At 41.6% G+C, this 72,089-nt stretch overlaps 1 protein-coding gene across 2 annotated transcripts; it reads right to left on the bottom strand.

Annotated features, from left to right (window-relative positions):
- Window positions 1–26,815: 26,815 nt before the first annotated feature.
- HLF (HLF transcription factor, PAR bZIP family member) lies at window positions 26,816–67,868 on the bottom strand. Of its 2 annotated transcripts, none has more exons than XM_077251417.1 (4): window positions 67,565–67,868; window positions 62,724–63,059; window positions 32,249–32,469; window positions 26,816–29,735 (listed from the first exon to the last, which is right to left on the bottom strand). In XM_077251417.1, exons 1-4 carry the CDS (start codon window positions 67,677–67,679, stop codon window positions 29,517–29,519), a joined length of 891 nt encoding a protein of 296 aa, XP_077107532.1. In that variant the 5' UTR covers window positions 67,680–67,868; the 3' UTR covers window positions 26,816–29,516. The 2 variants fall into 2 exon arrangements, with proteins under 2 accessions (XP_077107532.1, XP_077107533.1); XM_077251418.1 differs by having other exon boundaries at window positions 26,835–29,732; window positions 67,565–67,815.
- Between the last annotated feature and the right edge of the window lie 4,221 nt (window positions 67,869–72,089).

Raw genomic sequence — 72,089 nt, 5'->3', positions numbered from 1 at the left:
CATCCGGGTTCCAGCACCGTCAGCTGGTTCTCGGCACTGTCTTTTGCTCTTGTACCTTCTGCTCCCCATCCTGGTTCCAGTACCGTCAGCTGGTTCCGGGCAGAGCCTTTGGCTTAGGTGCCTCCCTCTGGGTATCCGAGTTCCACCAACGTCAGGTGGTCCTTGGTAGTGCTTTCAGGCACGGGTACCTCCTGCTTAGTAACCGGGTTCCAGTAACGTCAGCTGGTCCTCGGTAGTTCCATTGGCTCTTGGACCTTTGGGTAGCCATCCGAGTTCCAGTTCCATCAGCTGGTTCTCGGCATTTTCTCAGCCTTCTTGTACCTTCTGCTACATTTCCAAGTTCAAGAGACTAAACACGATGACCCGGAAGAACACCCCTAAGATGACGACGACACCAGAGACGACAACCACCGTGATGACGACGACCCTGGAGACGATGACCCTGAAGACCACCGTGATGACGACGACCCCGGAGACGACGACCCTGAAGACCACCCCGATGACGATGACCCGGGAGACGACGACCCTGGAGACGACGACCCTGGAGACGACGACGACCTGGAAGACCGAGAAGCAGAAGAACAAGAGGCTGCAGAACAAAGAGCAGAAGAACATTAAGCATAACACTAAATATCAGAGCAAAAAATATTATCTAAATTATAAGCAGAAGAAGACTAAGCAGTGTATGGGGGTGAGTCCGTTCCTCCTCGTGGTGCCCCTGGATAAAGCCTGATGCTGCAGGCCAAACTGAACGCGGACAAATGTAACTGTTTTGTGACAGGCAGAACGGAAGGTGTAATCTTCAAACTTTTATAGATAACAACTACAGGAATGCCTGTCACAAATAAGAATATGATGAAGAAGTAGAATATGATGAAGATAATAGTAAAATAAAAAGAATATGAACAATGTAACCCAAAAAATAATAGGTAGAAGATGAAGAAGAAGATGAATAAGGTGAAGAAGTTGATGTCAAAGAAGCTGATGATGAGGATAATGAAGAAGAAAGCGTGGGAGAAGAAAAAAAGAAGGTGAAGGGCGTTGAAGTAGTGAAACATCAATATGTGGCATAAAAAAAAAAAAAAAATTAACATAGTCAAATTCTTTCTAACGCCGAACGTCATCCAAAAAAAAAAAAATCCTGCTATTCTATTACATTGGGCTAAACCTCTGTGCCTTTAATGTCTCCGCCACGTCCCCCAATACATCCTACATTATTCTTAGTTGTTTTCCTTCATGTAGAATGAACCTACAAGTGTATAAAGGGTTTATTTTAATTCCGATATTTTCGTCCCATTGACTTGCATTGGGATCGGGTATCGGTATCGGATTGGATCCGATATTTTGACGGTATCGGCCGATACTTTCCGATACCGATACTTTCCGATATCGGAAAGTATCGCTCAACACTAGCGGTCACGCGACCAATCACAAGCCGCGACATCATCGAAGGTCCTTACTCTGCATTCTTAGGAACGGAGGCAGACGCTTGGGCCGGTGAGAGCCAGGGGCCGTCCGAGGGGTGAGTATATCAATATTTTTTATTTTTATTCTTTATTTTATACATTAATATGGATCCCAGGGCCTGAAGGAGAGTTTCCTCTCCTTCAGACCCTGGGAACCATTCCGATATTTTGTGTCTCATTGATATGCATTGGTATCGGGTATCGGTATCGGCGATATCCGATATTTTTTGGGTATCGGCCGATCCAATCCGATACCGATACCTTTGCATATCGGAAGGTATTGCTCAACACTAACATTTACTGGTCTTAGGGGTTTAGAGATGTTTTAGGTATGGTACGCTGGAGGTTTGTACTACCTGTTAGAGGAGGTGCTCAAAGCTGGATGTGACAGTGTGTTGGGAGGATACTGAATGGGGGCATTGTGGGAACCCCTGGATCTCAGTGCACTGCTTTGGAGTGATTTCTGTGGAAAAGCTTTGGTTATCATTATACCTGAAATGGGGGCTTTGGCTGACCCTACTTTGAAGGGGGTGGGAGCTGGATATGGCTCGCGACCCTCTCTCAGTGCTGAATGTGGCTTGCGACCCTCTCTCTAAGCTGAATGTGGCTCTCAAGGTCAGAAAGGTTGGGGACCACTGTTTTAGAGTGTTACAGCAGCCAAAAAGCTCAATATAAATCTGGTATTGCTGTAATTCCACCGACCCCAAGAATAAAGTCGCCTAATCACTTATACCGCATGAGGAACAGTGTAAAAAAGAAATAAAACCAATTCTTCACCTGCTGGTGATTTTTTCTTTCTGCCTCCCAAAGATTGCAGTAAGGCTCGGCGCACATTTATCCTGCGCTCTACGCTAAGTGCTTACACTGGGGTTTCTGTATAAATCTCTGAAATACGTGATTCAGATGGAACCCACGGCCAAAGATTCACTGCACCCCTAGATGAATTTATTGAGATGTGTAGCTTGTAAAATGGTGCCATTTATAGGGGTTCTGCTGTTCTGGCACCGAAGGGGCTCTGCCAATATGACATGGCACCCTCAAACCAGCAAAATCTGCACTGTAATATGGTGCTTCTTACTTTCTGAGTTTTGCACTGTGCCTCAAAAGTAGTTTTCAACCACATATGGGATCTTGATGTACTCTCAATAAATTGCACAAATTTTGGGATCCATTTTCTCCTGCTACCCTTGTGAAAATACAAAATTTGGGGCTAAAAACATTTTTTGTACGAAAAATGTAATATTTATTATTTTCATGGCTCAACATTATAAACTTTTGTGAAACACCTGGGGGTTCAAGGTGCACAATACACATCTAGAAAAGTTTCCTGAGAGGTCTAGTTTCCAAAATGGTGTCACTTGCTGGGGGTTTCCAATGTTTAGGCACATCAGGGGCTCTCCAAATGGCTTTTTATGCCAGCAAATTTTACATTGATAAAGTCAAATGACACTCCTTCCCTTCTGAGCTCTGCCATGTGCCTGAAATGTGGTTGTTACCCGCATATGGGGTTTCAGCATGCTCAGGAGAAATTGCACTGCAAATTGTATGGTCTATTTTCTCCTGTTACCCTTGTAAAAGAAGAAAATTGGGTCTGTAGAAAATGTTTGTGAAAAAAGTTAAATGTTTATTTTTTCCTTTGCCATTCCATTAATTCCTATGAAGCACCTGAAGGGTTAATAAGCTTCTTGAATGTGGTTTTGATCACCTTGAGGGGTGCTGATTTTGGAATGTTGTTATTTTGTGTATTTTCTGTTATATAGACCCCTCAAAGTCACTTCAAATGTGAGGTGGTCCCTAAAAACAATGGTTTTGGAAAATTTTGATGTAAAAATAAGAAATCGCTGGTCAATTTTTAACTCATAACTTTCTAACAAAAAAAATGTTTAAAAAATTGTGCTGATGTAAAGTAGACATGTGGGAAATGTTATTTATAAACTATTTTGAGTGACATGTCTCTCTAGTTTAAGGGCATAAAAAGTTTGAAAATTGCAAAATTTTCAACATTTTCCTCAAATTCACGAATTTTTCACAAATAAACATGTCATATCAAATAAATGTAACCACTATCATAAAATAATATGTCATGAAAAAGTAATCTCAGAATCAGTGGGATTTGTTGAAATGTTCCAGAGTTATGACCTCTTAGGTCATGTGCACACGTTCAGTATTTTTCGCGTTTTTTTAGCGTTTTTTCGCTATAAAAGCGTGATAAAAACGTGAAAAAAACGCTAACATATGCCTCCTATTATTTACAGTGTATTCCGCATTTTTTGTGCAAATGTTGCATTTTTTTCCGCGAAAAAATCGCATCGCGGAAAAAAAAGCAACATGTTCATTAAAAATGCCGAATTGCGGGATTCCGCACACCTAGGAGTGCATTGATCTGCTTACTTCCCGTACGGGGCTGTGCACACCATGCTGGAAGTAAGCAGATTATATGCGGTTGGTACCCAGGGTGGAGGAGAGGAGACTCTCCTCCACGGACTGGGCACCATATAATTGGTCAAAAAAAAGAATTAAAATAAAAAATAGTCATATACTCACTTTCGATGGCCCCCGGAGTGTTCCCGCCTCTCACCGCTGCATGCTGCCGCTTCGGTTCCTAAAGATGGTGTGGTTCAGGACCTGCGATGACGTCGCTGTCTTGTGATTGGTTGCGAGACCGGTCATGTGACCGCTCACGTGACCGCGACGTCATCGAAGGTCCTGAACCACACCATCTATAGGAACGGACGCCGCTGAGGATATCGGCTGTCTGCAGAGGGTGAGTATAACCATTTTTTTATTTTTTTTATTTTTTTTAAACATTCTATCTTTTACTATAGATGCTGCATAGGCAGCATCTATAGTAAAAAGTTGGTCACACTTGTCAAACACTATGTTTGACAAGTGTGACCAACCTGTCAGTCAGTTTTCCAAGCGATGCTACAGATCGCTTGAAAAACTTTAGCATTCTGCAAGCTAATTACGCTTGCAAAATGCTAAAAAAAAGTGAAAAAAACGGGAAAAAACGTGTGCACATACCCTTAAAGTGATAGTGGTCAGAATTGATAAAAATGGCCTGGTCAGGAAGATGAAACCGGCATAAGGGTATATGCACACGTCCGGATTTCTTGCAGAAATTTCCTGAAGAAAACCGGAAATTTTCTGCAAGAAATCCGCATTTTTTTTGCGTTTTTTTCCCGTTTTTTTCGTGTTTTTTTTAGCATTTGACAAGTGTGACCAACTTTTTACTATAGATGCTGCTTATGCAGCATCTATAGTAAAAGATAGAATGTTTAAAAATAATAAAAAAAATAAAAAAAATGCTTATACTCACCTGCAGACCTCAGCGGCGTCCGTTCCGTATAGATGGTGTGTGCGCGCAGGACCTTCCATGACGTCGCGGTCACGTGAGCGGTCACATGACCGGTCTCGACCAATCACAGGACAGTGACATCATCGCAGGTCCTTCACCGCACACCAGCTACAGGAACCGAAGCGGCAGCATGCACCTGAGAGGTGGGAAGACATCGAAGGTGAGTATGTCACTATTTTTTATTTTAATTCTTTTTTTTTTACCACTTATATGGTGCCCAGTCCGTGGAGGAGAGTCTCCTCTCCTCCACCCTGGGTACCAACCGCACATAATCTGCTTACTTTCCGCATAGTGTGCACAGCCCCGTGCAGGAAGTAAGCAGATCAATGCACTCCTAGGTGTGCGGAATCCCCGCAATTCCGCATTTTTAATGAACATGTTGCTTTTTTTTTCCGCGATGCGATTTTTTCGCGGAAAAAATCGCAACATTTGCACAAAAAATGCGGAATACACTGTAAATAATAGGAGGCATAGGTTAGTGTTTTTTTCGCGTTTTTATCACGTTTTATAGCGAAAAGACGCGAAAAAAACGCGAAAAATCCTGAACGTGTGCACATGGCCTTAGGGTGAAAGAAAAATTCTCTTTTATTCTCCCTCTAGAATACAGTCATAAAATACATTGCTACGTACAGTGTATCTGAACAATCTGCCTTTGGAGCCAGAGCCTGCAATGCAAATACAGATAAAGTATGCAGAATTCTCTCAGTGATATCAGCAAATCCTGTGGCTAAATAGCTTTATCTCCTGTCTGTAATGTTGAAGGTTGTGAGTTAAGACCTGAAGAGACTCACAAAAAAAGAGAAAATGACAATTTTGTTATTGCTTTTTATAATTTGTAGTAATTTTATTGTAACCAAAGAACTTGATGTTTTCTTCAACTCAATTTACAAGTACAAATAAATACTCTGCTATATACAATGTCCATGCATAATCTGCTTCTGGAGTCACTGCCTGTAATACATCTAAAGATTACCAAATTCTCTTATGTTTATCATTTATGGATGTGGCTCCTAGCTTGAGCTGCTGCCTGGGAACATAAAGATGCAAGTTTGAGTCCTAGGGAGCCATGACATGTGCCTCCCAAATGACCCCTTCTTATTATTGTAGGTGTAGTATCTACTATATAATTGTCTAAGGGTCACTTCCGTCTGTCTGTCAGTCTGTCACGGATATTCATTGGTCGCGGCCTCTGTCTGTCATGGAAATCCAAGTCGCTGATTGGTCACGGCAAAACGGCCACGACCAATCAGCGACGGGCACAGTCCGGCGGCAAAATGGCCGCTCCTTACTCCCCGCAGTCAGTGCCCGCTCCATACTCCCCTCCACTCAGCGCTCACACAGGGTTAATGGCAGCGGTAACGGACCGCGTTATGCCGCGGGTAACGCACTCCGTTACTGCTGCTATTAACCCTGTGTGACCAACTTTTTACTATTGAAGCTGCCTATGCGGCATCAATAGTAAAAAGATCTAATGTTAAAAATAATAAAAAAGATAAGAAATAGTTATATATTCACCGTCCATCGGCCCCTCGGATCCAGAACCGGCCTTTCCTGCTCCTCGCGACGCCCCAGTGACCGCTCCATGCATTGCGGTCTCGCGAGAAGATGACGTAGCGGTCTCGTGAGACCGCTACGACATCATCTCGCATGACCGCAATTCACTCTTGGGACCGGAGCGCGCGAGGAGCATCGGTAAATGCTTCGCCCGGATCCAGGGCCAACGGAAGGTGAGTATATAATTATTTTTTATTTTAATTCTTTTTTTTAACAGGGATATGATGCCCACATTGCTATATACTGCGTGGGCTGTGCAATATACTGCGTGGGCTCTGCAATGTACTGTGTGGGCTGTGCAATGTACTGCGTGGGCTGTGCAATGTACTGCATGGGCTGTGCAATGTACTGCGTGGGCTGTGCAGTGTACTGCATGGGCTGTGCAATATACTACGTGGGCTGTGCAATATACTGCTTGGGCTGTGCAATATACTGCGTGGGCTGTGCTATATACTGCATGGGCTGTGCAATATACTATGTGAGCTGTGCTATATACTGCGTGGGCTGTGCAATATACTACGTGGGCTGTGCAATATACTGCGTGGGCTGTGCAATGTACTACGTGGGCTGTGCAATGTACTAGGTGGGCTGTGCAATATACTGCGTGGGCTGTGCAATATACTACGTGGGCTGTGCAATGTACTATGTGGGCTGTGCAATATACTGTGTGGGCTGTGCAATATACTACGTGGGCTGTGCTATATACTACATGGGCTGTGTTATACACTACGTGGCCTGTGTTATACACTACGTGGCCTGTGTTATACACTACGTGGGCTGTGTTATATACTGCGTACGTGGGCTGTTATATACTATGTGAGCTGTGTTATATGCTATGTGGGCTGTTACACACTCCGTGGGCTGTGCTATACACTACGTGGCTGTGCTATATACTCCATGGGTTGTGTTATATACTATGTGGCTGTGCTATATACTCCATGGGCTGTGCTATATACTCCGTGGGCTGTGCTATATACTATGTGGCTGTGCTATATACTACGTGGCTGTGCAATATACTACGTGGCTGTGCTATTTACTACGTGGGCTGTTATATACTACATGGCCGGCCGTGAACAATCAGCGACAGGCGCAGTCCGGCCGCGAATTGGCGTGGGATTTGAACCACGCTTCGCTAATTGGTCGCGGCCGGCCGAATCCTGTGTATTCAATGTATTATTCTAAAATCTTCATAAATAAACTACATACATATTCTAGAATACCCGATGCGTTAGAATCGGGCTACCATCTAGTGATTATTATAAAGATCTTTGTACCATCCCTTCCTGTAATTGAATATTGTAATAAGATTGCCCCCAAGCCTTCGTTTGCACTGACAAAACTTTGTTCTTGTCATGAGCATCTAAGACTCTGTTAATCCATCCCATTATTTTATTTGCCTTGGCAGCAGCTGCTTGGTACTAGTAACTGAAGTGCCATCCATTCATATAAGTTTATTTCAGTGACCGTTTTGCCCAGTGTTTTACCAAAGTACATATTTATACGGTTTATTTTCGCGGCCCAAGTGTATAATCCCCCTGACGAAGGCACGCCGCCGAAACACGCGTAGGGGCAGTGGCACCATCACTAGGGCTTTGGTAAGTTTTAAATCTTTATGTTTTGTTCTATTCCTTGTTCAGTGTTCAACATGTCGCCATCGACCTGTGCTTTTAAGCCATTGCACTATGGGCATGCCAATATGGTCTGATAGACTTTAAGCTGATTGTACATATCAATAGTGCCCTCTTGCCTCCTTTTGGAATTGTTATAGCGATATGGGAACACCGTGAGGTATGATTATTACTATATTATTACATTCTTACTACTATCAGCTCTGTGGTGGTGCCACTATACATCTGTTTGGCTCAACTGCAAGCATTTTTTGGCTACCTTTTTAATTTTATATATATGTTTTTAAGTACAAATAAAGATTGTCATAGTGATTGTTCATAATACGCTGTCTTCTATATGATTATATTTATCAACAATAAACTGTATTTCCCACTGCAATAATAAATTATACTTTTCTGTATTGATTACCTTGCAGAGTTTAGAATCATCTACAAACATTGAAATGTTACTCTCTATGCCCCCTCAGTCATTAAAAGAGAGAGTGCCCCATACAGACCCTTGTGGTACACAAATGTTAACTGTAAACCAATCAGAGTGTATTTTGCCTACGGAATAGGTTACAATTTCAGGCCTACAGCTTCTAGGCTTGGTTTTTGCTAAGCAAATTGCTGCAGAGGGTTACACACTTATAGAATACCATAGATTACGTAGATTTGTAAACGTTACAAACATTTTCCTCTTTCAATACTTATGCTTTAACAGCATGTTGCAGAAAACTTTATATCCTGCATTTCTAACACTTACAAGTACACTTTACTGCTTTCACTTGTTTTTTTTTTTCTCGCTTATGCTGAGAATTTTGAAGCCTCTCACAAATCTGTTAGAATTTCACATGATGGTTTAATATACCCTCTTGTGGCCAACAGGTGTCAGTGTTGATATTTATTATAAAGACTGACTTTTAAAGGGTATAACTGGGACTTTGCAAAAAAATCAAAAAATGTACCTAAGCACTAGCAGGCAGGTAATTGCTACTTACTAGGGATGAGCAAATAGCTTCTCATAACTCTTTATACGAATAGCTATAGCGCTTACCGAACAGCTGCATTGGGAACCCGGACACCTGGAGCGCTCCCGATAATCATCTGTTCGGCGCCGCAGCTGCATGTGTTGTGGCTGTGTGATAGTCACAACAAACAGGCTCTCCATGCATGTGTTGTGACTGTCACACAGCCGAACAGCTGATTATCAGGAGTGGAACGCCCGCCAGGGCGGTGGGGTACTCTGTCCCGGGTCCGGTACTTAAAGGGATGTGTCATGGCTACGGTGACCCGGTCCGTGGCCCTGGGCGCCCAAGTAAAAGGGACGGTCTTTAACCCCTTCACCCCCAAGGGTGGTTTGCACGTTAATGACCGGGCCAATTTTTACAATTCTGACCACTGTCCCTTTATGAGGTTATAACTCTGGAACGCTTCAACGGATCCTGGTGATTCTGACATTGTTTTCTCGTGACATATTGTACTTCATGATAGTGGTAAAATTTATTTGATATTACCTGCGTTTAAAAATGGAAATTTGGCGAAAATTTAGAAAATTTCGCAATTTTCCAACTTTGAATTTTTATGCAATTAAATCACAGTGATATGTCACACAAAATACTTAATAAGTAACATTTCCCACATGTCTACTTTACATCAGCATCATTTTGGAACCAAAATTTTTTTTTGTTAGGGAGTTATAAGGGTTAAAAGTTGACCAGCAATTTCTCATTTTTACAACACCATTTTTTTTTAGGGACCACATCTCATTTGAAGTCATTTTGAGGGGTCTATATGATAGAAAATACCCAAGTGTGACACCATTCTAAAAACTGCACCCCTCAAGGTGCTCAAAACCACATTCAAAAAGTTTATTAACCCTTCAGATGTTTCACAGGAATTTTTGGAATGTTTAAATAAAAATTAACATTTAACTTTTTTTCACACAAAATTTAATTCAGCTCCAATTTGTTTTATTTTACCAAGGGTAACAGGAGAAAATGGACCCAAAAAGATGTTGTATAATTTGTCCTGAGTACGCTGATACCCCATATGTGGGGGTAAACCACTGTTTGGGCGCAAGACAGAGCTCGGAAGCGAAGGAGCGCCATTTGACTTTTCAATGCAAAATTGACTGTAAGATGGGACGCCATGTTGCGTTTGGAGAGCCACTGATGTGCCTAAACATTGAAACCCCCCACAAGTGACACCATTTTGGAAAGTAGACCCCCTAAGGAACTTATCTAGAGGTGTGGTGAGCATTTTGACCCACCAAGTGCTTCACAGAAGTTTATAATGCAGAACCGTAAAAATAAAAAATCATATTTTTTCACAAAAATTATTTTTCGCCCCCAATTTTTTATTTTCCCAATGGTAAGAGAAGAAATTGGACCACAAAAGTTGTTGTACAATTTGTCCTGAATACGCTGATACCCCATATGTGGGGGTAAACCACTGTTTGGGCGCATGGGAGAGCTCGGAAGGGAAGGAGCGCCGTTTGACTTTTCACTGCAAAATTGACAGGAATTGAGATGGGACGCCATGTTGCGTTTGGAGAGCCACTGATGTGCCTAAACATTGAAACCCCCCACAAGTGGCACCATTTTGGAAAGTAGACCCCCTAAGGAATTTATCTAGATGTGTGGTGAGCACTTTGACCCACCAAGTGCTTCACAGAAGTTTATAATGCAGAACCGTAAAAATAAAAAATCATATTATTTCACAAAAATGATCTTTTCGCCCCCAATTTTTTATTTTCCCAAGGGTAAGAGAAGAAATTGGACCCCAAAAGTTGTTGTACAATTTGTCCTGAGTACGCTGATACCCCATATGTGGGGGTAAACCACTGTTTGGGTGCATGGGAGAGCTCGGAAGGGAAGGAGCGCCGTTTGACTTTTCACTGCAAAATTGACAGGAATTGAGATGGGACGCCATGTTGCGTTTGGAGAGCCACTGATGTGCCTAAACATTGAAACCCCCCCACAAGTGACACTATTTTGGAAAGTAGACCCCCTAAGGAACTTATCTAGAGGTGTGGTGAGCACTTTGACCCACCAAGTGCTTCACAGAAGTTTATAATGCAGAACCGTAAAAATAAAACAAAAATTTTTTCCCACAAAAATTATTTTTTAGCCCCCAGTTTTGTATTTTCCCGAGGGAAACAGGAGAAATTGGACCCCAAAAGTTGTTGTCCAATTTGTCCTGAGTACGCTGAAACCCCATATGTGGGGGGAACCACCGTTTGGGTGCATGGGAGGGCTCGGAAGGGATGGAGCGCCATTTGGAATGCAGACTTAGATGGAATGGTCTGGAGGCGTCACATTGCGTTTGCAGAGCCCCTAATGTACCTAAACATTAAAAACCGCCCACAAGTGACACCATTTTGGAAAGTAAACCCCCTAAGGAACTCATCTAGATTTGTTGTGAGAGCTTTGAACCCCCAAGTGTTTCACTACAGTTTATAACGCAGAGCCGTGCAAATAAAAAATATTTTTTTTTCCACAAAAATTATTTTTTAGCCCCCAGCTTTGTATTTTTCCAAGGGTAACAGGAGAAATTGGACCCTATGTATTGTTGTCCAATTTGTCCTGAGTACGCTGATACCTGATATCTGGGGGGGAACCACCGTTTGAGCGCATGGCAGAGCTCAGAAGGGAAGGAGCATCATTTGCAATGCAGACTTAGATGGATTGGTCTGCAGGCGTCACATTGCGTTTGCAGAGCCCCTAATGTACCTAAACAGTAGAAACCCCCCACAAGTGACCCAATATTGGAAACTAGACCCCCCAAGGAACTTATCTAGTTGTGTTGTGAGAACTTTGAACCCCCAAGTGTTTCACTACAGTTTATAACGCAGAGCCGTGAAAATAAAAAAATAAAAAATTTCCCCCAAAAATTATTTTTTAGCCCACAGTTTTGTATTTTTCCAATGGTAACAGGAGAAATTGGACCCCAAAAGTTGTTGTCCAATTTGTCTTGAGTACGCTGATACCCCATATGTGGGGGGGAACCACCGTTTAGGCGCATGCGGGGGCTCGGAAGGGAAGGAGCGCCATTTGGAATGCAGACTTAGATGGAATGGTCTGCAGGCGTCACATTGCGTTTGCAGAGCCCCTAATGTACCTAAACAGTAGAAACCCCCAACAAGTGACACCATTTTGGAAAGTAGACCCCCTAAGGAACTCATCTAGATGTGTTGTGAGAGCTTTGAACCCCCAAGTGTTTCACTACAGTTTATAAAGCAGAGCCATGCAAATAAAAAATATTTTGTTTTTCCACAAAAATTAATTTTTAGCCCCTAGTTTTGTATTTTCCCAAGGGTAACAGGAGAAATTGGACCCCAAAAGTTGTTCTCCAATGTGTTCCGAGTACGCTAATACCCCATATGTTGGGGTAAACCCCTGTTTGGGCGCACGGGAGAGCTTGGAAGGGAAGGAGCACTGTTTTACTTTTTCAACGCAGAATTGGCTGGAATTGAAATCGGACGCCATGTCGCGTTTGGAGAGCCCCTGATGTGCCTAAACAGTGGAAACCCCCCACTGAGCAGGCACTCGGTAAGCCACCTCCCTCCCTGCAGGACCCGGATGCCGCGGCCATCTTGGATCCGGGACCTGCAGCGAGGAAGGAGGTAGGAGACCCTCGGAGCAACGCGATCACATCGCGTTGCTCCTGGGGTCTCAGGGAAGCACGCAGGGAGCCCCCTCCCTGCGCGATGCTTCCCTGTACCGCCGGCACACCGCGATCATGTTTGATCGCGGTTTGCCGGGGGTTAATGTGCCGAGAGTGGTCCGTGACCGCTCCTGGCACATAGTGCCGGATGTCAGCTGCGATAGTCAGCTGACACCCGGCCGCGATTGGCCACGCTCCCCCCGTGAGCGCGGCCGATCGTGCTGGACGTACTATTCCATCCTTGGGAAGTAGGGCCCACCCCACATGGACGGAATAGTACGTCCAATGGCAGAAAGGGGTTAAAGGGGTTTACGAAATAATAAAAGTACATGACACCACCTGTGGTACTCAGTCAGGGGTGACCTACGCTGCTTAAAGGGGTCCTCTGGGGTGATGTTGTGGCAGCAGGGATGGTATGGCTTCCCACAAGTGAAGCTGGGTCCCCAGGACTCCCGAGGTGTTTGGCAGGGATGGTGTGGTGTCGGAAATAAATGGAGGACACATGGTTGCAGTCTCTTTACCTAGTTTACTGACGAATTCAGGCAGCCGTAATGCAGGGTACCGGATCACACATACAAGTAAGGTCCGGCCGGCTTGGAAGCGAATCTGGAATCCCATTTACCAGGTGGGGTTGGAAGCCTTCCCTCTAGCGCTGTGGTGTAGTCCCTTGCTGCCTTAGGCCTCATACAAGGTCCTCATGATTTCTCTGTCCCCTTTTAGGAAGGACATTACCCATGCTACAGGTAGCTCGAGCCTTTTTACAGGATCTCTATCATGACCCGGGCTCTATCTGCTACTGTGTCCTTAGGTGTCAGTTGTGGACAGGCAACTTGCTATCTGCTGTCCCGCCGGTTTCTGCTGTGAGATGTAGAGTACTTCACAACCTCGGTCTTCCATCTACCGGTATCTGCGCTCAACGTGGAGGAAGCCCAGTCACAGCTTCTCTCCAGCTCTTCACTCTCCTGTTCCTCTTTTCCTCCCTCATGCTCTCTACAACTTATTCCGTCCTTCTCTCTCCCGTCCAGGAGCTGCAGCACCTCATGTGGTTGCACGGCCCCTCTGTCTTCCTGACTCTCCCACAGACTGACTGACTACTTTCCTTCCAGCCAGAATATATATAGGGGAGCCACCCACAAGCTGGATCAGAGCTCCCCCTTCTAGCCTGGAGTAAGAACATGTTGTTTGTTTGTGAATACCTGATAAAAGGAATCCTTCCTTGCTTCCAAGCATGACATCTCTCTCCCCATGAGGAAAGCAGTGCCACTGTAACAACCAGGAACTTAGGGTGTTACAGGAGCGCTCCAGGCAGCCAGGTTCGAGAGGCAGCTATTTGGTAAACGCTATAGCTATTCGTATAAGGAGTTATCCGAAGCTATTTGATCATTCCTACTACTTACATGTTGTGCTTGGTGCCGAAGCCTAACAGTCTCTGCGGCCTACTGCTACTGGCAACACGCATCACGGTGACCCAACCAGGAGTCTATACATTTTCAAAAATTATTGGCAGACAATACCGAAGTGCCATCAATTTCACCACAGTAGAAATGGTACAATAGGGACCCACAGGTCTTCCACTACAATCCAATACAATCCAGCAGTTGGCCCCACAAGCTGGAGTTTTCACATTTTAAAAAAGACCTGTCTTTTCATCTTGACACCTCACATCTATGGATTAGCTGGTTCCGTATCATGCCTCCTGATGAACCGTGTAGACTGGGAAACGCGTCGAGGCTGGAAGCCAAGTTTGGGATATCCCCCAGCTTTGTTTTGTCTTTTTTGGCATCAATGCTCACTGATTGTGTATTTATGGAAATTGTTGTGGACAATTGATGCTCCCTGCTTGAACCATGCTGTGAAGCTTTGGTGTGGCCCCTTTTATCCTCTGTAGATGCCTTGTCCAACTGTTGAGAGATTATTATTCCTGTTTCAATTTTACAGGTCCTATGTGACATTGTATTGTTGATTAACTCTAATTGACTATTTTGTGAGGGACAAGACTAGTACTATGTATTGGCTATATGAGGGTGTCATTTTACACAATAACCTGTTTTTCTCAAACTGATAAGCACTATCCCTTAATTTCTTTTTATTGATAATTGTTTTCCTACCTGTAGCATATTCAGGATTTATCAGGGCTAGTCTGAGGCAGCATTCGCGGAGTGGGGGCGCCAAATAATTGTATCTATTAGGGTGCCAACCTTTACTATCAGGAAAGGATAGCAGGCAAGCATAGGGAATTGTCAGGTTATTGCTATAAACTTATGTTCTATATTTGATTATGTGCACTGGGAGGGTGTTTTTAATAAATATTTTTGATTAAAGAATTGTGTTTTTATGGGAATACATTTGATTTTTCTTCCCTTTTTTTGTTACTAAAACATGTGCAGAGTGGAATTCCACCGTGATGGCACATCGCATATCAACCTGATAACTGGCATGGACAAAGACCTGTGTATTGATGCAAGACAATGACCTGAGGGGTGCGAATGGCACTAAATGAGCTCTGAAGCAGCTCACCCAAGCCAGGATAGTAGCAGAGAAAATGCTGTACCACCAGGTTGAGGACGTAAGCCATGCAAGACATGTGTGTGAGCTTGCCTACCCATATGGCCGCCACCAGGTTCGCACTGTTATCGGACATGGCCTTCCCTGGATGCAGGTTAACAGGAGATAGCCATTGATGAAACTCAGCCTGGAGAGCTCTCCACAACTCTTCAGCTGTATGACTGCGATCTCCAAGGCATATCAATTTTAACACTGCCTGATAGCGATAATCCCTGGCTACGCAGGATGGAGGTGGTGGGGATTCGCTCTGCACTGTTAGAACGCGTGTCTCATTAAGGCAGAGGTTGAAGGAGCAGGTGGAGGTCCTAGAGGAGATAGAGGAGGCAGAAGCAGTGGAGGAAGTGTTAAATGTTGAGGTTTGTTCTGCAAGCCTTGGAGATTCCAAGACTTGTGGAGCATCACCTGCCTCCACAGCCACCAGAGTCACCCAATGCCCAGTCAGTGAGATGTAACGCCCTTGGCCATGTTTACTCGTTTAAGTGTCTGTGGTGAAATGCCTCATGGCAGACAGAGATTTAGTCAAGAAATGGGTGATGTTATCTGCGACATGCTGGTCTAGCGCAGGCACAGCTTTCTTAGAGAAGCAATGGCAACTGGGTAATGGGTACTGGGGGACTGCGATGACCATCAGCTTTCGGAAACTGTCTGTATCTACCAGGCAGAAAGGCAGCATTTCCGTGGCCAACAGATTGGAGAAGGTGGAGTTCAACCTCTTAGCTTTGTCATGCGTAGGAGGAAACAATCTTTTACGTGACCACAACTGCGGTACTGTGGGCTTACTGCAGTGCTGAGAGAGAGCAGAGTATGGTGAACTGGACAAACTGCTGGACCATGAGAGAGGTGCAGTAGGAGATGTTCTGGTGGATTGCGAAAGTTGTGGTGTGCTCGTTCTCTGAGATGGGTCTACAACAGCAGGTATGTCCGCATCCGTTTCTTCTGACTGCAGGCTCTGAGTCAGCGTGACCAGAGCAGGTAAAGAACAAACGGTTCTGCGGTCAAAGACCTGCATCTCAATAGTTGGCACTGTTAAAGAGGAGGCAGAAGCAGCAGATTCAATTAATGTGGCTGCTGATGGCTGCTGAGGTCCACTGTTCCTCATTTTAGCACAGTGGGATTCCCAGAGTAACGCATGTTGATGGCACATGCGAAGGTTCATACATGTAGTAGTCAAATTATTGCACTTTTTACGTCGACTCGCCTTTTTTTTTCAAAGATGGCAGATTACGTGAGTTGGCTCATCTTTTGCCATGTAAAAAAATGCCCAGGCTAGGCAACCCTTACCATCCCTGTGAGCTGCAGACCCACGGACGCTGTTGGTCACAGCCACAATTGTGGCTGAGGATGCATTGCTCATCATCTCTGCATCACTACGTGTCTGCGACGAATGGCGCAACGTAACCTCCTCGTCTTCCTCCTCAGGTGACCTACTAATCTGTGTGCCTCTATGTTCATGCCAACTGGGATCTAACACCTCATCATCATCCTCTGTGTTATCATATTCCTCACCCTTGGAGTCGCCCTCTTCCTCTTCCTGCCCTGACAACGCAGTGCAGTCTGCGTGAGCCTCAGATATCTGAGTCTCATCAGGATCACCTGCCTCCCCAAGGGTTAAAGTCTGATGACGAGGGTCAGGATACTGCTCGGACCCTACTTCATCCTGCCCGATCAAGCTAAGAGGAGAGGCCACTTGAAGCTGCGCTTGCCATCCACTTGAGCACTGTCACGGTTCCACCCCCATGGTGTCTGGGATGCAGTTACTGACAGCTAAGCCATTCAATCTGGTACAGGGGCATGCTGAAGCTGTCAATACTTGGATTGACAGCATTGCCATCCAGTCTGGTTCAGGGACGTGCTGAGCTGTCAGTGTGTTTATGGACAGCTCCGATAGCCAACCTGTGACTGGGAGGCATTGGCAGTCTCCAGGTTTTCACTATCCTGGGTAAATGCCATGCCTACTTAACTGAGCAGCTTCTCCCAGACCACTGCCAGACATGCATTCATCTTGTGAGGTTTGTGCTGTGCTCTCTGTGCCTTGAGTTCTATATGTTAGATCTGTTGCCTGACCTTGGACTTTGTTATGACTATCCACTTGTTAACCCCTTCAGCTCTGATCCGTTATCCTCCTGGTACTCTGACCTCAGAACGTTACTTGACTATGCTTTTGTCTCTTCCTTCTGTTTATGACGTACCCTCCTGGCTTGGGACCTTGGACTCATTGACCACTCTGACTCACGGCTTGGCCATGAGAAGTGACTAGTGTCAAAAGCCCATGTTCTTTCTGGGCCTTATCAACAAGGTGTACCGCAGTGCGTCTGCCAAAGAAAGGTAGTGGAGTAGCCCTTCCAGTAACAGTTGTCAGATGTCTGTGCACAGGACCTGATGTTGGTTCACTAGTGCTTTCACTAACCTTACCACTTACCCCACGTACGCTTTGAACACCAAGCCTAATTCCCCTTCCACCACAGCCACGCTTTTCCCACACATGTTGCTCATATAGTGTGGTAGGAGCACAGTATTAGCAGCAAAAATTAGATTTTAAACTCTGCACCAGTTAGGTAAACAGCTGAATTTCAGCGTCAGTAAATTCCAAGGTGAAATATGGCATACTGTATCGCATCTGCAGCGCCCCAGAGTCCTGGTCGTTGCAGTATTGTCGCTCTTCCACCAGGGGTAATGATGGTACATCTGATGGTACTAAAGGAGTTCACCTGACCAGGTATCACAGTCACACACTACACTTCACACTCCGGCCACCAGGGGGAGCAAAAGGTTCTATCTATTAGGCCACTCCTCACACTCGGGTAAAACTGGGGGTTGGATAGGAAGTTAGGGAGAAAGCTGCCTGGGTGAGACCCAGAGAAGACCTGTCAGACAGGGAGAGAAAAGGAGGAACATCTGAGCTGCAGACAGAGGTCCCTGACAGAGACATAGCAAGAGATAGAACGTTACGGAGCTGCGCCTGCACCTCATTGCGGCAGCATCCTAAGAAAGGACAAGAAGCGAAGTATATTGTGGAGAAGTGAGAAACGAGATCACAGCACAAGGAGATAATACAGGGAGGAGTCTTGCCTTAAGACCGGCAACATCCTTCTGAGGAGCGTAGCCGGTGGCTGGAACACCGAGGGAGTAATTGGCTCTACGCATTACTTCGAAACATGGCAGGACAGTTAATTCCAAGTTGGCTGCCCGACCTTTAACCTAATGAAGACAACGGAGGCAAATTGTGGGAGAGGGGCATCTCTAGGGTCCCTATAAAATAGCTCCAGGCCTACCCCGTCACACGGGTCATCCTAGCCATACCATCTGGGGGACGGAGAGAGAACATCAGAAATATACACGAGAGTTGTGAGGACTATCCCGTGGTGCCTCTGTCTCGGTTCTGGGGATGTCACGGTGGCCCCACCCAGTTCGTGGCCCTGCTAAGGGGCGCCCAATTAAAGGTGTAGTTTGTCAAGTGTTCGTGACACCACCTGTAGTGTTCGGTCAGGGTGACCGACGCTGCTAGGGGTCCGCTGGGGTGATGGAATGGCAGCTAGATGTTATACCTTCCCACAGATGAAGTATATCCCCAGGGCTTCCCTTGAAGAGTAGGTGGTAATGGTGGATGTTGTAAGGCGCAATGAATAACGAAGACACAAAGGTTGCAGTCTCTTTACCTTTTACTGAAGACTTCAGCGTCCACAGTCCAGAGTACCGTTCACAGGGCAGGCTAAGTCCGGCCGGTCCGAAGGCACATCCAGAGTTCCCTTTGCAGGTGGAAATCAGTAGCCTTCCTACTAGCGCCTGTGTGTTGTAGTACCTCCCTGCTGAGCACCAGAGGCCTGAAACAGAGGCCACCAAAAAATTGTTCTGTTCCTAGTGTCATACAGTTGGGGACCTGACCTTTAAGTAGTTTGTAGCACCTAGTGTGTTATAGAGGCCTGATCCAGAGGCCACCAAAAAATTCTTCTGTTCCTAGTGTCATACAGTTGAGGACATCTCACATTCAAATAGTTTGTAGCATCTAGTGTGTTATAGAGGCCTGATAGCCCACGAAAAATTATTCTGTTCATAGTGTCATACAGTAGGGGACATCTGACTTTCAAATTATAGCTTATCTTCTTTCTCATGCAGGCCTCATCCACACTCAAACTATTCTTTCTTCTGTGACTGATGTGAATCGCCCCCAGGCGCAGGGCAGTGGGGTACTCGGTAATTTCAACCCAACAAAATGATAAAGTGTGATACGGTGGGCTGTCTAACTTTGTGCAACTGAAAAATTATAATTTTTTTTAATGTGCGTTAGGTCTGCAGACCGTTTCATATCACACCACAGCACTAAATGACAAGGTGGGATACAGCAGGCTGTTTCACATTTAGCTAGTGAAAAATTATTATTTAGAATCCTATACTCGTGCATGGAGCACAATAGAAGTAGTGCACAACACACTTGTAGAACATGTGCCCAGCTGGCATTGTCTGTGGCCAAAAAAATAAATGCTGGAGGGTAAATTTAACAGCTACACTATCTGACTGATATACAACCACCTAGCTAACTAGCTAAAATCTTGCTATCAGTGTCAGCATCAGGAGCAGCCTCTCTGCACTGTTACAGTGCCAAAATGGCGCTAAAACAAGATGTCCGTTCTTCGTTTGGAGAGGGACATGTGATTTCATCAGCCAATGACATGAGCCGTGGTGTCAAAACATTGTGGATGTTTCCTGCGCCCTGATTGGCTAGCCACAATGTGCGCACAAAGTTAGAGGGAAAAAAATTACTGTTTACAAGAACGCCGCGCCTCTTAGCTCTGCAAATCCCATCCCCTCATCAAACATGTGCCAAACGCTCATGATACACCACAATTATCATTGCTAAAGTGCTGAAAATACTTTTGTGGCAACGCAAATATTTTCCCGCACTTTTTACCGAATGTTACAGATTTTTTCCGATTTTATAAAATTTTGCTCGTGTTTCCGATCACGAATTCGAATGTGCCATATTTGTACCGACTTTGTTTGGCGATCGTTTTATGAACAAATTTGTTCATCACTAGTGAAGAACAGCCAAACTCTGCTGTACATGTGAGGTTGTGGAAGACCGTTTCATGTCACAGGTCATATACCATGCAAAGACTGAGAACAGAAACGAAACACATGGTAATTATACTGCATCAGCAAGGTCTCTCCCAGGCAAAAAATTTCAAGCAGACTGGGGTTTCAAGATGTGCTTTTTAAGCTTTTTTGAAGAAGCATAAAGAAATGGGCAATGTTGAAGATTGTAGACACAATGGTTGACCAAAGAAACTAATACAGCTAATGAAGACACATTATCATTAATTAAATTTGAAACTGGAAGATATCAAGCAGTACTATCTGTTCAGAACTGAGAGCAACTAGTGGAACCCACCTACACCCATCTATAGTTTTGAAACGTGTGGCAAGAAGTGGTCTTCATGCTAGAATTGCGATCAAAAGTTCATAAATTTAACATGGAAACAAGGCCAAGCAAATTAATTATTAAAGAAACTATAGGATATGGTGACAGAAAGAGCTCTGGGCTGATCAGTCAAAACCTGACATATTTGGCTGTAACAGTAGGCAATTTGTTAGCCAAAGGCTTGAGAGCAGTACAATAAAAAGTGTCTGCAGGCGAAAGTGAAAAATAATGGAGGTTCCTTGCAAATTTGGGGCTGTAGTTTAGAAAATGGAGTAGGGGATTTGAACAAGATTAATGGAGCCTTCAGTGCTGAGAAATACAGGTAAATTCTTATCCATCATGTAATACCATCAGGGAGGCATCTGGTTCAAAATGTATCCTGCAGCCGAACAATGACTTCAAATATACAGCCAGTGTCATGAATAACTACCTTCAGCGTACAGAAGAACAAGGAATCCTGGAAGTGATGGCATGGTCCCCACAAGTCCCTGATCTCTACATTCTCCAGTGGTTGTGGGATTACATGATGAGAAGGATTTGCACAAGCCTACATCCAAAGATCTGTCTGTAGTTCTTAAAGATGTTTGGAACAACCTCCTTGTCGAGTTCCTTTACAACCTGTCCACAAGTGTAACTAGAAGAACTGAAGCTGTTGTGAAGGCAAAGGGTGATGACACGAAATATTGATTGTATTTAGATTTCTGTTTTGTTCATTCACTTTCGAATTTAATTGCTAAAACTAAAGTATTAATAGTTGTATTTTTGGAAATCTTACTTTGCAGCATTTTTTTCCATATCTACAGTGGCATGTAACAGTTTGGGTACACCTGGTCAAAATTACTGTTATTGTGAACAGTTAAGCAAGTTGAAGATAAAATGGTCTCTACAAAGCTTAAAGCTAAAGAGGACATATTTACTTTTTATTTTATGCATGCAAAAAAATTAAATATATATATAATATACATACAGTGACGGAAATAATTACCGTATATACTCGAGTATAAGCCGAGACCCCTAATTTTGCAACAAACTGGGAAAACTTATTGACTCGAGTATAGGCCTAGGGTGGAAAATGCAGCAGCTACCAGCTGCCAAATGTCAAAAATAAAAATAGGTACCAATAAAAGTAAAATTAATTGAGACATCAGTAGGTTAAGTGTTTTTGAATATCCATATTGAATCAGGAGCCCCATATAATGCTCCATACAGTTCATTATGGCCCCATAGATGCCCCATATAATGCTCCATGCAGTTTATTATGGCACCATAGATGCCCCATATAATGCTCCATGCAGTTCATTATGGCCCCATATATGCCCCATGTAATGCTCCATGCAGTTCATTATGGCCCCATAGATGCCCCATGCAGTTCTTTATGGCCCCATAGATGCCCCATATAATGCTCCATGCAGTTCTTTATGGCCCCATAGATGCCCCAAATAATGCTCCATGCAGTTCATTATGGCCCCATATATGCCCAATATAATGCTCCATGCAGTTCATTATGGCCCCATAGATGCCCCATATAATGCTCCATGCAGTTCTTTATAGCCCCATAGATGCCCCATATAATGCTCCATGCAGTTTTTTGTGGCGCCATAGATGCCCCAAATAATGCTCCATGCAGTTCATTATGGCACCATAGATGCCCCATATAATGCTCCATGCAGTTATTATGGCCCCATAGATGCCCCATATAATGCTCCATGCAGTTCATTATGGCCCCATAGATGCCCCATATAATGCTTCATATAACATTGTGCCACATGTAATGCTGCTGCACTAAAAAAAAATTAAAAAAATGACATACCTCTCGTTGCTGCCCGCTGCTCCTCAGCGTCTCGTCTCTCTGCACTGACTGTTCAGGCAGAGGGCGGCGCGCACACTAATAAGTCATCACGCCCTCTGACCTGAACAGTCAGTGCCGAGGACACGGAAGACAGAGCGTCGGTGGAACACGGAAAGGTGAATATGAAATACTCACCTGCTTGCGGCGCTCCTAACGAGATCCCCGCATGTCCCACAGTCTCCGGGCACGGCAGCTTCATCCTGTAGTGAGCGGTCACATGGTACCGCTCATTACAGTAATGAATATGCGGCTCCACCCCTATGGGAGTGGAGTCCCTATTCATTACTTTAGTGAGCGGTACCAGTGACCGCTGAACAGGGGAAGAAGCTGCCGCTCCCGAAGATTGTGGGACATGCTGGGACGGCGTCAGGAGCAGGTGAGTATTTGACAGTTGTCGCTCCCCCTCACCCGCCTACCATGACTCGAGTATAAGCCGAGAGGGGCACTTTCAGCCCATTTTTTTGGGCTGAAAATCTCAGCTTATACTGGAGTATATACGGTATTTGATCCCTTGCTAATATTGTAAGTTTGCCCACTGACAAAGACATTGATCATGGAGGAGGAAACATGTTTTGGGGGTGTTTCTCTGCTAAAGGCACAGGACTACTTCACCGCATTAATGGGAGAATGGATGGAGTCATGTACCGTAAAATCATGAGTGACAACCGCCTTCCCTCCGCTAGGACATTAAAAATGGCTGGGTCTTCCAGCAAGACAATGACCCAAAACATACAGCCAAGGCAACCAACAAAGGAGTGGCTCAAAAAGAAGCACATTAAAGGGAATCTGTCACCTCATTTTGGCCCTATAAACTGCAGCCACCGTCATCAGGGGCTTATCTACAGCATTCTGTAATGTTGTAGATAAGCCCTCGATGTAACCTGAAAGATGAGAAAAACAAGTTAGATTATACTCACCCAGGTGCGGTCCCGGTTCGGGTCCGATGGGTGTCGCAGATCCGGGTCCGGCGCCTCACATATTCATACGATGTCATCATTCTCCTTGCTTCTGTTGTGGCTCCTACGCAGGCATACTGATTTGCCCTGTTGAGGGCAGCATAAAGTACTGCAGTGCGCAGGTGCCGAGCCTCTCTGACCTCTCCCGGTGCCTGCGTACTGCAGTACTTTGCCCTGCCCTCAACAGGGCAGATAAAGTATGCCTGCGCAGGAGCCGCAACAGGATGCAGAGGATGTCATCATCTGAAGATGGGAGGCGCCGGACCCGGAACTGCGATGCCCATCGGACCGGACCGCCCCCAGGTGAGTATAATCTAACTTGTTTTTCTTATCTTTCAGGTTACATTGGGGGCTTATCTACAGCATTACAGAATGCTGTAGGTAAGCCCCTGATGGCGGTGGCCAGTTTATAGGGCCAAAATGAGGTGACAAATTCCCTTTAAGGTCATGGAGTGGCCTAGTCAGTCTCCAGACTTTAATCCCATAGAAAACTTATGGAGGGAGTTGAAGCTCCAAGTTGCCAAGCGACAGCCTCAAAATCTTAATGATTTAGAGATGATCTGCAAAGAGGAGTGGACCAAAATTCCTCCTGACGTGCGCAAACCTCATCATCAAATACAAAAAACCCTTGTTGGCTGTGCTTGCCAACAAGGGTTTTGCCACCAAGTATTAAGTATTGTTTGCCAGAGCAGATACTTATTTCTCACTGTAAAATGCAAATAAATTTATATAATTTTTACAATGTGATTTTCTGGATTTATTTTTTTATATTCTAACTCTCAATGTTAAAATTAACCTACCCTTAAAACTATAGACTGTTCATGTCTTTGTCAGGATGGATGGAATAAAATCCCTCAAACAAGAATTAGAAAGATTCTTGACTGGCTACAAAAAGCATTTACAAGCTGTGATACTTTCAAAAAGGGGGTGCAACTAGGTATTAACCATGAAGGATGCCCAAACTTATGAGTCAGCACATTTTCTTTCCCCCTCAGCTTATAATTGAATGAGGGTCCCAGAAGAACGGAATGTGAGAGGAAGCTGCGGAGCAGGGGGTCAGAGGAGGCAGGACCCGACTGCTGAGGCTAACTTCTATGCCCGCTGCTAAAGGGAAATGAATATTCACTGCACTCGCATTGACTATTCATTTCTCTTTAAAAGCGGGCACAGTAGTCGCAGCCGCTGGTTTCCTGCTGCGGCCGGGCAATCACATGTGCCAACTACTTAAGGGAATGAATATTCACTGCCCTCCATTTCCATGGGCGTGGAGTGCAGTGAATATTCATTCCTTTTAGTAGCGGGCACACGTGATCGCCCGGTCGCTGCAGCTGCTGGCATCAGAACAAGACACTGCGAGGGAGCGCAGGGACTGTAAGAAGGATTTTTGTATGTTTTTTCTGATGGGGGTCATGCATACCAGGATAGGAATGAGGGGGCTATGCATCCTAACATAGGGATGAGGGGGCCATGCATACCAGGAAGGGGATGAGGAGGCCGTGCATACCAGGATAGGGACGAGGGGGCCATGCATGCAAGGATGGGGATGAGGGGGCCATACAAACAAGGATGGGGACTAGGAGGCCATGCATACCAGCATGGGGTTGAGGAGGCAATGCATACCAGGATAGGGATGAGGGGGTCGTGTATACAAGGTTGAGGAGGGGCCATGCATACAAGGATGGGGATTAGGGGGCCATGCATACCAGGATGGGGATGAGGAGGCAATGCTTACCAGGATAGGGATGAGGGGGTCATTTATACAAGGTTGAGGAGCGGGCCATGCATACAAGGATGAGGATGAGAGGACCATGCATACCAGGATAGGGATGGGACCATGCATACCAGGATAGGAATGAGGCCATGCATACCAGCATGGGGATGAAGAGGCCAAGCATACCTTAATAGGGTTGATGGGGCCACGCATACCAGGATGAGGACGAGGAGGTCATGCATACCAGGACGGTGATGAAGAGCCATGCATACCGGTATAAAAATGAGGCGGCCATGCATACCAGGATTTGGATGAGGAGGCTGTGCATACCTGGATAAGGTTGAGGGGGCAATGCATACCAGGATAGGGATGAGGAGGCCATGCATACCAGGATGGGGAGCCATGCATACCAGGATAGGGATAAGGAGGCCATGCATACCAGGATAGGGATGAGGGGGCCATGCATACCAGGATGGGGAGCCATGCATACCAGAATAGGGATAAGGAGGCCATGCATACCAGGATAGGGATGAGGGGGCCATGCATACCAGGATAGGGATGAGGAGGCCATGCATACCAGGATGGGGAGCCATGCATACCAGGATAGGGATAAGGAGGCCATGCATACCAGGATAGGGATGAGGGGGCCATGCATACCAGGATAGGGATGAGGAGGCTGTGCATACCTGGATAAGGTTGAGGGGGCCATGCATACCAGGATGAGGATAAGGAGGCCATGCATACCAGGATGGGGAGCCATGCATACCAGGATAGGGATAAGGAGGCCATGCATACCAGGATAGGGATGAGGGGGCCATTCATACCAGAATAGGAATGAAGAGGCCGTGCATACCAGGATAGGGATAAGGAGGCCATGCATACCAGGATAGGGATGAGGGGGCCATGCATACCAGGATAGGGATGAGGAGGCTGTGCATACCTGGATAAGGTTGAGGGGGCCATGCATACCAGGATGAGGATAAGGAGGCCATGCATACCAGGATGGGGAGCCATGCATACCAGGATAGGGATGAGGGGGCCATGCATACCAGGATAGGGATGAGGGGGCCATGCATACCAGGCTTATAGTCAACTCAATAAGTTTTCCCATTTTTCAGGGGTAAAATTTGGTTGCCTCGGCTTATATTCGGGTCGGCTTATACTCGAGTATATACAGTAATTTTTTTTTGTATAAAATACAAAGGAAATGTGTCATCTTTAACTTTAGGCCTTTTAGAGATCATTTCATCTTCAACTTGCTTAACAGTAATTTTGATCAGGGGTGCCCAAACCTTTACCGTGGTATAGTAAAAATAACACAAGATATGTTACTATAGCTATAGCAATTATCTAATTACCACCCAAAACCTATGTACATAATTGTCATTGTAAATATAACTAAATAATATTCCCTACTAGCTCACTGCTCCCTCTGTCTAAAATCAGATTTCTTTCTTCTATCTTTAACATTCTGAAGATGCCTGAAGTTATGACTTTATGAAAGGATGAGACTAATTGTTATTACCTTAAACGGGATGATTGTGGATGAGTTGTACTCCCCATGGGTAATCCCTTTAAATTTAAAGTTATTTTCACATGAGCATAATAGGACCAGCAGGATTTGAGGCTACAATATAATGTTTAGTAATAAATTCAGGCTTTATATATCTTCTGTATTTTTATTATAATTTATCTCCTGTGTAGAAGATGTTTCTTTATACACATATGTAGAAGTCATTGTGCAAAATACTTCAAAACATAATAACTTTAATCTGTACATTTGAATAATATAAATCTTACAAAGGTCTGTTGAAAAACACCAAATTATTTTGATAAACCACAGTATAAGACAACACCATGACCTTCCTTATATTACATGCCTCTTTTACAGTACATTATTTCTTTTCGAAAAGCAAACTAAGGCCGTATGTACATATACAGTATAAGAAAACAGAATAAAGAATACTCCTTCTATTGTGTTGTCTTTAAAGACAATTTTTTGGAAAATAAATAGTCTGGGCAATACATACAGGAGAAGAGCCCTCACAACAGGGTCGTGCTACTGGTATAGCTTCATGGCACCATGACCCACCTTGTCTTAGGACAAAAGGGTTTGGCACTTGATAGTTAATTATGCATGTCCCTTACAGAAGAAGAGGGTGACATAAGCCTTAGGATAGTTTTTCTTTCCTCTGTTTTTTATGGAGAAATTAACACCTCCCATGAGGAAAGTTCCTATCAAAGGTCTAAAAAAAAGTCACTTTCTAGCAACTTGGATGGACCCTCATAATGTAAACCTGATCAATCTCCCAGCCACAACTGTAGAATGATCAACTCTGTAAGGGAGTATTATTATCTTACCATAATATTATTAGAATGAAATATTTCAAACACTAAAAGAAAAGTTCACCATACACGGGGCAAAAGTTTGCTTTTCTTGCCTTACAATGTACATAAAAAAATAAGCTTCTGCAAGTCATTCATTTCACAGCTACCAGATTTAAAATGACATTCACAAAAAAATTCAAAGAATTTTAAAACGCTAAAATCACAGAGTTTCTTACAAAAGTGCAAACTGTACAAACAATGATTGTGAAATGCAATACGAAAAAGGCTACGTGGAAGGTGGAAAGTGAAGGATGCTTACAGTTGTAACCGATTTCTTAAACTGACTTAATGAAGAAACGAATGTACGGGCTGACATATTTAATAAGAGGATAGTGCGGAATATAACATTGATGTGGCAGGTAGATACTGGCGAAAGAGTTTAAATTTAAAGTTCACCCCCTAAGACAATAATGACATCCCAGGTTCAAAACTTTTGAACTACTAAAATTTCATTAACTTAGACATCTTGAAATGCTATACTCAAGAGGACCAACCAGATAATGTAGATTTTAATACAGTAGATTTTAAACTCTATTAGATTGTTTTTGTTTTTAAAAGATCCAGATTAATAAATGCCAAGGGGGAACTTAAAGGGATTGTTTATCTTATAAAACATATTTTAATTGATCACAAGACAGTGCCACCATGTCCAAGCATTAGACATACAGCTATGTGCATCGTTATTTCCCCTTCTGATTAGCTCTCGAAGTAAACCCTAAACTTTCCATTGCCAAATGGAGGCCAAATAGAGACTGAGCTTTTCCATCTGGTGGAGCAAGTAAAAAAATAGTATATGTTAAAGAATACACCCGGCTTCAGATATGCAGTTACGCTGCCGAAATGAGAGGCGCGCATGCGATAGATTTGCATAAGCGATGATGCTGCTTAAACAAATTATGTTATCACGCCACAGGGCTGACTAGTCTGGTGAAACTAATGCCCCAGTGTCAACCCTGCACCAATACAATACAATGTGACCATAGCCTTATTGGTTTAAGCGGGCAAACAGTAATTCTTCATTTTGCCTGTGGGGGTGCTGCAGGGAAATTTAACGATTGCTGATCACTGGTCATTCCAATATCTTATCAGATTACTTTGTAGGAGGGGTCCTTTTTACAAAAAGAGATGGTAAAAAACAGATAACCATTTTAATAGAATGTTGGTGTGAACTGTAAAAACTGAAAATTTTATTTAATCCAGACTACCTTTTTAGTATTTTAAAGCACCGTGAGATATATTATACATAAGGTATAGAGATTATTGGTAAACTAGATACAGCTCCATAAAAACTTGGAGCTTATATTCTTTCTAAAGTGGAGATTTGTGTGGCTAAGATTATTGCTTTAGGCATAAGGAAAGTGTAATAATGATCAGAAGCTCTTACGAGTCCAAACGGTTTCTTTTAGTTGTACAAAAAGGGCAAATATGATATAAAAGTAAAACACAGAAAATATATGTTATGGTGAATATTAATAATTTACAATTGTAATGAACAAATTAAATACAATGCTTTTTAGTAAATTTTCACATATATACAGATTAGTTGCCGACTTAAAGACAACTGAGGATTATGGTAAGGAAATCTATTTTACAGAGAAAAAAAAAATCTAGGATGGGGAATGTCTTGTGTAGTAGTCTATGTGACTCTTGACGTTAAGAAGGTTCTTTGTGCTCCCCGGTGTCACCGCAGTCTGAATCCAGAGCAGATGGCGAGGGTACTGGAAAAATGTGCTACAGCAGGTTTTGACATAGTCAAGGAAAGCCGTATCCTTTAATAAAGCGCTTTGCAGTATGGAAAGTGCTAAGACCAACAAATAGAAATAAAAAAAAAAATAATAATAAAGGTAAAAAAAGAGACGTTGCAAGTTTTTTTTATCTTCTTTCAGTAAAGTGCTGATGACAGAAGTAGGTTGGTATGTGTTTAGTGCTACTCGGCAGAAATGAAGGTGTCCATGTGTCTCCATTGCCAGTCTGAATCTTACACAGGCCCATGACGGGCTTCATATTTTGCCAAAATGTTTTTGCATTTGCCAAGCTCTTTCCGGAGGTCAGCAACCTCCAGCCGTAAGGCAGAATTCTCCTTCTCGAGGAATGAGGCCCGGATGGCAATCTGGTTCTCTTTGAGCCTGCGTGCATCTCTTGATCTCTTGGCAGCCATATTGTTCTTTTTGCGCCTTGCCCAGTATTTTTCATCCTGCTCATTTGTTCAAAGACAAAATGGAACATGTTAGACTTTGGGATCATGGAAAAGGGAAGTGACAGACAACGTGGAGTAGGGAGAACTCTACCACATCTAGATTTTAGTCCGCTAAATACAAAGCAGAGTAATAAAAAGTAGAGTTATCAGAAGCTGACGTAAAGGTGCAGTAACTTGTCCTATCTCACGGTATACTTTCCCTGATCTAGTTACTGCAGTTAATCATTCTGTCACCCAAGCCATGCCCATCCTCATATTAACAAATTGCAAAATGAAATCTTTTAATCCGGTCCCGCTGTATCCAAGGTTGGCAAGATGAGATCACGTGCTCTCGAGAGGCGACTGACTGGGTTAATCTCCTTATCCCGTCCCTAGAATCAAACCGCCAATCAGCCTGCTGTACTGGAACAGCGAGCCAGGATTAAATATTCCAACAAGTGACCACAGCAACTGATGTGATTAAAGCAAAACGGAGGCTCTTTGTTACACTGGCAGGGACCTAGCTGGCTCACTGGTGCTTAGCGATAAAATCAGTTTAATTAGCTTGTATTTCCATTATTGCAGCACATGAATTGTTTTTGTTCCAAAGGATTCAGGTTTCCCATGCAAACAAAAAGTTGAAGAATACATCCAGATAGATTTCTGAGCATGTCCTGTTCACGTGTGAGGATTAGCGGTTAAGCTGTGAACATCCTGGGATACAGTTTGTCATTAAAGGGGACCGGTCATTTTGAAAATGGCATGTGATCTTCAGGCAGGATGTTATTGAGCAGGAGAAGCTGAGCAGAATCATATACATTGTTGTGGGAAACGTTTCTGTATAACTTGTATTTATTCAATGAAATCCCTGGTGTCTGTACACATAAGAGTCCAGTTGACGATCCTACTAGTGATTGACAGTGATTGATCTTCCATGCATGACTGCTTACAGAGATATCTGTCAATCACTAGTAGGACCACCCACTGGAATCTGGAAACATCAGAGATAATTCATAAAATACAAGTTATACTGAATATTTTCCAACAAACATGTATATCATTCTGTTCAGCTTCTACTCCTCTACATTGTGCTGTCCACAGATCATACTGTAGATGTTGGGGTGACAGGTTCCCTTTAAAGAGAATCTATCAGCAGGATTTCACACCTAAAACTATTTATATGCACATGTAGGTCTTTCAAAGATAAGTTCAGCAACACCTTTAAAAGGCCACTCCATTGCTACATTACTGAGAAACCAGCATTTGAATTGATATTCAAATGAGGCTCAAGATCTATCTGTAGATCTGAAGCCTCTGTCACTCCAGCTTGATTCTCCACCCAACACTGCCTCCTCCTGCCTGACTGATGGCTCCTTAACATAAAGTCAGACATCATAGAAGTGGTCAGTCAAGCAGGAAGATTCCGAACTAAGGAATAGAGCTGGAGTGACAGAGGCTTCAGCTCTACCATAGCCCTCAGCCTCATTTGCATATCAATTAAAATGCTGATTTCTCAGTAATGGAGGAATGGACTGGACATGTAAAGTGTTGCTGGACTTGAAAGAGTTACATGTACATAGAAATAGTTTTGGGGGTCCTGCCGACAGCTTCCCTTTAAAGAGACACTTCCAAATTTGCACATGTCTAAACAAATGTAGTCTTACCTAAGTTTTAGCTTCCTTCTACTATACAAATCAGTGATTTTAACAAATATATATCTAGTGACAATTCAAACAGTCAAAATATCTACAGTACTTACTAAGACATAATCCTTGGTCACAAGCCATCATCACTAATTATGATGCACATTAGAAATATTCTAGGCAGAACATTTGAATAAGCATGGTCAAGTCTAGGATCACCTTAAAGCCTGGCATGACCAAGAAAACCGTATCCCTAAAGTTTTAGATGACATACAGTACTCATGGACAACATTCCTTTGTGTCTCCATAGAGATTTATACTGTCTCTATGACTATTAATATCTCCTAGGAATAATGAAGAGAATAATTCAAAGGCACCAGCATGCACAATCACACTTACTGTATTCTCCCACAACACATGTGCCACCTGCCAAATATTAATTCTCTCCTGAAATGCATGTCAGTTATAGAACGAATTTTGCAATACAAGTATATTTATACACTCACATGTCCAGTCCTCAGCTACATTGAACATCATGAGGTACATTGTACAAAAATCTGATAAAATTGAAAAAAAATGATCTTGGGCTGTCTGGGTTCTTGTAATATTGGTGCACAAAAATTCCCCTTAAAACTAAAATAATTATTCAGTTCTCAGTAATATGGCTTCTTACAGGTATCAAGTGTCAGAGATAGGATAGAAATCAGATTGTTAGAAATAAGCAGGGCGACATGTCTTAAATTGCATTTAGATAAGGCGTCCTGCTTTGTCCTGATGGTTTTCAATCCCATTCTTGAGACCAAACATTTGCTTTGAAACAGAGCTTCAATACAGTCATCTGAATGTAGCCCTAGACCAGCAAGAACATCTTGTACACCGTTTCCAACTTACCTTCAGATCTTCTGGTATGAAGACTTTGCGGGCCTTCTTAATCATTGGTTGAGGCTTTAATTCTTCTTCGGAAAACTTGCGTTTCCTGGGGTCAAACATCTCTTGACCTGGGATACTGGACAGGGCAAGATCTGCTGGGTCTGGTTCATATCCTACGGCTACTTGGATAGTTTCTGGATCTATTGGACTTGGGGTGTTGCGGTTTCCTGACAAAATCTGACCTGAAAGACATTACCCAATTAAGGAATATTAGACTAATCTAGATTATTTCTAGATGATAAAAGAATTGTAATTACAGAGTACAGCAGATTTCCCCATACTATATGTAGCTGTTCTTTTTTGCTTATTATCATATGTACTAGATGGTGGCCCGATTCTAACATATCGGGTATTCTAGAATATGTAGGTAGTATATAGCACAGGCTACGTACTATATTTCACAGTGACGTAGTATATAACACAACCGACATAGTATATAACATAGCTACGTAGTATATAACAGAGCTACGTAGTATGAAACACAGCCACATAGTATATAACATAGCCACGTAGTGTATTGCACAGGTATGTAGTATATTGGTCAGCCACGTAGTATATAACATAGCCACATAGTATATTGTAGAGCCACGTAGTTATATAACACAGTCACGTAGTTATATAACACAGTCACGTAGTGTATTGCACAGCTACGTAGTGTATTGCACAGCTATGTAGTATATTAGTCAGCGACGTAGTATATAGCAGAGCCACGTAGTATATAACATAGCCACGTAGTATAATGTAGAGGCACATAGTATACTGCACAGTCGACGTAGTATATAACACAGAGCACGTAGTATATTGCACAGCCACGTAGTATATTGGACAGTCACATTGTATATTGCACAGTCACATTGTATATTGCCCAGCTACATAGCATATAGCACAGAGATGTAGTATATAATAGAGCCCACGCAGTATGTAACACAGCCTACATAGTATATAGCAATGTGGGCACTATATGCGTGGTTAAAAAAGACTTAAAATAAAAAATAAACATATACTCACCTTCCGAAGGCCCCTTGAAGTCCTGGCGCCTGTGTGGGGTGCACGCGGCAGCTTCCAGTCCCAGGGTTGGTATGAGCGCAGGACCTGTGATGACGTCGCGGTCACATGACCGTGACGTCATGGCAGGTCCTTATCGCATAGCATCCTTGGCACCGGAACCTGCCGCTTGCACTGCCGAGGACAGCGTGCGACGTCGGAAGGTGAGAATAACCTTTTTTTATTATTATTATTTGTAACATTAGATCTTTTTACTATTGTTGCTGCATACGCAGCATCAATAGTAAAAAGTTGGTCACACAGGGTTAATAGCTGCGTTAACGGAGTGCGTTACACTGCGGTCCGTTAACGCTGGCATTAACCCTGTGTGAGCGCTCAGCGCTGACTGCAGGGCAGTAAAGCAGCGGCCATTTCGCTGCCAGACTATGGCTGTCGCTGATTGGTCGTGGCAATGGTCGTGGGCGTTTTGCCACGACCAATCAGCTACTTGGATGTCCATGACAGACAGAGGCCGCGACCAATGAATATCCGTGACAGACAGACAGAAGGACAGACAGAAAGACGGAAGTGACCCTTAGACAATTATATAGTAGATACTAAAGCCATTTTACAGTTATATGTTGTCAGGGTTATGGATTTTATGCCCCTAACTGCATGTATAGGAACAGAGGGTCTTTTCTTGTTAAGTGACAACTAAAAGTACCATGATCTATCATAAATTGAATCAATGCATACATAGGAAGACAGAAACAACAAGCACATCATGACTTGGAAATGGTGAAAACATAATAAACAGACTTGTTCTTGACAGGGAAAGACCAGCACCTCCAGAGACAAATATAGGAAGAGGATAATGGCCTCTTTGGAGTCAACCATAAGCTGAGCAGCCTAGACAATATAAATACCAGTAATACACAGGGCTTTTTTCTTGCCCATTTCACAAAGTACTCTGCACGTCTTTACAGTACATTTAACCAGGCCGCTGTTCTATTTTCTACCTTGTTACTATGGGAAGTTCTCCAGTCTGAGAATATACACAACTCATAGCCCGATGTTTTACTTATTTGGCTTTATTTCCCCAATAACTAGCAAAACTTAAATTCTATGCTGCAAAAAATGTTTTGATTACATTTATCATCTATTGCAAGGAAAAAAAAAACTCATCGGAGTCAAAGTCGTAGTCCACGTTCACACATTCAGTATTTGGTCAGTATTTTACCTCAGTATTTGGCTTACAGATACTGAGGTAAAAAACTCACCAAATACTGAACGTGTGAACGTGGCCTTTGAGAAATTTACAGCAAATTCCTGGAAAAGAACCATAAAAAGGATCCAGTTGTTACTGTGCAGGCGAAAATGGAGTTGCCTTTTATCATGTGTGCGTATACGTTCTCACAGACAGATGTCTTACTGCAATAATAACTTCTTGTACCCTGTCAAGGCGCTGCGTAAGGTATACAATTATATATATATACACACACACACACAAATATATATATATTCCACATTATACCATACTGTATATACGTATGAATACGGTATGTATGCATGTATGCAAGCATATATGCATATGTCTACTATAAATAAATATATATATATATATATATATATATATATATATACACACACACACACACACACACACATATATATATATATATATATATATATATATATATATATATATATAAACACACCTGTATATTGCACATTATACATACTGTGTATATGTATGTATGCATATATGCACATGTGTAATATAAATATACACTCACCGGCCACTTTATTAGGTACACCTGTCCAACTTCTTGTTAACACTTAATTTCTAATCAGCCAATCACATGGCGGCAACTCAGTGCATTTAGGCATGTAGACATGGTCAAGACAATCTCCTGCAGTTCAAACCGAGCATCAGTATGGGGAAGAAAGGTGATTTGAGTGCCTTTGAACGTGGCATGGTTGTTGGTGCCAGAAGGGCTGGTCTGAGTATTTCAGAAACTGCTGATCTACTGGGATTTTCACGCACAACCATCTCTAGGGTTTACAGAGAATGGTCCGAAAAAGAAAAAAAATCCAGTGAGCGGCAGTTCTGTGGGCGGAAATGCCTTGTTGATGCCAGAGGTCAGAGGAGAATGGGCAGACTGGTTCGAGCTGATAGAAAGGCAACAGTGACTCAAATCGCCACCCGTTACAACCAAGGTAGGCCTAAGAGCATCTCTGAACGCACAGTGCGTCGAACTTTGAGGCAGATGGGCTACAGCAGCAGAAGACCACACCGGGTACCACTCCTTTCAGCTAAGAACAGGAAACTGAGGCTACAATTTGTACAAGCTCATCGAAATTGGACAGTAGAAGATTGGAAAAACGTTGCTTGGTCTGATGAGTCTCGATTTCTGCTGCGACATTCGGATGGTAGGGTCAGAATTTGGCGTAAACAACATGAAAGCATGGATCCATCCTGCCTTGTATGGAGCATCTTTGGGATGTGCAGCCGACAAATCTGCGGCAACTGTGTGATGCCATCATGTCAATATGGACCAAAATCTCTGAGGAATGCTTCCAGCACCTTGTTGAATCTATGCCACGAAGAATTGAGGCAGTTCTGAAGGCAAAAGGGGGTCCAACCCGTTACTAGCATGGTGTACCTAATAAAGTGGCCGGTGAGTGTATATTATATACACAAACACTATATATACAGTACAGACAAAACGTTTGGACACACCTTCTCATTTAAAGCTTTTTCTGTATTTTCATGACTATGAAATTGTACATTCACACTGCAGGCATCAAAACTATGAGTTAACACGTGTGAAATCATATACTTAACAAAAAAGTGTGAAACAACTGAAAATATGTCTTATATTCTAGGTTCTTCAAAGTAGCCACCTTTTGCTTTGATGACTGCTTTGCACACTCTTGGCATTCTCTTGATAAGCTTCAAGAGGTAGTCACTGGGAATGGTCTTCCAACAATCTTGAAGGATTTCTCAGAGGTGTGCCCTGTCAGGTTTAATAACTGGGATTTCTTGCCTTATAAAGGGGGTTGGGACCATCAGTTGTGTTGTGCAGAAGTCTGGTGGATACACAGCTGATAGTCCTACTGAATAGACTGTTAGAATTTGTATTATGGCAAGAAAAAAGCAGCCAAGTAAAGAAAAACGAGTGGCCATCATTACTTTAAGAAATGAAGGTCAGTCAGTCCAAAAAATTGGGAAAACTTTGAAAGTGTCCCCAAGTGCAGTGGCAAAAACCATCAAGCACTACAAAGAAACTGGCTCACATGAGGACCGCCCCAGGAAAGGAAGACCAAGAGTCACCTCTGCTTCTGAGGATAAGTTTATCCTAGTCACCAACCTCAGAAATCGCAGGTTAACAGCAGCTCAGATTAGAGACCAGGTCAATGCCACACAGAGTTCTAGCAGCAGACACATCTCTACAACAACTGGTAAGGGAAGACTTTGTGCAGCAAGCCTTCATGGTAAAATAGCTGCTAGGAAACCACTGCTTAGGACAGGCAACAAGCAGAAAAGACTTGTTTGGGCTAAAGAACACAAGGAATGGACATTAGACCAGTGGAAATCTGTGCTTTGGTCTGATGAGTCCAAATTTGAGATCCTTGGTTCCAACCATCGTGTCTTTGTGCGACGCAGAAAAGGTGAACGGATGGACTCTACATGCCTGGTTCCCACCGTGAAGCATGGAGGAGGAGGTGTGATGGTGCTTTGCTGGTGACACTGTTGAGGATTTATTCAAAATTGAAGGCATACTGAACCAGCTTGGCTACCACAGCATCTTGCAGCGGCATGCTATTCCATCCGGTTTGCGTCAGCTGGACCATCATTTATTTTTCAACAGGACAATGACCCCAAACACACCTCCAGGCTGTGTAAGGGGTATTTGACCAAGAAGGAGAGTGATGGGGTGCTACGCCAGATGACCTCGCCTTCACAGTCACCAGACCTGAACCCAATCGAGATGGTTTGGGGTGAGCTGGACCGCAGAGTGAAGGCAAAAGGGCCAACAAGTGCTAAGCATCTCTGGGAACTCCTTCAGGACTGTTGGAAGACCATTCCCAGTGACTGCCTCTTGAAGCTCATCAAGAGAATGCCAAGAGTGTGCAAAGCCGTCATCAAAGCAAAAGGTGGCTACTTTGAAGAACCTAGAATATAAGACATAATTTCAGTTGTTTCACTCTTTTGTTAAGTATATAATTCCACATGTGTTAATTCATAGTTTTGATGCCTTCAGTGTGAATGTACAATTTTCAGAGTCATGAAAATACAGAAAAATCTTTAAATGAGAAGGTGTGTCCAAACTTTTGGTCTGTACTGTATATGTGTAATGTATGTATTTAATTTATATGATGTCATCCTCATCACTGTCCCCATTGGGGCTCATACTCTAAATTCCCTATCAGTATGTCTGGAGTGTAGGCGGAAACCCACACACACAGGGAGAACATACAATCGCCATGCAGACAATCACATGTTGCAGCTAAAGATCAGTCCCATTCATCTAAATGGAGTAATTTTGGTGGCAAGCAGAGTGATGTGTACCAACTCAATTCACATTTAATCTGCTATGTTCCCTTATAATATAGCGAGTATTTTACTTATTCCAAAAAATACAGAAACATCAGATATTTTCTTTATATCACTCCAAAGTATTAAAGCAAACAATACCAGTGTCTGCCACTAGAGGACAGCAGTCAGTCAGTTTACTGCTCAGCCACATCTATGAGCATAACTGTCATTAAACAGCTGAAAATCCTGATTAAAAACCCTTTATTCTGGAGGCAGCAATCAAACCGAAAGGGTAGAGAAAGCAGCCTGATTAAGGAGTCGTCCAAGTGCTTGATTGGCGTGACTCTGAAATTTGCCAGTGACAGAAATAGCTTTGATGAAATCACATGATCTCTTCAGAGATTGGATACATTTGATTTAATCCTAGTTTAACCTCTTCTACGCCGCAATATTGCTATATTAGTAGTTAGGATACATATATCGACATCACCATAAAATATAAAAAAACACCATGTCTTCTGGACTTGCTGTACAATAAAATCAGATATTCACATATTATCATAGTAGGGACAAAAGGAAACGATCACGTCGTACATGCAGTCCGATCTGTGGCAGGATGGTAAAGAGAAGAAGCTGAGCCGAATTATATATAGGTTGGTGGGAAAGATTCAATATAACTTGTAATTTAGTCATTGAAATCCCTGGAACTTTTATACATGGGCGGTCCTACTCAGTGATTGGCAGCTATCTCTGCATGCGCAGTCATACATGGAGGACTGTCAATCACCGAGTAGGACCGCCCACCGGACTCCTATGTCTACAGACACCAGGGATTTCAGTGAATAAAATACAAGCTTTACTGAATCTTTTCCCATAAAAACGTACATCGATCCGATCAGCTCCTCCTGCTCTATAACATCCGGCCTACAGATCAGATGCCATTTTCAAACTGACAGGTTCCCTTTAAGTAAGCCTTGGTTTCTGGCCCATGGTACAAATATTAGCTGCATTATAACCTGCTATAATATGACCCACTGGGCATGTGGACTGCTAATTTCATCACCAGTGGAGAGCCAGCAGCCGATTGATTAGGACGGACCTATCGATTGGCATGGTAACCGGTAGGTCACAAAAAGATAAACCGTATTTCCCTCTAGGTTTGACTGAAATAACATGTCCTATATATAAAATCCATACCCATATATCCCCATGATGACATTGGTTATGATGGTTCTTCATCAGATATCACAAGGTTCAAGAAATCTGGGGACAACTGGGACAGAAATAGGCAATAGCAAATAGTATTTGAAGAACTCTTTTAAGCGGTGTTCAGATCTCGAAAAAAAAAATCATCAAAAACCTTTGTGTGAACATAGCATAACGATCAGTAATGGTCCCAATAGCTGAACCCCAAAACATAAGGGACAACTTATAAGCAGGAAAATCTATCAATATTCTACATCTGTAGCTAGGGTAAGTTGCAGTAAAACTCCGGTCAGAGCTACATTGACAGTGAGGCTAGCTGGCAGATGATGACAGGTCAAATACATCTATTCATTAGGGACTGATTTTATGATATACTGCAATATCTTGTAAATTGTCCATAAATCCACATTTCTGGGTATAGCTGAAATCTCAGTATGGTGTAAATGTGCTGGAGTCTTATTTGCAGGATGCAGTCATTCGGGGTGGAGCTGCTGAAAGCAGTTCACAATCCTAATTTTACTCTGTAATCCTCTCTAATGTTAAGTCTTCACAGTACATGCAGGAATAGGGGCTGCACAGCACATAGGAAAGGCAGACAGGTGGCAGCTTAGACGTGGCTTATCAAGAGGGCACACACAGGGAGATGCCACCCAGCGGTGATAGATCAGCGGGACACACGTCCAAGTTATGTCCCATGTAATTGGGATCCATTTCCACTGTACCAATTGTGCCGATGCCATAGCAGTGAGAATGACTGCAAGACAACACAATCTAAGACCTCAGTCAGACATCGGTCTTTTTTCATAGGAGTTTCATCACCGTCATTGATCCAATCTTCATCAGTGTTTGGTCATTGTTTCAGGTCCACTCCGAAGCCTGCCTGAAAATGCTCCCTCAAAATAATGAGCAGAGGCATTTCTGTGTAAAGACGGCTTGCTGTGCATATGTGGTCTTTTGAGCGACTTTTAATCACTTTACATTTCCAAAGCGGTTAAAAGAAGTGGCGTCTGTTCTTCAGCCATTTTTCCGCTCTACAGACATTCCATACTTTAAAATACAAGGCAACGGAATGGCTCAAAAGAATGCAGACAATCAAAAATGACAAAAATGAGGTCAGGAAACCAAAAAAAACCCATAAAAACAACTTTCATGGAAAAAGAAAATGCCGGCGTTTCCTAAAGCGCCTTCCTCTTGTTCGCATGTAAAAGACGTCTTGTGCATCCACCCTGAGGGCTCATTCACACCAGTTTTTGTCATATTAGTGCCATCCGTTTCTTCCATGGACAGCACTTGTCCCTATGATATTCTATGGGGCTCTTCACATGTCCGATTCTTATCCTCGGACCGAGTGGTCAGCAGAGAATATCAGTGACATGTCTGATTATGATGCCAAGTTTTAGGAAAAAAATTAGCTGAACAAGTTTATGAATCCATGAAAAAAATTGGACATAGAGTGACTGCAGACTTTTGTGAAAAACCTAAATAAACCCTTTAAGCTCTGCTCTTGTTTGCCACCAACACAAGGCTTGGAGGGTTGATCCTTAAAATTTTCTTGCCTATCATGTCTTGGAGGTGGAGATAGATTGTTGTAGATTTTAGACAGAATGCTCGATAAGCCAGGTAAAGAGCTTTCACGAATCATTAGACAAACCACCAAAACTCTAGGTGCCAAGTGCAAACAATGGCCACCTAGTTCCTGACAGTCGTCTCAGCTTGACTTAATGATAAGACTTTAGGAAATTACTGTCAGGCAATGCCAGTAAACCACAAGTACAGTACAGAATATCGCAATCTAAGCCTCTTCCTATGAAAGACAACACCATGGTGTGGCTCCGATGCTTGGTCCGGTAGCACCTGTCTTGCCTATGTCTCTTTGTTATTTCCTGTTTTTCTCTTCTTGCCCCCTTCCGCACGTGTGCCTTATTGGTGGTATCTATTCATCATAATCCAGGTAGAAGTCAAGATGTCATGGTAACAAAGTGTGCGCCAACTATTAGTAAAACAAGCGCGCGACTATATCCCAGGCTTTATTTCCTATGATACTCGCCATGCTTAAGAATGCTATATTTAGGAAACAGATTGTACTGTTTACACTCAGTAAATGGTGACCAGACCGTACAAGGCTGATGGAGAGATACCAGGATTCTGCCGGGAAATGAGAGGAGGCCGCTCACTTACAGTACTTACTGTAGATTGCTTGCTGAGTACAATAAATACACTTATATTGTCTTTAGTCGGAGATCTTGGCATGTGTAAAAGCTAGGACACCATAGACATGTGCATAAACAAGTCCGAGAACGTATTACCAAGTGCAATGGGTAGGCTTCCGCTAAGTACATCCCTCCTCCATGGTATATGGAAACTAGCAGCTGGTGTACCATCAGCCTGCAGGGATCGTTCTTCATGGTTCTCTTCATGCAGTCTTTATTCACAACACTTGCTTGCACAGTTCTCAGTCTACCGATTTAATGAACGCCTATCGGGAATTTTTTCGTACTTAAACTGATAGGCAACTACCTAATATTTAGAGAAAACTTTCATAGCGGCATTGCAGCCATCTAATAGTTTATCTGGTGGCAATTTCATCCACTTTGCATCTAGATATTCCATTTTCCAATTTACTTTACTCTAGCGGTACCATCAAATGTACAAATTTGTGAAGAGAATTTCAAGCAAAAGGAACCGCAAATCACATCAAAACTCATGACAAAATCCTAATGTGGATGTGGATTTGTCATGGATTTTGATGCCAATTTTCTGTAGATTTCTTCGATATGGATTACAAAGGTTAAAATCCACTGCATAAACAGACAAGCTGAGGATTTAAAATCCCCGCAGCAGCTCGGTTTCTGCTGTAGATTTTTTTTTTGCAGTGCACGGACAATTTTTCATACACTAGCTCATCCACTGGACAAAAAAAAAAAATAGTAATATGCTGAAAATTCCACCTGTAAGTTGGGTTGGAAAATGTGCAAGTTTCAACATACCATATAGGTTTTTGTGTTCAGCTCACCTCCGCAGAATTCTGGGATTCCTTTCGTTTCCTCAATCCTGTGCAAATTTGTGTAGCAAATTTCACATAAATGCACAACAAATCCACATCAAAACTCATGACAAAATCCCCAGGGGTCACATGTGGATTTTTGATGCAGATGTCCTGTGGATTTCTTCAATATGCAATGCAAAGGTTATAATCCACTGCATTAACAGAGAAGCTGAGGATATAAATCCGTGCAGCAGCTCAGTTTTGACTATAGATTTTTTTTTTGGATCATTTTTGGCACAATGTCTCATCCATTTGACTGAAAAATAGTAATACACCGGAGATTCCACCTGCACACTGGATTGGAAAATCTGCAGGTTTCAACATAACATATAGGTTTTTGAGTCCGTCTCATCCGCGCACACTTCTTTCATGATTTCTTTCTCTTCCCCCATCCTGCTTCCTGTCACACACTATCACAATGACATCTGTACTCGGCAACATCTGGAATCCCAGACCTGATACCTAGTACCTCTCTGATAAAAGTAGCATAACCCTCAATGGCCACTTTTCTGAAGTAGACTTCCTACGAAACTCCATTTTCCCCCTTGCATCCTGACTCAGGTCCATTTTTGTTGATTTAGACATAAAATTGTAAAATAGATTAAAAATGGAGAACATAGTGAAGCTTAAACCTTTTGTGTCTACAACTGAGGTAAGATGTCACGTAGCAAACGTAGCAGTGTAGCATTATTAGATGTGCTAAGATGTAGGTCAGAGTATGCTCCATTTACTTCAATAAATTCCAGAAAATGCCACTCAGGAGCTGTTTAGGAAGTTTGATCCGTTAAGCTGAAAAATTTGGGCTAAGTCTGTTCAAGAACAGCTCGTTATGTAACAGTTTTTTGGTTTTTTTTTTACAGCTGAATAATGTGTATGACAGGGTCACAAAGATGTCTGAAAATAGAAGTGGATTTAAAGATGACCTTCAAAATAACAGGCTATTGGAGAAACTGACAGATTCACTGTTTACGGTAACCATAAGAATAAAACAATGATAATCTTGTGACAATGGCATCTGTCCAGGAGTAGAAAATATTCGGCAGCAAGAGAACAGTGAGTTCTTAATATTGATGTGCTTGAAATAGCGGGAAAACAAGGGCAAGTGTAAGGACAGTAGACCAATTTGTGGATGGGTAGGTCAAAGCCTTGGTAAAACAGAAGATCTTGTGGTATGGTGTGCGGTGGTTAGAACCTGCCGTACGAAAGACAACTGGTGAATTACAACAGTACTTTGGGCACCAAATAATTTGTTGAGCTGTTAAGAATAGCACCTCCTTTTGCACTGATTTTCATATAAATTCCATATATGTTTCTTACAATGTTTTGGCTTAAGCTGGATTTTTTATTTTTTTTTTTTTACAGTTTTTGGACAGATAGATTGTTCATAGTCGATCATTTTGTCACATACTCTAATTTTGCATAAAGTAGCATACCTTTCCATTTATAGACATTTGAAAATTGCCCAATAGCCAGCAAGTATTTCCTGGAGGGAAGTTTTGACAGTCTCTTGTCTTGGAGCTTCAACTTCCGAGGACTACCGGCTATGGCTATGCTCACGCGTTCAGTATTTGGTCAGTATTTTACCTCAGTATCTGTAAGCCAAATCCAGGAGCGGGTGATAAATACAGAAGTGGTGACGTGTTTCTATTATACTTTTTCTCTTATTGTTCCTCACAAGGTTTTGGTTTACAAATGTGGAGGTAAAATACTGACCAATTACAGAGTCTACTTTGTGGTTCCTAGTGGGTTCCTGGATACACAGCAGGGTCTCAAAGGTTCAATCAGCACCATTTTCAATATGGCAAAAAAGAAACCCCGTCCTGGGGCTCAACTTCAGAAAGTCTCTAGATCAATGTATCTCATCTTTGTAGACCCTCTGACACTAGAGCACTATGACAAGGAGATTGTGGCGTTTCTTCAGGCTATATTCAAGAATGGGAGTTTTGGACAACTTGTTAGAATCATAAGCGGTATTAAACAGAGCTGCTGAATATGTCCCCGCCATGAGGTACAATCATGTATTATACAATATAGTTCTCAGGGATAATTGTGGACAATATCTCTCCTCAGAAAGTGACTGGATTCACCTTAGCATGCACAACATTTACAACTAAACCATTTTTTATTGCACATTGTTCCTTATCCTCTGGAGACCTCCTCTGCTCACACTTAAGATGAAACGATCCACAGTAGAACAACGCTGGTGGAACGAAGTTCATCTCTGGTTGACACCAACGTGACAATTTGAATAGATCTGTGCCACCACTGATAGATAAAACTACAGACCTCCTATTTTTTAGGATGATGTTTTCAATTATTGTCATACAGAACCTTATAATAGTTCACAGAAAAAAAAAACAGCTATTATTCCACTAGTCAAAACGCGCCAGTTTCCATGGAGACAATGAAAGTAGAAAACTTCTCAGACAAATGTTCAGCTTCTTTTATAAAATTAGTTGCTGATAAACTTGACAATCTTTTCTTAACTGCTTGTTTGCCAATATTGTTAGATATCTTGACCTTGGAAATATCTGTCTTTTCTTTTTTTTTTTTACTAGTATCAGTTCTCCTTTCTCACCATGAAAGGAAATTAGTTTCCAAGCCCCAACATTTAAAGGGGTTTATCAACATCACTGCCATGTTACAAAAACAGTGCCATATTCGTGGAAATGTCGAGTGTGGTACTGCTGTTCAGCTGCACTGGTTTGAGTAGGCCACAGCATCAACAATCTGTAGACAAGTGGGATACTGTCTGGCTTGTTTCAGTAGAGCAAATTTCACATCACAACAGCGACTAACACTGGGTCTCCTGATCTGAACGTACAGCCACATAGACAGATATGACTTTGAGTTTGTGTCGGGAGACCCGCCACCGGATCGGGAATAGTGGTCGATATACAGACCATAAAATATGCTGATCTTTTAGTTGTATGTTCTCCATAGTTCTAACAACCTCCTCAATGTATGCTGCATAAACCTATTTTGCTTTTTTGTATAGGTGTATGAGTAATACCCATTTTTAACTTTTAGCACAGTTCTCCGAAAAGGACTACTACTATAAACAATCTCTTCTTGTCTAAAGGATCCCCAGACAATAGGCTGTTACCATCATATCCTGCTGCTGGGATCCCCCTTACAAATAGCTGTCATCTATTAAGTAATTAACAAAAATTTGTTTTTTTAGCAGTGCCGCAACAGGGTGAAATGAAGCATTACACTCAATGACATGAATGGTAAGTCTATATAATGAAGAGTCCTTACACCTGCCATCAACTCTAACTAGTAATGATCCTGAATAAGCAGGGTGGATTGATTTAAATCACGCCGATTTAAATCATGATTTAAATCACGATTTAAATCAAAAGATTTTTTTCTATTTAAATCGGATCGATTTAAATCATGATTTTAATCATGATTTAAATCACTGATTTAAATCAAAAGGTTTTTTTTAATATAAATCACGATTAAAATGAGAAGTGAGAGCAGTGCGCATGTGCGCCCATAGTTACACGGACGAAACTAGGGGCAACGATCTAACGCCAGGGTGAGGGGGGGACCCCAAAGTAAGTAAAAATCTTTTTTGTTTTACTATATGGCAATAGGTAGGTGTTTAAAAGCAGCATGTCTTAATTGTATAAACTATTAATAGCCTCCACATTTTGTTCATACTGCCCCTTTAATTCCACACTTCTAGCTTGGTTTCACTTTTGGTTTAGTTTCTTTTTCCATTCAGTTGACATGCCCAAACTTGTTGGATAGTCAGCATCCTACAGAAACCTCTGGAAGAGCATGGCATTGTGAATGTTACACATATACAGCCTTTATTCTACTGAGTTAAACAACTCAGCTTTATCTCATGATGGAAGAACCTTTGGATGGTAAAATATTTTCCTCAAAAAGCAGTTTATTGAAAAAAATCCGATTTAAATCAAAAAAATCCGATTTAAATCAAAAAAATCCGATTTAAATAAAAAAAATCCGATTTAAATAAAAAAAATCCGATTTTTTTGATTTTTTTTAAAAAACATTGATTTTTATCCACCCTGTGAATAAGGGGCTTTTCTCTAATAACTCACAATTGCCTAATGGGGTATTTCTAAACTAAACAACCTCTTTAATTACAATGGCCTGCACAGATACGAGTTTATTGGTCGAAAAATAATCAATTCATTTTTATCTAGGAATTGATTGGTAAAGATTAATAAGGTGATCCTAAAATATGATAGTACAATTCACTTTATAACCCAAGCCATTATTAAGCAATTTACCTTCAACTACTGATCTAGTTAATGACAACTGTCCAGTAATCGCGCTTAGGCTATGTGCACACGTCAGGATTTCTTGCAGAAATTTCCTGAACAAAACCGGACATTTTCTGCAAGAAATCCGCATGCATTTTTTAGCGGGTTTTTTTGCCCGTTTTTTTGCGTTTTTTTTCCGGAGGTTCCCAATACAATAATATAGTGGGAAATCCGAAAAATTAATGAACATGCTGCGTTTTTTTTTTTGCGGAAAAAAACGCAACATATGCACAAACATTGCGGAATGCATTATAAATGATGGGATGCATATGTATGCGTATTTTAAGCATTTTTATCACGTTTTTATCCTGAACGTGTGCACACAGCCTTAGGGTATGTTAGATAGCAGTGTGTCCACTTCACATTACAATTTGTGCAACCTTGAAGTTCCACTCTCTATTAAGAGCTTTGTTTTCACATATGGACTTTTCCCAGCTACTTAGATAATGATTGCCGTATAACGAGATAAAGTACAATAATCTTTTAAAGCGTATTTTAGTTAGAAAATATCAATGTCATAGTCATAACTTTCTTTTACTCCTTCTCTTCTCGCTTGGGACAGAAGTTCCAACCAGTCATCTTCTACAGACAGCCATGTTATAACTAAATGGTGACTTTGGTCACCGGTCACAGAAGGAGCATATACAACAGATTGTTTCCTCTTGGATTTACCAGACGCGTTTCGAAGGCAACTCCAATCTTACACTTGGTGTGAATGGACGCAGTTGCATTCGAAACGTGTCTGAAAAATCCATACTTCCCCACGTCCCCCTCTTACTTCCACAATACTGGAGTTTGCTTTCTCCATATGGATGTTTTTGCTGTCATCTTAAACTAATAGAATAAAAAATATATATTTTTAACACGTCTATGTAATTAAACTGGAAGCTGGATCACCTTTTTTCTCTCGCATCTGCACAACTCTGTGCAGTAGGGTGGACTGCGAGCTTCCATATTGATTGACCTACTTGAAATGTGTGCTGGTTTTTCTTTTTTACCTTATAAAAGCTTTATATGCCTGCACAATCACTGTTTTATTGCTTCTGTACTCTGATCTGCAAACTATTCCATACTTTCTTCACATATTTGATAGATTAGGAAATAATAGGGGACTGCTAGAGGACAGTTTGATCCCTGCTACTTTCAGGTCCTCCTGACAAAGCTGCATGCAAAACGCGCGTCAGGGTACTTGGCAGTGTGGTCCCTAATACATGATGGCACTTTGTTGCTATAGCTGTCTGTGTATATGATATATGGTTATACGCGCACTAATGCAGGGTTTTTTTCATGACTGATTTAATATATCTTAGAGACATGGTTATTTACTTGTTAACATTGTCTTATATACTCAGGGACCGATTACGGTAAATCTATACTAAATCTATACTTATATAGACTTTATGTTCCTCGTTATATAAGGAACTTTATATTTATGGTATCATTAAGTTGTTATACTATTTGACTTGTTGTATATCTTTATTGTCTTATATAACTGACCACACTGCCCATTTTCCTTTTAATCAAGTTTTATATTTTTTTTAATGATTTTTTTCTTTGGTAGTTGTGTTTAAATTTTGCCTTTCACTATAGTTGTTAATTTTTGAAAAATAATAGTTTATAATATATGTTTGGGTAGTAATTATAGTACTATATTCTCTTGTCTTAAGTAATGTCAAATTTGAAGGAAATGACTTTCTAAAATATAACTCTGCTATTTTTCAGCTAACACCTACAAAGTTGTACTGCCTAAAAAAGTTTGATGTTCCCAAATTTATCATTGGTAATACTCATTTGTGCTACAGCATATTCACAACATAACAAGCACATAAAATATAGACATATAATCATAATAAGAGAAATAACCTGGTGATAAAATAAATGACCAAAATGTCTCAGAGCTCTTACAAGGAAATAAATAAATGAATTCCAACCATTAATTGAATTTTTCTTCTATCGGTGGAGTACTGTTTCTTCTGAAGTTATTTTAATGTGGTATGATTTCCGACTTGGTGGTAGTACAAGGGATTTTTTTCTTCCAGGAACTTATTAGAATCTTGACAGTCATTGCATTCTAGAAAAAAACTTCATTTTGGGACCACATTAATGTATTGGACCAGTTGCATTATTGTTTTCATCAATAGGGCTCTTTATGTACATCTCAGCCCCATTGAGGTAACCAAAAAAGCAGTTTCCATTTTACAAAATAATTTGTTGGAAAGGTTCCAACGAAAGTCCACAATCACAAGTCATTTCACAGCTTGGGCTCTCAACAGTCAGCTCTAATCTATTGTACCTAACAATGAGTGTTTTATATCCCTGCAGTGCCCCCACAGTACAAATTAAGTATTGCATTGTGTGTATTAAAATGAACAGGCTGTCTGTGTAATGCAGTGTAGTACTGGGTCCTCCAGATAGAGAAATTCCTGATTTTAGTATAATTCTGAATTCCCTTCATGATAAAACGTAACCCTAGAATGGCCTTTATAATGGTTGCAAAGCTCTACAAACCTAGCAAATTTTGCATTAATATCAGATCCATTTGTTTCTCGTTCTGTATTTGTTAGCATCTGCTGTATCCGGCCAAAACCTGAATTCATTCCTGATAGATTCATAGGAGGATTTTTGCTTGGCAGTGGATATTATTATAAGAATGGAACCATTTAAGGAGTGAAGCGGCTGAAAGGTCTGAAATAGTTTTGTGTGCAGAATCAGTCACATTTTCTGCAGAAATAAGTCTGAAATTAACAACTTTTATGTTCCAATCCAAGCTAGCCTGCAACGTGTTATTGTGCATGATGAGGTCTTTGTCATTATTTAGGGCACAGTAAATATCTCAATCGGGCCCAAGTAAATAGGTTTTCTATTCTTGCTTTATTCATCATTCTTAAATCAGCTTGAGTACAAGATCAAATGTAATTTTCCAAGTTGATTAACAGTCACTTCCTATGGTCTGCTCTGGATTTGGTCTTTTTTCTGGATTTTCTGCTAAACTTATACATGTACGTTATCAGAAAAAGTCTCACAGGGGATGTATCTATCTTATGTTTATGTGAATATGTGGCATCACTGAGATACAACATTACATCTACTAATTAGTTCCTTGGTCGGTATGTTTGTAGGCCAGACCTGGACCATAAGGATCATTGGGCTAATTAGATGCAGACATTCCTGTACCTTAGAAATTCATTACATACTGTACATCTTAATGAATGGGTGTGTGCGTGGCCACATGTGTATTAACAATGGCAGCAGGACGGGTGTCATGTACCTTGGTCCTAGAGGTAGATCCTCGTCCAAAAGGTAGGACCTACATCTGGCCAGCTCTCTGTCGCTGCTACGTCTCAGTGCTTTTGCTGCCTCGTTGACCTCATATTAATAGCTCACAGCTCCTCTGCCACAACTCACTGACTTGTGCCATCTATATCAGTCAATCTGCTGAGCTCAGTGATTGTCTGCAGCAGTAATGTGAGCTATCAATGTGATGTCACCGCTGCAGACAAAACATTGAGATCGGAAGAGTGGTGAAAAGTCAGTGCTGAAGCCAGGAAGGGGGAGCACTTTCTGATTTTATTTCCCATTACAGGAAACATTTGGAGTCCACTTCTCTAGAAGTGGAAAATCCCTTTTAAAGCCCTGAATGTCTAAAATGAATTGTCTTCTTCTCTCATGTTAAAATTCTATTAGTTTGCAATACCCTACTTTGTATAGTTACCGTTCCTTTGCTTCCCCTAGAGGAGCCACTTGGTAAATTGATTCTTTAATGCTGGCTTCTCTTATTAAAGGGTGTATTCAAGATAATTTCTGTCTTACAGACCTAAAACGAACATGCTGGTAGTTGATACCTACCCGCATGTTCTACCTGACGCCGACACCGAGCGATCATTGATTGCTCTTGCTGGAGATTCAGATGCTCCACGTCAACAGAGCAGCTCTTCCAGGCTAATTTGTTGACAGGGCGTCATGCTGATTGACAGCCGGCTCATCAGTTAGGCAGCGGGAAGCTGGCTGTCAATCAGCATGATGTCGGCATTCACATCACGTCACTAGAGCAAAACGGAAGATGTCGATGTGACGTTGACTGAATCGCCAGCAGGAGCGGAGACCGGTGCCTAGCACAACAGGCAGGTAGGTGACAATTATCTGATTGTTAGTTCTTAGGCCCATAGTAAAAAAAAATAAATAGTACCAGATAACCCCTCTAACAAAATTACTATTTTAAAACAATTCAGGAAATAGACAGACATACAATGCCTTACATACACATACAATGGCTTACAATGCAACTCCCTAATATACTATTTCCTTGGCCCCAGAAAGAAAGCCGTACTTTATTATAATCAGGAGGAGTTTTTTTTTTTTTTAATACGGCCAGATTTTCAGATCCACAACTACTAATAACTCACTGTTCCTCGGTCACTTCCGATCACATGGATTAGGCATTTACAACCAGCAGCGGCATTAGACTATTAAGTGAACAAACAATTGACTGTAATAATTATTACTGTCCATGATGTACTGTACAAGGAGTTTACTGTAGTCTTCCCGTGAGTTATTACTAGGCAGTGAAAGTAAGTGGAAGTTGAAGCTTCTTTCACAGCACAAGTCATTCCACGTGACAGGAGCTCACCAGATTCACTCCCACACCTGGGGCACAGAACGTACCAGCCTACTGCCAGCCAGCGTCTACTAGAACATCCACATGTAGAAACGCTAGTAAATATTGGACTTGGCGCCTTGCCGGGGCACACACTGTACACACTGTACAGGAAGTACCCGCACTTCCTCGCTGCTCCTCGTGAATAAGATGCTGCTTACGAGCCCATGCCTGTTTATCTTTAATAAACAAACATTGTCTATGCCAAAAAAAGTACACTGGTGATAAATATGTTTAGATATCAGATATCCTCAGTGTACTGTAATAATTAGTGCTTGGTAATCACTTATAGCAAATGATGTTGTTAGACCCTCATGAAAACCATTGTATAATGAAAAAAGATATTACTCTTGTATTTACAGTCAGGAAATCATAATTTCAACCCATATAATAGTGTCAAGATAATACTGCCATTTAATGAAACTATATAGTGGGCATATATTACCCAGTAACCAAATAATGCTTACTTAAAGTGTAAGCCGGAGGCAAACACAGACATTCTGCTGCGAGTTCTCCTGAAATGACAGTTACACTTTAAAGGAAATCTGTCAGTGGAGTGAACCTTCCTATAGGGGCATGTAGATCATTGGAAGCTGATTAAAATGATATCTGCAATCTCATGTCTTATTCCAGAGAAATCCATTTTTTTCTTAATATGTAAATGAGCCATTAACATCTATGGGCCAGGCATAGATCTCCCTGAGAATTTGCCTCCAGAGCTTATTTAAAAAGTAAGAGGGAATTACCGGTGTGGGACATATAGATCAGCAGAGCAGACGTCAGTCATTACATGTCTCACACTGCTAATGACCCCTTTCATTTATAATAATCTCTGGAGGCAGAATCTCATGCAGATCAGTGCCCAGCCCAAAAATCTTATCATCTCATTTACATATTAAGAAAAATGTGAATTTCTCAAGAATAAAACATTGGATAGTAGATATCAAGGTGCCAGTTTCTTCAAGTTTCTATGACCTACATCCCCATACAGACTGATTAGGAGGGTTGATCCGACTGACAGATTCCCTTTAAACAGTCCACATAGTAATGCCATATAGTAGTGAAATTCAACACCTCACATTTGCTCCTGTGCTCGCCATCTTAGCGGAAAACTAGTAATTGGGGACAATTAAGGACAATTATCCAGTTTACCAACCCCCAAAGTCACCCTTGTTAAGAGCTGTAATGCAAGGTATATTGGATGTCACCTGGAAATGCATGTAAAGTATAGCTAAGAAAAGGCTGTATATTGGTGATTTTTTCCAATGATACATTTAGGCATTATACAACTTTTTCTAAGCTCTGATTTGTAATACGGCTTGGTTGGTAAAACCTCCTGCATATTAATAAAGTGCAAGTTATCGGGGGATAGATAACATACCTAAAATAACCGCAGTGTTTAAAATGCTACCAGACCAATGTCCTTGATGTTTGTAGACACATAACCTGTGTACGGGGTGGTGCGGAAGGACTTTTTGCTTTTCTATGATTTTGTAAAATGTATTATGTAAAACGTAACCCAATTCAAAGATTAAAGTTATCCAAGCCATCAAATTTTGGTTGGACCTGTTGACCATCTAAAATGTATGGGGCCTCATGATCGGTCATAATAAAGTTATATCGCTCAACCCTTGATCCATCCTTCCATCCACAACCAGGGGTATCCGGTAGCCACTCACATCACTCAGTCTATTGAAAACAAATGCATGTGTATGAGAGTCAGGAGAGATAACTGTCGTTCCGCTGATAGCTATCTAAGGCCTCTTGGTCTCTTTACACATCAAGGGAAATGTTTAATTAGGCTACTTTCACACAAGCGTCGTACGACGCACGTCGCAATGCGTCGTTTTGGAGAAAAAAACGCATCCTGCAAAGTTGTCTGCAGGATGCGTTTTTTCCCCATAGAGTAACATTAGCGACGCATTGCGACACATTGCCACACGTCGCAACCGTCGTGCGACGGTTGCGTCGTGTTGTGGCAGACCGTTGGCACCAAAAAACGTAGCATGTAACGTTTTTTGGTGTCGTGTCCGCCATTTCCGACCGCGCATGCGTGGCCGGAACTCTGCCCCCTCCTCCCCGGAGCTCACAATGGGGCAGCGGATGCGTTGTAAAACTGCATCCGCTGCCCCCGTTGTGCGTCGCTTTCACTGTTTGCGTCGGTACGTCGCAACGACGCATTGCGTCGTGCGTCGTACGACGCTAGTGTGAAAGTAGCCTTAGAGTCCATTTTTGACAGATTTCAGAATTAAGTATTGTTTGATTAGACTAAAGGACATTCGAATAGATACAACAAAAAATCACAGGAGATGCACCAGAGCTTTTTCATCTTCTGTCAAGTTGTGGTCTTGGAGTACAACTGCTTTATCACATGCAAAATATTAATATGCATGATTGCACCGAAAGTTCACAAGAATTTAGGATGGGGTCCATTATGTGTATAAATTAATATTCCAGCAGGAATTCTTAGGTCCACGTTTTGGTATAATAATAACTCCACAGAAAACATTCTATGTCAGCAGTTTACAATGCCATGAACTAACTCAACAGTTGGGATCAGAGGTTTCTGATCCCAGCTGTAAGCACCATGCACCACCAGGCTCCAGCTACTGGGCATTCAAAGATATACAGATAAGTCAAGGTGAGCCAAGGATTAGTTTACAATGAGCTGAGAATTAGATGAACGTGTATGTACAGATCAGAGAACTGCTCATTTTATGCATTAATGTATGTAGTGTATATATTAGAAAGAGGAGGTAGGGGAGAGAGGGAGGGTTAAAAGAATGGATGAATCCGTTGCCTGTTGGTGATTGCAACTGACGAGAGAGAGAGACCAAGGTAGTTACCGGCACAACCAACTGGATAAAATGTTAACTTTATTGAATTAAGTTAAAAAATCCATTAAAATAGCTGTGATCAGAATATAAAGCCAAAAAGACAAAGTACAAGCACAATTTGACATATCTAATGAATTGTAAGCTTGTATGGGAAGGACTCTGAGCATATGTGTCTTGTAACTAAGCATTGTGCTCTGAAGAACAGTATGGCATTTGATACTGGAAAAAAGTTAAATGCACTATAAAAATAAAAAATAAAAGCAATATTAATAATATGCTAAAAATATATTATGTGAATCATTTATTGTTATTTAATTATCATCATAGCAGTGGTTAACACTGTTGCTTTGTAGTGCTGGGTTCCTGGGTTTGAATGCCACCAAGAACGTGTGTATGTTCTCACCATGTTTGTGTAGGTTTCCCCTATGTTCTCCACTTCCTTCGCACACTCCAAAGATATAACAACAGGAAATTTATATTGTGAGCCCCAATGGGGACAACGATGACAATATGCTAATAAATCACTAATGTAATTGTACACAGGTCATGGTCCTTTTCTTCTCATCCCGTAGACTCACAACCAGTAACTCCCGACTCCCACATATGTAAATTGATAGGGCTTTCCAGATATATGTCACACCAGTTGGCCACTGTAGCACATACACATTATATAAGCAGACCAGCATATTTAGCTTTGGGCAGAATGGTTGTCTGATGTGCCCAGATGTCCAGATTTATAATAGTAACCTACATTTACTACAATAAGAAAGGAGTTATTGTTCTTTTAAGTATTTGTCCACGCGCCTGTTAGCTTCAGGATAAATTCACTTTTTCCCTACTAAAGTCTAATTGAACTGAATGTGCTGTAAAAGCCTTGTGACCAGGGTCAAACTCTTGTGACGCAACCCTACAGCCCTCAGGGACGGGATTACTCCTTTAAATAAGTCTTAATTGTTGATCCACCACTACAATACAACTACTCTTTTGTTTTTCAAGACTGATATGTCGGGATAAAATTGTGAACTGAAACCATCCCCCAAAAAAACACAAATGTACCCCTTCATGACTGGACAGTTTTTGTTTCGTATTTTCCTCCCACTCTTAAAAGAGCTATAATTTTTTTTTTCCTGTCGACATAGCCATATAGAGGCTAGATTTTTGGCTTCATTTTACTACATAATGTTCTGAAAAAAATGGGGAAAAAATTCTAATTGGGGTGAAACTAAAAAAAAGAAAAAAAAAAGCCAATTATTCAGGTTATTAGGCACATAACACATTTCGATCACTTTGTCTTGAATGTTTTAAGAAAAGTAACTAAAAAATTTAGATTTTTGGGGGGTGGCATTTAACATATGGTTTAAATGATTTCATATTTTGATAGACCAGACTGTTATAGACAGATCAATACCAGATATGTTTTTTATTTCTTTAATTTTGAATTGGAAAATGGGTAGTGATTTCAATTTCATTTTTTTTTAAATACTTTTCACTTTTTATTTCTTTTAGTTCCCTTAGGGGACTTAAACCTGTAATAATTTGAGGACCAACATTACTGTACTTGGGACCTTTACCGCTAATTTCCGCCCTGGTAGCCCATTTTCACCCTGTGATCGCATCCTGAGCCGCCTCCAGACATGCGCACAATGACTGTGATGTACAATAAGGTTAGGGTGGACAAATTTAATTGTTACATTAAGTATGTAGTGGTAAAATATGTAGAGAGGTGAAAACAATGGGTGCGAAGAGACAGGATCTGCGATAGGACTCCACACATGACATGTGCCTCAGGACAGTGAGAAAAAGGGGTAAAAATTTTTGTAGTACGTTTGACCGGAGTTTTCTAGGATGTTGATATTGATGATATATCATTAGTATAGGCCATCAGTGTAAAATAGGTTTGGGTCCGACTCATCTGACTAAAGGAAGCGGTTGCAGGCACAGCAACTCCCAAATGAATGGTGATATGCCTGGTAAACATAGAAGAGGACATGGCTCATTCAACCAATGGAATGGTGATTATGATGGGCATCAGCTTCCTATTGAGCTAATGTGGATGGAATATCTCACAAAAACCCCAGAAAACCCCTTTAAGATTCAAAGTCTTATTGTTCTTCTGTGGCCCTGAAGGAACACTAAAACGATTAGGGCGTTGTGGAAACCTGACATAATAAGCAGTGCAGTAACAAGTCTGTAAATCACAAGAGTGGAAAAGAAGCATGAAAATCTTGTCAAGACTTTATTTTTAGCTGAAATTCTCCAGAACTAATAGATGAGAGCCATGAACAGGTCATCCACGTTAAATTAAGTTTGAAGAGTCACCATAGTTTTAATTTTTCTTTAATAAATGAATAGTGCATATGAAAATAAGAAACTTTGCAATATATTTATTCTGCTAGGAACGTTCTTTCATTCTCAAAATTTGCAAATCCCGGTGTAAAATCTGTATTCGGTGTAGATAGATTTTTACATTACTAATATAGGAGTTCAGGAAAAGTTGCAGCAGAATGTCTGTCGACCTCTAGCTCCTTGTTACCCTCTCCATACAATTATAAAAGCACCAACTGTCTTCCCTTCTATCTCAGTAACAGAAAAATATGTCTTCACTGAATACAGATTTTACAAATTTTACCCAGGAATTGAAAAATCAGTCAAAAAGCAACAAAATAAAATTTGACTGGTAAGATTGGTGACAATGTGGCTTATTTTCATGAATACTACTGATAAAAGAAATAAAAATTAAAATGACGGTTATTCCATAAGGGTGTGCCATAGGTAAACCTACAAATGGCACACAGAATGTATGGCAGTGCATGGTGGTCTAAGATACGTTAATATGGAGTCATGCCTTCTCCCTTCTCTGTGACTCGTAGACTGATATGGGCCACTTGCCCAATCTCTGAGAATAATAGTAATGGACAAAAATGAAGTCTCAGAGAAGAAAATGACAAATTAAGTTTCTCTTTATCCAAATGAGCACTCTATGTAGTTTTCTCTAGTAAAGTATACAACCCAGAATGCATCAGTCTACCTACTAATCTTGGTATTGTAGTTTTTGTGACATATGACCTATCAAGCATCAATAGGATAACTTGGGCTGTGGACTTGGGGTGTGGATTTTAAGAAAATTCCTGATCAAGACCCTGTCATAAGCTATCCCTGATTGTTGGTTGAGGTGCTACAGAACACCGCAGTTACCCACAACGACAAAAGTTGATTAAAAGGAGCTCCCAGTTTCAGCAACAAAGTCTCATTGATCATCTTTTCTCACGTAAATCCATACTCTGGGGATCTTAAACTAGCCATCCACAAATAGTCTACTTTGTTGAAAGTAAAACACTCGCACTCCATTCTTGAGGTCTAAACTTGCAAATTGCCTCTTCAGAGAGAAAAAGGGCTTGAACTCTAGTGCCATCCATTGAAAGTAGCAATCCTAAAAGTCCTAAATATCGGACCTTTAACGAGCATTGCGATGACTTGGGATGATAAAAGCTAAACCAGACTCAATTTGTAGACAGTGTTTCAGGGCATTGCCCTTCATCAGTTCAAAGTATAAGATCTGATTCGGCTGTATGCGAGGCTTCTGATTGGGATCCAAGGAGTGAAGTTTCTCCTTGTGGAGAGTGACATGTCTGGCATGCCAATGTAAGGAGGCTTATGAGTGATGCAATGCTCCTCTCGGAAAGCAAATATTCAAATTGCCTCTTCAGAGAGAAAGAGGACTTGAACTCTTAAATCATACGGCAAGGCTCATTAAAGGGTCGATATTGACTTCTAGGATTGCTACTTACACTGGTGGCACTAGAGTTGAAGTCCTCTTCCTCTCTCAAGTGTCAATTTGCATATTTAATTTCCCAGAGGAACATTGCATGGCTTATAAGCCTCCTTACACTGGCATGCCAGGCATGTCACTCTCCACAAGGAGAAACATCACCCCTTACATCCCCATGAGGACTAAACTGTAATGTGGTGCATTTTTTAACAGCTATCTATAATGCCTGAGACCTGCTTTCAATTGTGTTACTGGTTCATGTCCTTCTGAGGTATAGGAAATTTAGTAGATTAGATCGGTCCTAGTTGACTTCCCTGTGTAATTTCCAAGATGGATGTCTAAATATAAAAAGTAACTACTTTCTTCTATGTAAATTGCCTTTTCAGAAGAAGAGGACTTGAACTCTATAGCGCCACCTGTAGGAAGCAGCAATCCTAAAAGTCCCTATTGACCCTTTAACGAGTCTACCAATATGACATAGGATAAAAGCCAAATCAGAATCCCAATTTGCAGATACGGTGTTTCAGGGTATTGCCTCTCATCAGTGAAAAGTGTGAGACTAGATTTGGCTAGATTCTAGGCTCTGGACTGAGGTCTAAGGGGTATGTCAAGTTGGTATGTCACTCTCTACATGCACCATGAGAAATCCAAAGGCACGTCCGTCTTATCAATGCAGTTTTTATATCCAGGCAGCCTTTATGTGGAGTGAACGAAAAAAGTTTAGCAACCACTTAGCCACAGACGTCTGTTCCCCGACTGAGCAGTGTAAGGAGACAGCACAGGGTAGAGCCATGTGTACAGATCACACAGTAATCTGCCCTCACATGAGATGAAATGTGAGCAGACGCATTGAAGAACCGTGCGCTCACACATGTCTCAATTACAGGTTGGGAAAGTAAACACGAGAGAGGCGTGTTAAGTGTCTGCATACACCTGTTAATTATCCTGCCGTACAAATGAGGCTTAGAAAGGGAAGAGGTTTTTATTTCATTTTTTTCCCTTCAGCGATAATCTGTTTTGAAAACGTACAACTAATTGTTTCGCTCCGCTAGGCACCGGAGTATATTTAAAAGAGAGATTTCTGTATAATCCAGCCATTCTTAGCCATGCATATAGCTATACTTAGTAGCGATTAGTGAGAGTGGTGTCTTGGCTCACAGCTTTGTTAAGCCTTGGATTGCTAACAACAAATTGGTTTTACTCCGAAAGGCAAAAATGTATGTGAATAGAATCATACACTGTATATATTGTCCTGTTAGACATGTGGCATTCATCTGGCTTCTATAGTGAGTATAAGGCTACATTCACACTTCCATCTGACCCGTTCTAGTGCTGTTTTTTCTTGGACAATACACGGACCCATAGAGTTTCATTTATCCATACACACATCAGTTTTAAAAACGGATCCGTATGTCCGATCCGTGAGAGTCAGAGCATGCCCTACTCAACAGACTCAGCCATTAAAGTCTATAGGAAACCATGTATGACACGTTGAAGGCAGCCGTTCAGTTCCAGCCAAGTTTCATCCTGTTTTCACTGATATATTATTAAGAGTCAATAGACGAAAAAGTTCAGAGACCAAAAATGGATGCTACCAGGATATCTGAGAAAAAAAATCAGTCTTTTCTTCTAGGATGAGTGAATGTAACCTAAGACTTTGGGAGATTGTAGTTTTTAGAAGAACAGCTCAAGTACTGGCATCTACTTGTCGATGCGTTCCTTCACTCAAGACAATAATCCAATTTACCGTCCTGTGACGATGGTCCATGATTTACCAGCCAACCTTGACCCTCACAACCCAATGAGTCTAATGGTAGTAGGGATTGTGGTTATCTGATTGACAGAGATCTAGTGGTCACCATTTATGGTGGGTCTATATCTCCAGATACATTCAATACCTACTTGCCCAATTAAGACCAGTTTTTCCCAAGCTCCAGTCCTCACGGCCCTTAACAGATCATGTTTTCAAGAGTTTCTTAGTATTCCTCAGGTGAGAGAACCTTTTGTAATTTCTGATGCTTTGATAATAATTCCAAAACCTGTTGACTACTAAGGAAATCCTGAAATCATGATCTGTTAGGGACCGTGAAAACTGGAATTTGAGAAACAATGATTTAGACTAAAACTGGGTGACAAACTATTTTTTCCTAAGCTTTTCAGACTTTACACAAATGCTTCTCCCATCAAAACCCACAAAGGCTGCATATATCATTAAGGTAATTTTTATACAGTATATTTACACTGACCTTGAAATCTAAGAGAGTTCCTACACACCATGTAAGTTATTTGTTCCTACAGAGTTTACAGAACTATAATTTATCACAAGGACAAATTACTTAGAAATTCAGTTTTACATCTATATAACAATAAAGACAATACATATTTCTAAAAAACACAATATATAGCTTGACCACACTGCATAAGAATAGTACACAATCTACAGGGGTCGCTGGACCTGGCCCAGGATGTCAGGCAGTGTTTTTACAGATGGAACTATGACCCTTGTAATAAAACAGCTCAAATAATAATGTTCATGAACATTTCTATTTTTCCACTACATTAATAAAAGTAATCACAGTACACAACCCATTGTGGCTTCTGTTGCCAGAGGCTACTCGGAGAGGCAGCCTTCGAACCATGCAGCCAACATACATATGGCACCCAGCATATTTGTAGCTTAAAAGTACCATCACACTCAGCAACTTTGCAAAGAGAACGACAACAATCCGTGAGGTTGCAGCGTCCTGGATAACGATCTCGTTGTGTTTGACATGCAGCAGCGATCTGGATCCCGCTGTGCCATCGCTGGTCGGAGCTAGAAGTCCAGAACTTTATTTTGTCGCCAGGTCGGCGTGTATCGTCATGTTTGACATCAAAAGCAACGACGCCAGCAACGAGCATAGGGGGCGTCGCAGCATCTCCTTCTAGCCAGTCGGTACACTCCGGCTGTTTGACATGGAGCTAACAACCAGCGAGAACGAGACGTGAGTCGCCGTTACGTCACTGGATCGCTCCTGCATCGTTCTGGAGTTGCTGTGTTTGACGTCTCTACAGCGATCTAAACAGCGACGCTCCAGCGATCTAGTTTAGGTCGGCTCGTTGTCTATATCGCCGCAGCGTCGCTGAGTGTGACGGTACCTTAAGTCAGTGACTGTACTTCATCTGACTCAGAAATTGTGCTAGTAAAGGCTATGTGCCAACATCATGACTGATAATTTGCTTTTAACAATGAGACTCTGGGGGATCTATTGACTTCCTCAAATAAAGGTGGTTAGTGTTTAGGATTCTATATGATCCAAGAGTTGTTCAATAGACAGGGTGGGAGTCATTTGTGTGCTGCTGCCTAATTTCAGAAGATTAGTGGAATGTGCTATCACAATGGCAAAGTGTAATGACAGAATAATTTACATAATATGATAGGATACAAAAACCTTACAAATTAAATGCACATATCTGATAGGCACTGCTATATATCATACATTCAGTTCAGAGGTGCCTAAGGAAGAAATCAGCATAAAATTGACCATCAGACATAGGACAGACGTATGGCATGCAATCACTGCAACTGGATCTGTAGGACTGAACCTTCGGTGTTATCCAAAATGACAGCACCCTAATTTTTATTCTGGAATTCATTGTGGGTCTTAGCTCACAAATCCCAACAAAGTGATCTTCTCAAATATATCTCTGACACTTCTGTAGACCATTTTTAGACAAATTTCCAAGATTCTACCAAGAAGAGATTTCCTTTCCTCTCGGAGTGAATGAATAAGGCCCCATGGACATTAATGTCAATTCATTATAACTGAAGTGATTGCCTTAATACTATATTTCATCACACATACACGAGAAAAGTTATTACTCCAGCTTTATGGACACTCAAAACAAAAAAGTCATTAAGGGGTAAATGAGCTTTTAAATCATTGTTGAGATGATGAAGCCTGTGTTCACTACTGTTGATCGTTGAGGGTCTGGATCCAGAGAACCACATGATGGCTCTAATTAAAGGGCAGAAGAGCTCAGCTTATGCTCGAACACAAAGAGCGGTGTGCAAAGTCGATGGAAAGTCTAGTGGGTTCATCCACCACTTAAGCTGAACTCTTCTGCCTTTAGTATTAGTAATTGGCAGGAGGTTTAGGATATGGATATCCAATGTTCTACAGGGGCTACAACATATCAAAAGTTATTTAAATTTCGAGGTACCCATTAAACTATGGAAGGTCACAGATTTGATGTTTGTTAAAATTATCCTGATTGTCAAAGACAACTCAAAACTTTTCCTTAGCTGCCATTTATTACATTTTCTAGTGCTTCACGCCTCACATCCACAATAGTTCAATGAGCTCTTTCAGAATAACTGGCAGATAATACGATGGAATTCTGACTACTCTCTGACATTTTTGGAACCTGCTGTATGTTAGGAAAAAACTGAACAGTTAAGTGATGCTTGAGTTGCCTTGATGCGGCTTTATAAGGACAAAGTGCTTCAACAGAGCCTGATGGTTTCTGAAGGAGAATGTGGATGCACAATTCATGAATACGACCAGCCTTGAGAAGGACAGAGCTCTCAAAAAGCGGTCCTCAAGCTTAAAAATGCTAGCCCATGAATAACGGTACAAAAAAAATGGTCACATGGATGTAAAACGGTTTCTATAATGTTTCTATATCTATGTTGTTTCTTGGTTTTTTATAGAGCAGCTACCCCTACTTTTAGGAAAAGCTAAATGAGGATGAGTCTCGGTCAAGTGTAAATGGCAAATGAAGTCAAAAAAATCTATTATGTGAGAAGACGTCTGTAATCGCAGACCAAGTTTGTCTACAGAATGGGGACCACTTAATTATTCTGGGATGTTTCATATTATTTGGATAAGATATTTATCTTATTACTACTTTGACACAATATATAATTGACCTTGATTTGAATGGACTTTTCAGATTCCCGAGAAACTTTTAGCTGAGCTCCCAACATGTGATCTTCTCATACATGACATCTCTGACACCTGAGAATCTAAATAAACTCACATGTGCAGCTGTATCGTTCACAAATTATTTGTCATTGTAGCATTTGTTCTTATATTACAAGAAGAAACACTTACAGGGTCTTACTGGACTGTGCATACAGTTCTGGGGTACCAAGCCTGGCAGGACAGATGTGGATGCCCGACTACTCAGATCAATGACAGAAGGTGGTGTCACCGGAGCCTGTTGGAGACTAGGCTGATGGGAGCTCAGGTCATGCGAGGACTGACTTGGTGGAATACCATTTTCGGAGAGAAACTCTTCCAGGTCCATGTACTCCAGCTGGAAGGTATCTCCATCATACGGAAGGGTCTTGTCCCAGAGCGTTGGCCCCAAGAAAGCCGACTGTGGGACAGTGGAACTTGACGTGTCATCTTCAAGCTTCTTTTCCTTGTCTTTTTCTTTACAGAAGGCTAAATGGGTAAAGATGGAATCTTTTAATATTGGATAATGTGTTATAGCAAGACGTCAAAATACTGGAAAGCTGATATTTTCTCAGGCTCATTGTGTAATGTGTTTGACACCAGCAAAATGAAACATTGAGATGCACATGGCAACTGGGAAGACAACAAGAAACTGAAATATTACCATTTTACATGTTGTTCTTCAGGTTTTTGGATAGACCTTTGGATGACTGTGCCATTACTTGGTGACTGAATCATACACCATTTTACATACATCATACATCATTAATATACACATCACATTTATAATATCATACATCATTTATACATACATCACGTTATACATCATTAAGATACACATCACATGAATAACATCATACACCATTAATATACACATCACATGTATCTCATCATACATCATAAGTATTGGATCATACATCATTTATACATATGTCACATGTATTACATCATTTATACATATATATATATATATATATATATATATATATATATATATATATATATATATATAATGTCTGATCCAATATACATTATATCATACATCACTCATCAATATAATAATTGTATGAATGATGAATCTTGTGTGTATTTTTACAATCTGAAGAACATAAAACCCCCCAATGAGGTAGAAACAAAAGTTTTCAGGCTTGTGCTCACATTACTCTTCAGATTTGCAGGATTGCTATAATCTCATTATGTGATCGGTTCAATGGACATCATGTGATTGGTACATTCTGCCGCCTCAGTAACCTCATACGTACAAGCCGTTCATGGCTCAGGTAGAACTACAGACCTCAGAAAAGCCTTGAGCAGTGGTGCAGCCAGGTGTATTCCCAGCATTAGTGATGTGTGTGCAGAATGCATGGATACTTTTTGCTGGGATGTTTTAGGAGTTTGTGTCATACCGTAATATGTACAGATGTAGCAGAGGGGATCATACTGTAATATGTACAGATGTAGCAGAGGGGATCATACTGTAATATGTACAGATGTAGCAGAGGGGATCATACCGTAATATGTACAGATGTAGCAGAGGGGATCATACCGTAATATGTACAGATGTAGCAGAGGGGATCATACCGTAATATGTACAGATGTAGCAGAGGGGATCATACCGTAATATGTACAGCTGTAGCAGTGGGGATCATACCGTAATATGTACAGATGTAGCAGTGTGGATCATACCGTAATATGTATAGATGGAGCAGAGGGGATCATACCGTAATATGTACAGATGGAGCAGTGGGGATCACACCGTAATATGTACAGATGGAGCAGAGGGGATCATACCGTAATATATGTACAGATGTAGCAGAGGGGATCATACTGTAATATGTACAGATGTAGCAGAGGGGATCATACCGTAATATGTATAGATGTAGCAGAGGGGATCACACCGTAATATGTACAGATGGAGCAGTGGGGATCATACCGTAATATGTACAGCTGGAGCAGTGGGGATCACACCGTAATATGTACAGCTGTAGCAGTGGGGATCACACCGTAATATGTACAGATGTAGCAGTGTGGATCATACCGTAATATGTACAGATGTAGCAGAGGGGATCATACCGTAATATATGTACAGATGTAGCAGAGGGGATCATACTGTAATATGTACAGATGTAGCAGAGGGGATCATACCGTAATATATGTACAGATGTAGCAGAGGGGATCATACTGTAATATGTACAGATGTAGCAGAGGGGATCATACCATAATATGTACAGATGTAGCAGAGGGGATCATACCGTAATATGTACAGATGTAGCAGAGGGGATCATACCGTAATATGTACAGATGGAGCAGTGGGGATCATACGGTAATATGTACAGATGTAGCAGTGGGGATCATACGGTAATATGTACAGATGGAGCAGTGGGGTCATACCGTAATATGTCCAGATGGAGCAGTGGGGATCACACCGTAATATGTACAGATGGAGCAGTGGGGATCATACCGTAATATGTACAGATGTAGCAGAGGGGATCATACCGTAATATGTACAGATGGAGCAGAGGGGTCATACCGTAATATGTACAGATGGAGCAGTGGGGATCACACCGTAATATGTACAGAAGTAGCAGAGGGGATCATACCGTAATATGTACAGATGTAGCAGAGGGGATCATACCGTAATATGTACAGATGGAGCAGTGGGGTCATACCGTAATATATGTACAGATGTAGCAGAGGGGATCATACTGTAATATATGTACAGATGTAGCAGAGGGGATCATACCGTAATATGTACAGATGTAGCAGAGGGGATCATACCGTAATATATGTACAGATGTAGCAGAGGGGATCATACTGTAATATGTACAGATGTAGCAGAGGGGATCACACCGTAATATGTACAGAAGTAGCAGAGGGGATCATACCGTAATATGTACAGATGGAGCAGAGGGGATCATACCGTAATATGTACAGATGGAGCAGTGGGGATCACACCGTAATATGTACAGAAGTAGCAGAGGGGATCATACCGTAATATGTACAGATGGAGCAGAGGGGATCACACCGTAATATGTATAGATGGAGCAGTGGGGATCATACCGTAATATGTACAGAAGTAGCAGAGGGGATCATACCGTAATATGTACAGATGGAGCAGAGGGGATCACACCGTAATATGTACAGATGGAGCAGTGGGGATCACACCGTAATATGTACAGATGGAGCAGAGGGGATCATACCGTAATATGTACAGCTGTAGCAGTGGGGATCACACCGTAATATGTACAGATGGAGCAGTGGGGATCACACCGTAATATGTACAGATGGAGCAGAGGGGATCATACCGTAATATGTACAGATGTAGCAGAGGGGATCATACTGTAATATGTACAGATGGAGCAGAGGGGATCACACCGTAATATGTACAGAAGTAGCAGAGGGGATCATACCGTAATATGTACAGATGGAGCAGAGGGGATCATACCGTAATATGTACAGATGGAGCAGTGGGGATCACACCGTAATATGTACAGAAGTAGCAGAGGGGATCATACCGTAATATGTACAGATGGAGCAGAGGGGATCACACCGTAATATGTATAGATGGAGCAGTGGGGATCATACCGTAATATGTACAGAAGTAGCAGAGGGGATCATACCGTAATATGTACAGATGGAGCAGAGGGGATCACACCGTAATATGTACAGATGTAGCAGAGGGGATCACACCGTAATATGTACAGATGTAGCAGAGGGGATCATACCGTAATATGTACAGATGTAGCAGAGGGGATCATACCGTAATATGTACAGATGGAGCAGAGGGGATCATACCGTAATATGTACAGATGGAGCAGTGGGGATCACACCGTAATATGTACAGATGGAGCAGTGGGGATCATACCGTAATATGTACAGATGGAGCAGAGGGGATCATACCGTAATATGTACAGATGGAGCAGTGGGGATCACACCGTAATATGTACAGATGTAGCAGAGGGGATCACACCGTAATATGTACAGATGGAGCAGAGGGGATCACACCGTAATATGTACAGATGTAGCAGAGGGGATCACACCGTAATATGTATAGATGGAGCAGTGGGGTCATACCGTAATATGTACAGATGGAGCAGAGGGGATCACACCGTAATATGTACAGATGGAGCAGTGGGGATCACACCGTAATATGTACAGATGGAGCAGAGGGGATCATACCGTAATATGTACAGATGGAGCAGAGGGGATCACACCGTAATATGTACAGATGGAGCAGTGGGGATCACACCGTAATATGTACAGATGGAGCAGAGGGGATCATACCGTAATATGTACAGCTGTAGCAGTGGGGATCACACCGTAATATGTACAGATGGAGCAGTGGGGATCACACCGTAATATGTATAGATGGAGCAGAGGGGATCATACCGTAATATGTACAGATGGAGCAGTGGGGATCATACCGTAATATGTACAGATGGAGCAGTGGGGATCACACCGTAATATGTACAGATGGAGCAGAGAGGATCATACCGTAATATGTACAGATGGAGCAGAGAGGAGTTTGTTGTCTGGCAATAACGCAAAGAACTAGCAATGCAGCCAGGATGCATGAAATCACAAATCAGTTCTGCTACATCGTCACCTAGTGCTACTAATAACAGTCATGAGAATAATGCAATAAAATAATGCAAAAATATTAACATAATAATTCAAAATTGTTAATAATAATAATAATAATATAATAGACAAATAATATAATAATACAATAATACACATAATATAATAAAGACAAATATAATAATAATAATTGACAGATAATATAATAATACAATAATACACAAATAATATGGTAATAATAATATAATAATATACAAATAATACGGTAATAATAATATAATAATAGACAAATAATATGCTAATAATAATAATATAATAATAGAGAAATAATATGCTAATAATAATATAATAATATTAGACAAACAATATGCTAATAATACTAATATTGGCCGTCTCTATTAAACGTGAGTTACCATCGTCGTGGTGGAGGGGCAGCTTCAGAGGGTTCTCCAGCAGAGACTTCAGCACCCCGTAGGTCGGAGGTAGGAAAGTTGGGTGGAGCGGTAAGACCCGCGACATCTTCTCCATCTTGGATGCTTGGCAGGGATCTCAGGGTGGAGAGGGCAGGAAATAGCAGGCTGACCCGTGCACTGGATAGTACAGACCTGTGCAGCCCGGTGACCCGTCACACTGCGCTCCTGTCTCTCCCACTGCAAACCCAGCTCTGGGCTCAGAGGCTGCGATCATCCCCATCTCCATGTGCCGCAGCTGACAGGCGTGACGTCACGACCACACCTCCTCTCCTAAAAAAGGAAAAGTGGGCGTGTCTTCGTACTGTTCCACTTACTGTACATTGATATCCTGGTTCTAGTTGCCGCCTCACTGCTTTTTTTCCCTTCTCGTGATTGCACATTACACCTTTATTTCCCCTGCCCGGCAATCTGAATCTTACATTACTCTAGCAAAAAATCTATTCCGTCCTATGGAGAAGAGATCTCATAACCTGTGTCTGCAATGCACCTTTATTGCCCTAAAATAGGCTTGGGAACATCATGCTTTCCAGATGTGGTGCTTTTAACCCCTTCATAACCAGGCGATTTTACATTTTTGTCCCTTTGAAAGATACGGTAATCAGGTTGATCCCTTTATGACCGTAAGGCAGGAGGCAGATTCAACGTATAAAAAAATCGGTCCGATTTTCACGGCCGAGAATCGCACAAGAGTTCTCCGTATGGTCATCCGTGTGTAAACCATTTGCAAAGCGATTTGAACATGAGCTTTTACATACAGCAGTTCTCTGTCATTGACACATCGTTTTAAAATGAAATATTCTTTGTACAGGCATTTTCCCACGCTCCAGAGCTCAGCGCGGGTCAGGCCGGCAGGGAGCGCAGCATCAGTGACGTCACCGCAGCATCTCATTCGTTCACCAGTAGTTTGCATCTTAGCACCATCCCGGTTGCAAATTGTATTTTCCCCAGATATGGACTACTGCGAGGGACACAACGATGGACAGGTATGGCTATAGTGTTGCTTTATTATTTTATGTTTATTACAGGAGAATACGGGCGCCGCATGGATTTGCTGAATAATAAAGATGGGAAAACTGTGTTTAGTGTTTTATTTCATTAAAATAATTTATTCTGGCTGTGTCTTTATTTAAACCTGTAACATCTATAGGATTAGTAATGGATAGGTGTCTTATTGATACCTCTCCATTACTAAGCCGGCTTGATGTCACCTTACAATACAAAGGTGACATTAACCCCACATCTATTACCCCACTTGCCACCGCTACAGGGCAAGTGGGAAGAGAGAGAGGCTAATTGCCAGAATTGGCGCATCTTCAAGATGCGCCGTTTCTGGGGTGGCTGGGGGCAGATGTTTTTAGCCGGGGAGGGACAATAATCATGGTCCCTTCCTAGGCAGTTAATATCTGCCCCCAGTCGCTGGCTTTCCCTTTACTGGTTTGAAAAACTGGGAGGGAGCCCACGCCAGTTTTTCCCGCAATAATAATCTTTTATTAATTACATACATGTCCTCTAATTTCCACACACACTATACTAATTGTATTAATCACTGATATCTATATACAGTATATACATATTCCGCATCTATTTACTGCATGTAAACCATGTCTTCTGTCGGCTCCTGCATTGATTTTACAGAAGCTGACAAATGAATTACCGCCCAGCTAATCTTCTATTTTCCTCTCTATGAAATATAAAGACATATATATATATATATATGTGTGTGTTACTGACATGTATATATATATATATATATATATATATATATATATATATATATATATATATATATATATATATATATATATTCCTATAGTATGTGTATGTTTCTATTCTATCTATTCTATTCTAACATGTCAGCGTGATTTTTACAGTAGCCGCATATGTATCGCCGGCTTTTCAAAGGACACTGGTGCGCAAAAATTGGACAGCACTTGCATGGTGCGAGTGCTGTGCGATTTTTTTCTCTCACCCATTGACTTGCATTGGCGAGTCTTGGACGATATACACATGAAATCGCAGCATGCTGCGATTTCACTCGCTTGTATAATATGGCTGAGAAAAAAAGAGGTGATGTGAGCTTCCCGATACATTAACATTGGTCTATGCGATTTTTTCTCACATAGCACTCGTTCGTATTCCTCACTAGTGTGACTCCGGCCTAAGCGATGCTCCAGCAGTGAGAAATGACACTTTGAAGGTTTGTGTCTGTAAGTGCGTTGGGGTGTGAGGATGCACGTACAGCTCCTCAGCCTCACACTGTGTTCCTGGCTCCAATACACAGCAGGGAATGTGCCCCTAACAGCCGCAGGTGGAATCGCAATCCACCTGCGGCTGTTAACATGGTAAATGCTACAAATCCTAAGGAGACTATTGAAGCAAGTAAAAAGTAAAAAAAAAATTGTTTTTAATAATATTATAAAAATGTAAAAAATATAAAAGTTCAAATCACCCCCATTTGCCTCATTCAAAATAAAATAATACAAAAATGAAAATATACATATTTGGTATCACCATGTTCAGAAACGCCCGTTCTATCAGTATATAAAAATAATTAATCCGATCGATAAAAGGCATAGCGAGAAAAATAATCAAAGCTACAGAATAAAGTTTATTTGGTCGTCGCAACATTGACCTAAAATGCAATAACAGGTGATCAAAACATCGCATCTATCTCAAGATTATATCAATAAAAACGTACAAAAAATAAGGCTGCTTTCACACTAGCGTCGGTAAGGGGCCGTCGCGCTGCGTCGGCCCGACGTACTGACGCATACTGTGAAAAAAATGCCCGACGTGGGCAGCGGAAGCAGTCTTAGGTCATTGCAAGGAGGAGGGGGCGGAGTTTCGGCCGCGCATGCGCGGTCGAAAATGGCGGTCTCGACGCACAAAAAAACGTTACATGTAACGTTTTTTTGTGGCGGCGGTCCGCCAAAGCATGACGCAACCATCGCACGACGGTTGCGACGTGTGGCACTGCGTCGCAATGCGTCGCTAATAAAAGTCTATGGAGAAAAAACGCATACTGCGGGCAACTTTGCAGGATGCGTTTTTTCTCCACAACGACGCATTGCGACATGCAGTGCACGACGCTAGTGTGAAAGTAGCCTAAGCTGTCATCCAACCCCAGATCATGAAAAATGGAGATGCTATGAACTTCGGAAAATGGCACAATTTTTTATTTTTTTAATTTATTTTTATAAATCATAATGGCAGGTCATTTTTAGCATGTAGTGAACATGGTAAAAAAAAAACAACAAAAAACAATTTCACTTGTTTTTGCTATTTTACGCCATTTGGATTTTTTTTCCCTTTTTCCAGTACAGTATATGGTAAAACCAATGGTGTCATTCAAAAGTACAACTCGTCCCGCAAAATCAAGCTCTCCCATGGTCATATTGATGGAAAAATAAAAAAAAAAGTTATGGCTCTGGGAAGAAGGGGAGCAAAAGACGAAAACGGAAAATCCCAAGGTGGTAAAATGGTTAATGCCGCCCCTCCCCCAAGGGATTTTGGCACTGCCATTTCTACCCTGCACCGGCTCAGAACCTTCACCGAACGCTCTTGCCCTGGATTCAGCTGCTCTGTGTTAACAGAGCGGCTCTTCTTCTTCGGGCTGAAAAAGGAAAGCGCCAAAAAAAAAAAACGTCTTTAAAGGGTTAATTTTGCTAATAAACTGAATTTCCAATGGAGCTTGAATTACTTTTCATTGCTCCTATATGTGTTTGCATTGATTGTATTTATCAATAAACCTGAAAATGAACAGACCTGGAAAGAAGGGGTGGGTTTCACAGTGGCAGCTTATCCGTTGGCAATATACGGCCATCATTTGATGCCTTTCATTCAGAAATGCAACTTTTGGAAACGTGTAGCAATGACACAGACCACTGACACGTGTTCTTCCTTGTGTCACTCCCTAAATTAGGAATGAAAACAACAACTATTTCCTAAGACACAAAGTGTACAGGACAGGACTCCGCCTGACTCACAAGCGACGGAGCGGCACCTTTATAGAAACACTTACTTGGTAACCGCGGCTTTAGTTTTTATTCCATATATCAATAGTACACATGAAAATAAGCAGCTTTGTAATAGATCTTATCAGAAAAATCTGCTTCTTTCTCCCCCAGGACTGATCAGTCATTCCCAAAATTGTCAATTAGCGGGTAAACTCTGTATTCAGTGAAGACGCATTATTACATTGCCGAGATAGGAGCAATGGATACAAATTTTTACCCGTAAATTTAACCCCTTTCCAACATCGGCCATAATAATACCCTCCCTTTGATGTGGGCTCCAGCGCTGAGTCTTCATCTTTTCTGGCACATGTCAGCTGTTTTGAGCAGCTGACATGTGCCACTAACAGTCGTGGGAGGAATCGAGATCCACCCGCAACTGTTAACCTGTTAAATGGCGCTGACAAACTCTGACAGCGACATTTAACACGGGCATCCGTAAAGCGCGCCGG

Source organism: Ranitomeya variabilis, chromosome 4 (assembly GCF_051348905.1).
Source record: "Ranitomeya variabilis isolate aRanVar5 chromosome 4, aRanVar5.hap1, whole genome shotgun sequence".
NCBI lineage: Eukaryota > Metazoa > Chordata > Amphibia > Anura > Dendrobatidae > Ranitomeya > Ranitomeya variabilis.
This window is presented reverse-complemented; position numbering and strand designations above follow the sequence as displayed.

What these genes read in the sequence shown, in the direction of transcription:
- HLF (XM_077251417.1), bottom strand. Translation starts at nt 67,679, where the DNA reads ATGGAGAAGATGTCGCGGGTCTTACCGCTCCACCCAACTTTCCTACCT. An exon ending in GCCCCTCCACCACGACGATG is followed by an intron (nt 63,060 to 67,564) that starts GTAACTCACGTT and finishes TTACCCATTTAG; the next exon opens with CCTTCTGTAAAGAAAAAGAC. An exon ending in GCACAGTCCAGTAAGACCCT is followed by an intron (nt 32,470 to 62,723) that starts GTAAGTGTTTCT and finishes AATGTCTTTCAG; the next exon opens with GTCAGATTTTGTCAGGAAAC.